Source organism: Notechis scutatus, chromosome Z (genome assembly GCF_049901735.1).
Source record: "Notechis scutatus isolate UNSWTSFEM ecotype Mainland chromosome Z, rNotScu1.2, whole genome shotgun sequence".
In the NCBI taxonomy this organism is placed as follows: domain Eukaryota; kingdom Metazoa; phylum Chordata; class Lepidosauria; order Squamata; family Elapidae; genus Notechis; species Notechis scutatus.
In genome coordinates this window covers 121,790,153-121,860,013 of record NC_142025.1, presented here as the reverse complement: position 1 = coordinate 121,860,013, position 69,861 = coordinate 121,790,153, and the positions used below count along the sequence as shown (strand labels likewise).

General features: G+C 47.8%; 3 protein-coding genes across 6 annotated transcripts in view; 2 read left to right on the top strand and 1 right to left on the bottom strand.

Annotated features, from left to right (window-relative positions):
* Positions 1 to 10,094: 10,094 nt before the first annotated feature.
* Positions 10,095 to 15,837, top strand: TMEM95 (transmembrane protein 95). The gene is given in 7 exon segments (XM_087947231.1): positions 10,095 to 10,428; positions 11,229 to 11,285; positions 11,364 to 11,380; positions 11,382 to 11,445; positions 13,604 to 13,624; positions 15,358 to 15,438; positions 15,746 to 15,837. Coding segments are annotated over 7 exon segments (666 nt in total).
* A 5,093-nt stretch (positions 15,838 to 20,930) lies between these two features.
* Positions 20,931 to 57,120, top strand: TNK1 (tyrosine kinase non receptor 1). Its single transcript, XM_087947607.1, is given in 17 exon segments — positions 20,931 to 21,040; positions 27,497 to 27,686; positions 30,130 to 30,203; positions 34,274 to 34,468; positions 35,716 to 35,764; positions 35,767 to 35,867; positions 36,699 to 36,967; positions 38,274 to 38,400; positions 39,360 to 39,506; positions 40,207 to 40,301; positions 53,349 to 53,555; positions 54,426 to 54,502; positions 54,604 to 54,664; positions 54,666 to 54,907; positions 54,910 to 54,935; positions 56,034 to 56,129; positions 56,677 to 57,120. Coding segments are annotated over 16 exon segments (2,052 nt in total). The 5' UTR covers positions 20,931 to 21,040; positions 27,497 to 27,523; the 3' UTR covers positions 56,800 to 57,120.
* A 1,109-nt stretch (positions 57,121 to 58,229) lies between these two features.
* PLSCR3 (phospholipid scramblase 3) overlaps positions 58,230 to 69,861 on the bottom strand; it is a 26,671-nt gene continuing 15,039 nt past the window's right edge. For 3 of the 4 annotated variants that reach the window (XM_087947614.1, XM_087947615.1, XM_087947616.1), the window contains 6 exons: positions 67,136 to 67,414; positions 66,097 to 66,139; positions 63,705 to 63,925; positions 62,238 to 62,399; positions 61,204 to 61,365; positions 58,668 to 61,066 (listed from right to left, as the gene is read on the bottom strand). In XM_087947614.1, the coding sequence (XP_087803740.1) occupies positions 61,004 to 61,066; positions 61,204 to 61,365; positions 62,238 to 62,399; positions 63,705 to 63,925; positions 66,097 to 66,139; positions 67,136 to 67,408 (924 nt within the window). In that variant the 5' untranslated portion in view covers positions 67,409 to 67,414 and the 3' untranslated portion in view covers positions 58,668 to 61,003. Of the gene's footprint in view, positions 61,067 to 61,203; positions 61,366 to 62,237; positions 62,400 to 63,704; positions 63,926 to 66,096; positions 66,140 to 67,135; positions 67,415 to 69,861 lie in introns of all 4 variants that reach the window. The other variant, XR_015746005.1, reaches the window with a different exon arrangement.

Here is a 69,861-nt window from a genome sequence, read left to right as displayed (position 1 = left end):
GGAGCACAGACCTTATCTAGCCTGGAAAGCTGCCAAGTAATTATTTCCAAACACAGTGCTAACAAGGAAGAACTCAGCACAGGGTCTCTGAGATGCACAGACTGCGGCAACGAACGAATTGTCTCCCGCAAAGCCCCCTCCCTCTTTTGCTCCTCCTCTTTTATTCCCTATGGGAGGGGCCATTCACCATCCACCTGTGGCCTTACTCCCGAGTCGACCCTTGTTCCTCAGCTGTTCCCTTCTTCTGGCAGCTCTGTGCATGCGCACACTGGGAACAGGCTCCAGCTGTTCTTCTTCCCCACTGATCTCCGACTCAAGGCAGATGATAACTGTAGGACGGCCCTGGCCCCATCTCTGCCTCCGACGCAGAGCCCTCGTCTGAGCCTTCCCAGACTCCAGGCTCCTCCCCAACCTCCTCACTATCCGACTCTGTTGCCGGCTCCGCCAGCCGCCGGCAGGCCACAACTACTAATGTGACCCTGGCTTCCTGGTGCTCTCTTCTTATCCCTTTCTCCAACCAGCTGCCCTCCATTTAACTTGACTCCTCATTGAGGTGCAAAAGGGAGGGGACACCTTCCCCCAAATTGATGGGAGGGGGGCATCCAATGCATTGGACTTTCTCTGGGGGGCTTCTCTAGTGTCCGACGTTCAAAGAGGACACATGTGTCTGTTGCCACGTCCACAAAAGAATTAATTTTGGCTGCAGGGAGCTCTGAGTTGGTGGGACAAACCAGAAACCGTTGGAGTTAGGTCCTCGAACTTACGGCCATCACGGAGCCTTGCCCATCATGGTCCTAAGTCACGATGGTTGTAAATCAGGTCACCCACTGATAGGGATAGTCCTCGTCTTACGTCCACAATGGGTAGCAGAATTTCCATGGCTAAGCAAGGCGGTCATTGAGTGAGTCATATGCCCGGTTTAATGGTGTTTTTTTGGCCCAGGTTGTTAAGCCAATTGCTGTTAGGTCATTAAACGAACCATGCTGTCATTAAGAGGATCTGGCTTCCCCCTCCTGGATTTTCCTCATCGGAAGCCAACTGGGAAGGTCTCAAATGGTCATAAGTCAAGGACTAACTGTATGACAACCCTTTTTTTTTAAACAGTGGGTGTTAATGGAATAGGTCCGTCATTAAATGAATCAATGGGACACTGCAAATGTCTGCAAATGGTTGCCAAGTCCCCCAAAACACATTCATGTGACTGGGGGAAAGTCCATCAGAACTTGAGAACTTGACCTCAAGTACCCCCTCCCCGCAAGGAGGTCATAATTTCAAACGGTCTCTAAGCGATGAGTCATAAGTTGAGGATCCCTTGTATTTTTCATACTCAGTCATCTTTGCAGGATGTCATTCTTAGGAGAGGCACCAGAGGGCGCTGTTGAGCTATTCAGGTAGTCCTTGACTTACAACCATTCATTTAGTGACCATTCAAAATTACAACCTCACTGGAGGAAAAAGCGACATGACCATTTTTCACACTTATGACCGTTGCAGGTCACGTGATCAAAATTCAGGTGCTTGGCCTACGGACTCGTATTTACGACGATTGCAGCGTCCCGGGGTGTGTGTCAAATGCTGATCCCCTTTTTGCGACCTTCCGACAAGTCAATAGGGAAGCCAGATTCACTTAACAACCATGCTACTGATTCACTTAATGAAAAGATTCAATTTAAAAAAAATTGAAGGTCTGGCATTTTCCACGTTTGATCCCAAAGGCAGAACATGCTGTTGTGTGCAGCTTTGCACAGCTTTCTTCTTCTTCTTCTTCTTCTTCTTCTTCTTCTTCTTCTTCTTCTTCTTCTTCTTCTTCTTCTTCTTCTTCTTCTTCTTCTTCTTCTTCTTCTTCTTCTCCTTCTTTCTTCTTCTTCTCCTTCTTCTCCTTCTTCTTTTTCTTCTTCTTCTTCTTCTTCTTCTCCTCATTCTTCTTCCTTCTTCTTCCTCCTCCTTCTCCTCCTCCTCCTCCTCCTCCTACTCCTTCTCCTTCTCCTTCTCCTCCTCCTTCTTCTTGTGAGTGTGTGAGTGAATTATTTGGGATGGCCCTTTTCACAGAGCTATTTAAAATCACTCAACCTGTGTATGTGTGTATATATACACATGTTGTGAAATTATCCTTTAGAAAAAAATAAAATATAAGTGTATTTGTGTTCCCTCCACCCCAACCGGAGAAAAAAAAAAGAACGCAACTGCTGAATTTCAAAGCATTTCCTCCCCCTCCAGTTAACCCTGGCAGAGAAAGAAACCAGTTGGCGATTGATTTGCTCCTAAGTCTGTCTACTGCCACAAATTCCAGACTTCAGAGGAATTGAGAGTTTAAAAAAATATCTATGTAAATAAATATCTCGAGGAGCAAAAGACGTCATGAATAGTTACAAATTCCTGGTTTTTCCCCCGCTAACGATTCTTAGCTTGAATAGGAAACCGAGGAATGAAATTCGCAAATTCAAGGAACAGACGTTTCACGACCCAACTAGGGAATATAATCAGTGCTAGAAGGGAAGGAGGAGGGGGAGGGGGAGGACTGTGGGGTCCTTGGTGCTCTCTGAGCTGAGTTTTCTTGCTGACGTTTCATCGGTGCTAGAAGGGAGTGTAGTTTGCGGGTGGGGGAGGAGGAGGAGGAGGAGGAGGAGGAGGAGGAGGAGGAGGAAGAAGAAGAAGAAGAAGAAGAAGAAGAAGAAGAAGAAGAAGAAGAAGAAGAAGAGGAGGAGGAGGAGGAGGAGGAGGAGGAGGAGGAGGAGGAGGAGGAGGAGGAGGAGGAGGAGGAGGAGGAGGAGGGAGGAAGAAGAAGAAGAGGAGGAGGAGGAGGAAGAAGAGGAGGAGGAGGGAGGAGGAGGAGGAGGAGGAGGAGGAAGAAGAAGAAGAAGAGGAGGAGGGAGGAGGAGGAGGAGGAGGAGGAGGAGGAAGAGGAGGAGGAGGAGGAGGAGGAAGAAGGAGAGGAGGAGGAGGAGGGAGGAGGAGGAGGAGGAGGAGGAAGAAGAAGAAGAAGAAGAAGAAGAAGAAGAAGAAGAAGAAGAAGAAGAAGAAGAAGAAGAAGAAGAAGAAGAAGAAGAAGAAGAGAGTAGGAGGAGGGGGAGGAGAGGAGGAAGAAGAAGAAGAAGAAGAAGAAGAAGAAGAAGAAGAAGAAGAAGAAGAAGAAGAAGAAGAAGAAGAAGAAGAAGAAGAAGAAGAAGAGAGTAGGAGGAGGGGGAGGAGGAGGAGGAAGAAGAAGAAGAAGAAGAAGAAGAAGAAGAAGAAGAAGAAGAAGAAGAAGAAGAAGAAGAAGAAGAGGAGGGAGGAGGAGGAGGAGGAGGAGGAGGAGGAGGAGGAGGAGGAGAAGGAAGAGGATGAGGAGGAAGAGGAGAAGAAGAGTAGGAGGAGAAGGAGGAAGAGAAGGAAGAGCAGGAGGGGGTAGGAGGAAGAGGAAGAGGAGAAGAAGAAGAGAGGAGGAGGAGAGAAGAAAAGGAGGAAGAAGAAGAAGAGGAGGAGGAGGAGGAGGAGGAGGACTGTGGGGTCCTTGGTGCTCTCTGAGCTGAGTTGTTTTCCTGCAGACGTTTCATGACCCATCTAGGGAACATCATCAGTGTATATTTTAATTTGCCAACAATCGTGTGCATATGAGGGACAGGTGCTCAATTTTCATTCATCAAAAATATTTCAGGTCATTATACATCATTCCCACTTCCTCACCAGCCTCCTCTAACTTTCCCCCTTCCAAAATCCCGCTCAGCCGTAGAAGGGCTGCTCCACCCCCCAAACCCAGCTTCCTTAAACACCTGTGAGCTCCCCCCCATCCTGAGCCTCCGCCCAACGTACGAACTACAAATCCCAGAATTCTCAGCTCAACATGGCTGCAAAAAAGGGTCAGTCCCTAGATAATAAGGTCCTAAAACAACTTGACAGCTTTAAAGACTGGGGGACTTCAACTCCCAGAATTCCTGAGCTGACATGACTGGAGGAGGAATTCTGGGAGTTGAAGTCCCCCAGTCTTTAAAGCGGTCCAATTGAAGACCCCTGTCCTGAAATCTGCCACTTAATGATCTCACCACTTAGCAATGGGTTTGTGGCCATAAGTCGTGGTCCATCTGGAGCTGCATCCTCATGAGTTGTTCAGAGAGACAAAGGGGCTCCTGTCCCCACCAGAAACGATAAACTCGGTTAGTTTTTATATCTAGGAAAGCTGTGGTCACCCAGGGCTTTGAACCCAACTTGCAATAGCAAACCTGGGCCAGCAGAGGGCAGAGTGGTCCATTATTGTTGTTGAAGGACTCGTTTTCACAGTGAATCTCCAACTGGCGCCCCCAGGACAGGAAGTGTGGAGGGATTCGGGTTATTTGGACGCCCAATGCAGGATGTGGGGTTTGTTTAAGGGGTTAAAGAGGGCTGGAGAGGGAAAAAAATGAGACTTTTCTCTCAGATTCCTTAATTCAATGCTTCTCAATCCCTGCCTCTTTAAGAGGGGTGGGCTTCCACTCCCCGAATTTCTGCCCTTTAACACAAGTGGACTTCAACTCCCAGAATCCAACTCCCATAATTAGAGGGAGCTTTGACTGTGGGGGAATTCTGGGAGTTGAAGTCCACCCACTCTTAAAGTTATCCAGATTTTTAAAAAAAACACTGATTTAAAGATTGTTCATGCTAGTTTTTCCCCCTCCTCTTACGTGTTTCATCGCATTCTACCTTGCTTAGAACGGATTCACCCGCCCTCCTCCCCTCCTCCCTTAATAACCCACCTGGGGCAAAGGACCAGAATTGGTGCCTTCTGGGTTCTGGAATCGCGGTTTTTTTGGCATCTTTAACATCAGCCTGCTCCGGGTTTGGGGAAAGTTCCTGTTTTTGAGATCAAGAAATAACACTGATTATGTTCCCTAGCTGGGTTATGAAACGTCTGCAAGAAAACCACCGAGCACCAAGAACCTCAGAATCATTTTCTTCTTGTTGTTCTTCCTCCTCCTCCTCTTCTCCTTCTCTTCCTCTCCCTCTCCTGCTCCTCTCCTCCTCCTGCTCCTCTCCTCCTCCTCCTCTTCTCCTTCTCTTCCTCTCTTCCTCCTCCTCTTCCTCTCCTTCTCCCTCTCCTCTTCTTCTCCTCTTCCTCCTCCTCCTCCTCCTCCTCCTCCTCCTCCTCCTCCTCCTCCTCTCCTTCTATTCCTCTTTCTTCTTCCTTTCTTCCTCCTCTTCTTCTCCTGCTCCTCCTCCTCTCCTCCTCCTTCTCTTCCTCTTCCTCTCCCTCTCCTCTTCTCTTTCTCTTCCTCTCCCTTTCCTCCTCCTTCTCTTCTTCTCCTCTTCCTCCTCCTCCTCCTCTCCTTCTATTCCTCTCCTTCCTCTCTTCCTCCTCTTCTCCTCCTCCTCTTCTTCCTCCTTTCCTCCTCTTCTCTTCTTTCCTCTTCCTCTCCTCTTCTTCTCCTCTTCTTCCTCCTCCTCCTCTCCTCTTCTTCCTCTTCTTCTCCTCTTCCTCCTCCTCCTCCTCCTCCCCCTCCTCTTCCTCCTCCTCCTCTTCCTCCTCCTTCTTTTCCTCTCCTCCTCCTCTTCCTCCTCCTCCTCCTTCTCTTCCTCTCCTCTTCTTCCTCTCTCTCTCCCTCTCCTCCTCCTCTTCTTCCTCCTCCTCCTCTCCTTCTTCTATTCCTCTTCTTCTTTCTTTCTTCCTCCTCTTCTCCTCCTGCTCCTCCTCCTCTCCTCCTCCTCCTCCTTCTCTTCCTCACCTCCTCCTCTTCTTCCTCTCCCTCTCCTCCTCTCTTCTCCTCTTCCTCCTCCTCTTCCTCTTCCTCTCCTCCTCTTCTTCTCTTCCTCTTCCTCTCTCTTTCCTCCTCCTCTCCTTTCTCCCTCTCCCTCTCCTCCTCTTCTTCTCCTCTTCCTCCTCCTCCTCCTCCTCCTCCTCCTCCTCCTCCTCCTCCTCCTCCTCTCCTTCTCATTCCTCTTCTTCTTCCTTTCTTCCTCCTCTTCTTCTCCTGCTCCTCCTCCTCTCCCTCCTCCTTCTCTTCCTCTTCCTCTCCTCTCTCTCTCTCTTCTCTCTCCTCTCCCTTTCCTCCTCCTTCTCTTCTTCTCCTCTTCCTCCTCCTCCTCCTCTCCTTCTATTCCTCTCCTTCCTCTCTTCCTCCTCTTCTCCTCCTCCTCTTCTTCCTCCTTTCCTCCTCTTCTCTCTTCTTCCTTCCTCTCCTCTTCTTCTCCTCTTCTTCCTCCTCCTCCTCTCCTCCTCTTCCTCTTCTTCTCCTCTTCCTCCTCCTCCTCCTCCTCCCCCTCCTCCTCTTCCTCCTCCTCCTCTTCCTCCTCCTTCTTTTCCTCTCCTCCTCCTCTTCTCCTCCTCCTCCTTCTCTTCCTCTCCTCTTCTTCCTCTCTCTCTCCCTCTCCTCCTCCTCTTCTTCCTCCTCCTCCTCTCCCTTCTATTCCTCTTCTTCTTTCTTTCTTCCTCCTCTTCTCCTCCTGCTCCTCCTCCTCTTCTCCTCTTCCTCCTCCTCTTCCTCTTCCTCCTCCTCTTCTTCTCTTCCTCTTCCTCTCCCTTTCCTCCTCCTCTCCTTTTCTCCCTCTCCCTCTCCTCCTCTTCCTCCTCCTCCCTCCTCTTCTCCTCCTCTCTTCCTCTTCCTCTCCCTTTCCTCCTCCTCCTCTCCTTTTCTCCCTCTCCTCCTCCTCTCCTCCTCCTCCTCCTCTTCTTCTCTTCCTCTCCTTCCCCTCTCCTCCTCCTCTCTCTTCCTCTTCCTCTCCCTTTCCTCCTCCTCTCCTTTCTCCCCTCTCCTCCTCCTCTTCCTCCTCCCCCTCCTCCCCCTCCTCTTCTGCTCCTGCTCCTCCCCCTCCCCCTGATGTTGTTCCTTAGTGGCTCCTAGTTTTGGGAAAGTTTCCTGTTTTTGAGGTCAAGAAATCATTTCTTTCCCACGCCCCCCCATGGTCTTGAGGGAGTTTTCGGAGGGCCCAAAAACTGTGCAGAGCGAACACCGGCCACCCCAATGCGCGGGCCTTACCTGGCAGGTGGGGCAGGGCGTCGTTTCGGGTAGCACTGATGGAGCAAGCGTGTCTTTGGCGCCACTCCCTGGCGGGTGATTCACGGAGCCCTGGGCAGAGGTGGCTGCTGACCTACATTAAGTCTCCGTCGGGTCTGATTAAGCCTCCGTCCCTGACACGCACAGGTGCCTCACGTGGTCCCTGCTCCCACCTCACCTGGGCGCTGGGCAGGGAGGGATTTTGGGCTGCCAGCTTCTCAGCCCTCCCAAGGGGGTTGGAGGGAGGAGGGGGTGGGAAGTGGGAGGGGCTCCAGGGGCCCTGCAGGCAAGCCAAGGGTGCTGCCGCTGCTGTGGAAGCCCCTGGACCAGCCAGAGGCTGCAGGTGCGGAGGGCCAGGTGGGATACCCCTGCCCCCCTCCCAATGGAGCATGGAGAAGGGGGTTTCTTCAGCTTTCAGGTCGCTTTGCTTTGAAGCTGATGAGGTTGCCTAGTTGGGTCATGAAACGTCTGCAAGGAAACCACCCGGGTCAGAGACCACCCAGGACCCCAGAATCATCATCATCATCATCATCATCATCATCCTCTTCTCTTTCTCCTTCTTCTCCTCTTCCTCTCCTCCTCCTTCTCCTCTTCTTCTTCTCCTCCTCCTCTTCCTCCCCTCCTCCTCCTCTTCTTCTTCTTCTCCTCCTCTTCCTCCCCTCCTCCTCTTCCTCCCTTCCTCCTCTTCCTTTCCTCCTCCTCCTCCTCCTCTTCTCCTCCTCCTCCTCCTCCTTCCTGCTCTTCTTTTCTTCTCTTTCTCCCTCCTTCTCTCCTCCTCCTCTTTTCTTCTTCTTCTTCTCCTCCTCTCCTCCCCTCCTCCTCTTCTCTCCCTCCTCCTCTTCCTTTCCTCCTCTTCCTCCTCTTCTCTTCCTCCTCTTCTTCCTCTTCCTTTCCTCCTCCTCCTCTTCTCCTCCTCCTCCTCCTCCGCCACCTTTTCTCCTCCCTCTTCCTCTCCTCCTCCTCCTTCTCCTCCTCCTCCTTCCTCCCTTCCTCCTCCCCCTCCTCTTCTTCTTCTCCTCCATCATGCCAGCTGGGGAATTCTGGGAGTTGAAGTCCTCCATCTTCAGGTTGGCAAAGGCTGAGTAACCTCTCACCACAATCACAACTGTCGAGGCGCCGCAGAGCCGGCAGGCTGGGCAGACTCCTCTGCCAGACAACCAATGGGGAAATCCTCGCATTATGCACTTGGAAAGTACCCTGAAGGGTCATCTAGTCCAACCCTGTGCGGGGAAAACTAGTTCAACCCTTTAGGAAGTGAAGCATTCTGGCTTTCTTCTCAACTCCTGTTGGGGGTCAAAACCTGGTTTGCCGAAAATAACGACATGAAAGATTAAAGGCAGTCCTTGACTTAGAACCACTCGCTTAGGACGGCCTTGGAAACAGTGACTTATGGCCATTTTTCACACTTTACGACCGTGGGCCAAGATCATCTCCCGTGGTCACGTGATCCAAATTGGCAACTGACTCGTATTTACGACGGTCGCAGCGGCCCAGGCTCACCAGCTTTTCACCAGCCAAGCGAGAAGCCAGCTTCATTGAACAAATGCATGCCTTGCTTAACAGTTGCAGTGATTCACTTAGCAACGGTGGAAAGGAAGGTGATTAAAACGGGACAAAAGGGACTTCACCCATGTCTCGCTTAGTGGAGGAAACGTGGGGCTCCATTGTGGTCATTAAACCGAGGACTTCCTGTATGCCAAACTCCCACCAAGCAAAGCTGACCAAAAGCAGACCCAGAATTTATGTTCATATACAGAATAACAAGAGTCGGCAGGGACCATAGAGGTCATCTAGTCCAATCCCCTCCCCGCCCAAGCAGGAGACCCTGCCATATTTCTGAAAGTAAGGAAGAAAGGGGAGAAGGGGGAGGGAGGGAGGAAGGAAGGAAGAAAAGAAAGAGAAAGAAAGGAAGGGAAGGAAGACTCAGAAGGGACCTCAGAGGTCATCTAATCCAACCCTCCACCAAGCAAGAGACCATACACCATTTCTGGAAAGAAAGGAAGAAAGAAAGGGGAGAAAGAGATGGAGAAAGGAAGGAAGAAAAGAAAGGAAGGAAGGAAGGAATAACAGAATTGGAAGGGACCTTGGAGGTCATCCAGTCCAACCCCCACCCAAGCGGGAGACCCTACCCCATTTCTGAAAGAAAGGAGAGAAAGGGAAGGGATGGAGAAAGAAGGAAGGAAGGAAGGAAGGAAGGAAGGAAGGAAAGAAAGAAAGAAAGAAAGAGAAAGAAAGAAGAAAGAAAGAAAGAAAGAAAGAAAGAAAGAAAGAAAGAAAGAAAGAAAGAAAGAAAGAAAGAACGAGAATAACAGAGTTGGAAGGGACCTTGTAGGTCATCTAGTCCACCCCCGCCTAAGCAGGAGACCCTACTCCCATTTCGGAAAGAAAGGAGAGAAAGGGAAGGGATGGAGAAAGAAGGAAGGAAGGAAGGAAGGAAGGAAGGAAGGAAAGAAAGAAAGAAAGAAAGAAAGAAAGAAAGAAAGAAAGAAAGAAAGAAGAAAGAAAGAAAGAGAAAGAAAGAAGAAAGAAAGAAAGAAAGAAAGAAAGAAAGAAAGAAAGAGAAAGAAAGAAGAAAGAAAGAAAGAAAGAAAGAAAGAAAGAAAGAAAGAAAGAAAGAAAGAAAGAGCAGAATAGCAGAATAACAGAGTTGGAAGGGACCTTGTAGGTCATCTAGTCCATCCCCCCGCCCAAGCAGGAGAGACCCTACCCCATTTCGGAAAGAAAGGAGAGAAAGGGGAGAAAGGGATGGAGAAAGGAAGGAAGAAAAGAAAGAGAAAGAGAGAACAGAATAACAAGAATCAGCAGGGACCTTGGAGGTCATCTAGTCCAACTCCTCCCTCGCCCAAGCAGGAGGCCCTACCCCATTTTCTGACCGATGGCGGTCCAGTCTCTTCTTCAAAGCCTCCAGAGATGGATGGAACCTATCATATGGTATATAAATATATCCATATTTAATATATCTTAAATATAGTTATATCTTCATTTCTTAAATTATTTGTCCAGGCTGGTGGAATTGTTGCCTTGGGGGTCAGCTAGAAGACCTCCATGGTCCCTTCCCGCCTGAATGCTTTCTATGATTCTTGGTTTCTAAGATTCTAAGATTCCTGCCACCCGAAGACCCACCAGGCTCTAGAACCCGTGGTCAAACACACCATGGAAACGGGGTTCCGGATAACCTCCCCAGGGCCCCGCCCACCCCGTTCCTGGCTCCTCCCACCAGCTGCTCCCCATGGGCCCTGCAGCAGCTCCCTGCCGGGGTCCCTGACTCCAGGGGGCTCATCGCACAGCCCAGCCGCCCCCTCTTCCTCCTCCTCCTCTTCCTTCCTGCCCGGGGGCCCCACGGAGGGCTGCCTCCACTGTGGGCCCCAGTTCAAGAACCTGAAGATGCGGTTCGCCCACCTCTGCGCTCGCTACCGGGAGCGTTACGCCCGGAGGGGCTGCTCCGTGTACCCCTGGGGGCCAAAGGCCGTCCGGGACTTCGCCTTAGGTAGAGGGAGAGACCCCAGGATCTCAACTGGGGTGGTGGGGTGGGGGCTGATGGAGGAGGGGTCGGACCCCCCACCCAATAACCCTAGGGGGGAATGTCACCCTAGCCCTGGGCAGGTGGGCTTTTAGCTGCGATCCTCAGAACTTCCGCTCCGGGTTGTAAATCACCCTTTTTTTTTCGGATTGGTCCGAAATGGCGGTGGGTTGGACTGGATGACCTCCAGGGTCCCTTCCAGCTCTGCTATTATTCTGTTATTCAGAAATGGTGGGAAGATTCATCCCTGGAGGCTTTTCAAGAAGAGATTGGATGCTGTCTGTCAGAAATGCTGTAGGGCTGGGGGGTTGGACTGGATGACCTCCAAGGTCCCTTCCAACTCTGTTAATCTGGGAGAATCAATCAGAATGGAGCTGGAAAGGATCCTAGAGGTTCTCTAGTCTAACCCCCTCTGCTCCAGCAGGAGATCTCTGAATCCATTTTGGACAGGACGGGGGTTGGACTGGATGACCTCCAAGGTCCCTTCCAACTCTGTTAATCTGGGAGAATCAATCAGAATAGAGGACCGAATCCATTTCGGACAGGTGGCCGTCCAGTCTCTTCTTAGGACAACTTGAAGGACGTCGCCTGGTTTGTCCGCTGGTTCCTCCCTCCGGTCGCTAAGCGATCTGTCGTTAAGGCGAGGACGGGGTTGTCTGATTGCATCACTAACCACAGCCCTGCGAGGTAGGACGAGCCGAAACGGCGCAAAATGGGCGCCCTACGCCGGTTCCAGGCCCCCTTTTTCTCTGTTTTCTCGGCCGCAGACGAGTCGACGTTGGACCTGCTCCTGGAAAAAGCCCACCGGGTGCTCAGAGTGATTGGTAAGGGAGCCCCCGGGAGGATGGGAGTTGTAGTCCACAGCTCCAGAAGAGACACCCCCACCCACTTCTTCTCCTTAGAAATAAAGCAAAGTTTGGACGGATCTCCTGAAGTTTTGGAACTGGCTGCACGAAGTGAAGATCCCAAGCGAGACCCGAGAAGGTGGGAGGATCCGCACTCGGCTCTTCGGGGAGGCGGGGTTTGGCTTGGGGGTGGGTGGGGTCAGTCTGCCCACCCGCTTTCCTTAAGAGAGGCCGGATGGAAGCCTGCCAATCATTTCCCCAAACGGGAAGGTTGAAGGGGACTCTGGGCAGTCCTCAACTTACGACCAAAAGTGAGCCTAGGATTTCTGCCGCTAAGCGAGACAGTTGTTAAGGGGTTGCGCTTCCCTTCGATGACCTTTTTTTCTTATTTTGTGGCTATGGTTGTGAAGATGATCGCCGCAGTCATTCGGTGGGCCACACGGTCCTTAAGTGAATCTGGCTTCCCCGTGGACTTTGCTTGACATGACGGTCGCAAAAGGGGATCACGCGACATCCCCAGGACACTGCAACCATCATAGATATGAGTCAGTTGTCTGAAACAGTTTGGCTGCGACTTTCTTCAGGGAGGAAGCTGAGCTGGCAGGGCGGGTCAGACTGGATAACCTTGTGGGTCCCTTCTGACCTTGACATTTGGAAATCCACTAGTGATGGAAATCGACTAGTGATTTGTGATACGAAACCCAGCATAGTTATCTCGTTTGCTGTGTATACTGTCATTTGTTGTTGTTGTTGTTGTTGTTGTTGTTGTTGTTATTATTATTATTATTATTAATGATAATAATAATAATAATAGTAGTAGTAGATATATTAGGAGGTCAGCTGACATGGATAGTATTGGATAGTGGACAGACATCAAGGTATTTGTAGGGCTGTCATTTTCGTCAAATAAATTTTTTATTTTTACATTTTAAAAACATCCCTTTCAGTGAACAATTTGCTTCCAGGTTTTTACACTTCAGTACAAACATGACCTTAATATATATTTTCCTTTCACATTCAGTTCTATATCATATCATTATTTCCATTTTCCCATAAATTTACCTCAATATTCTTATTTTCTTTATACTTATTTTCAATTTATATCTTAACTGAATTCCTTTTTTCCCCTTTTTCTTTAAATAATCTCCTATCTTATTTTATAGTCTAACATTCTTTTTTTTTATTATTCCAAATCCATTATACCTTTATGCTTATATCGGTCACATTTGCAATTTTATCCCATACTTTTATTTCATTATTCAGTAAGTTTTCATCTTAAATCTAATACTTCTGAAAGTTTCCCCCTTTAATTATCAATTAGAGTGTGCCACCCCTTTGTCTTATACATCCCTCAATATATTCCCCTTTAATCCATACTCAAAATTTATCATAATATAGTCACTTTATAATTATCACATTCTCGTTTAATAACAGTAATTTCCTAATCTCTCTCTCTCTCTCTCTCTCTCTCTCTCACACACACACACACACACACACACACACACACATATTTATATATTGAGCTAGATTCCGCATGGTTTTTTTCCCCCTCAGTTAAGTTCTAAATCATTTATTATTTCAAGTATATTAATCTATTCAGTTAATTATAGTAACTGACATTGGTCTTTCATTAAAATCCTCATAATTCATTTTAACTATTCCTTGTTTTATATCATTTTCTTATCGTAGCTTTCAATTTCCACATTTATTCCAATGATATCCACCTACAAATTAGCAATAATCTTTAAAAAAAAAGAAACCGATTTAAAAAAAGAAATATCAGTTCCATTCGCTTTTAAAAACTACCTTCTTATATATCACAACACCTTGCAGAATCCCTTATCTTTCATCTTTATCTGGGCTGTCATTTTCGACGGTGTGACGGGCCGCGTATGAAATTAATCCATTCATTTTGCAAAATAAATGAGAATAGATGAGAATATATATCTGCTGCACTAAACTCCACATTGGTGACAGGAAGGATATCCGGCCAGTAAACATTCGGCTCTGAATTCAGTTGCCCAGACTCCGCCCACCCCAATGGAAGGGATTACGGTGTCCTTAAAAGAGGAGGAGGATTTTACAAAATAAATGTGTAAGAGCAGCACACCCGGATTTTCCAAAGCCTCCTTTGCCCCAGCAAGTTTTGCAAATCGCACAAGGATCTAGTCCTCAATGATTATCAGACAAAGGTTGCTCTGAGTTTCTCATTATCTGGGGGATACTTTGAGGGTGTGTGTGTTTAACTCTGCTTTTATTTTTATGTGATTTTTGTTCTCTCTCTCTCTCTGCTCTAGCTCTGTGCCCACCTGCCTGCCGTAAGTTTTCTTCCTAAAACCCTTGGATGGATAATTATTTTAATGACCAGCCATTGATCTTAAAAAGTGCAAATTTGATTTTAATTTCATTGGTGTTTCTGATTTGCATTTTTACGTTCCGGTAAGCTGACATGCGAGGACAGAAAAGTATAAAATAAATAGATAAGATAGATAGATAGATAGATAGATAGATAGATAGATAGATAGATAGATAGATAGATAGATAGATAGATAGACAGACAGACAGACAAACAAACTAACTAACAAATATATAAATATAATTAATAAATAAAATAGATTATTATTATTCTTCAATATCGGTGATACATTTTTAAATGTTCAGTTGACTGAGTTTCATGTTTAATGAATAAAAGATATGATCAAGATCATAATCATAATTTAAAACTGGAAGTTTTTAAGAAGATGTTGGACAACCATTTTGTCTGAAGTGGTGTAGGGTTTCCTGCCTAGGCAGGGGTTGGACCAGAAGACCTCCAAGGTCCCATCCAACTCTGTGATTCTATTCTGTTCTATTCTATTCTATTCTATTCTATTCTATTCTATTCTAGTCTAGTCTAGTCTAGTCTAGTCTAGTCTAGTCTATATTCTATTCTATTCTTTTTTCTATTCCAATATTCTATTCTATTCTTCATTCCATTATTCTATTCTATTCTATTCTATTCTATTCTATTCTATTCTATTCTATTCTATATTCTATACTTTTCTATATTCTACATTCTATATTCTATTCTATATTCCAATATTATCCTATCCTATCCTATCCTGATTTCTATCCTAAATTCTAACCTAATTTCTATTCCTATTCTATTATTTTTATTCTATTATTTCTATTCTGTTCTTATTCTATTCTTATTTCTACTCTATTCTCTATTCTATTCTATTCTTATTTCTATTCTATAATAATAATAATAATAATAATAATAATAATAATAATAATAATAATAATAATAATAATAATAATAATAATAATAAATGAAAGATCCCCTCGTAATTAGATAGTCCTCGACTTACAATCACAACTGAGCAAAGCAACGCAGTTGTTAAATGAAATTCTGCCCTCGCTTTAAAATCTTTCTTGCCACCGTTGTTAAACTAATCCCTGAAGTTGTTCACTGAGTAACCCGGTCATTAAGTGAATCCGGGTCCCCCATTGACTTCACCGGTCAGAAGGGGAATCCCTTGACTCGGAGGACACTGACTGCGGCCGTCGTAAACACGGCTCGGTTGCCGAGCGTCTGAATTTTGATCGCATGACCGCGGGGAAGTCTGCGATGGTCGTAAGTGTGAAAAAACCCGGGCATGAGCCACATTTTTTCAGTGCTGTTGTAACGGTCACTAAACGGACCATCGTATGTCGAGGACTGTATGATATAGCTCTGGCGGAAAAGAGGAAAAGAGAAATTTATTTTTATCAAAATAATTTGAATTTGACTTTTTAAAAAGGCATTTCGGACGCCAAGGCGGTCAGAAGAGGGTCAGGATGTGCCAAACCAGGTCTAATTTTTATGCACGGTGGCCATTTTGACTTTTTTGCCCTGCTAGGTTCCAATCGGGGGTGGGTGTGTCTCCAAACATGGCTCCAAATCTTTTCAAGACAGGTGGACTTCAATTCCCAGAATCCCCCCAGCCTGCCACACAATGGAAATGTGGTGTCCCATTGTGGTCGCAAAACCAAGACAATCTTTAATTTGTTTGTGGGTACCTTCCTCCAGATGTGGTGGCCTCAATCTTCAATTGTTCTACCTGTCTCAGGACGGAGATCCCCTGTTGGGACATGAGGACTTGTTATCCAGGTGATTGGCCTCCTTTGTCCCCTGGGGGTGGGTGGGAGGGAGGATCCTCCCTCCCCGGCCGAGCCTCCCCAGTTCTCCCAGTTTCCTCCCATTTCCCCCCACTCTCCTCCTTCAGCCTCCTTCCCTCCCCTCTCTGCTGCTCTAATACATACAACGTTGCATCTTGTGGCGGGGAGTTCCACCAGCTTGGCTTGCACAAATGCTAAGAGGGGGATGGAAAGATCCCCGCTTTCTGGGGACCCCTGCCCTCATTTCCTGCTCCCCTCCCACCCGACCACGCCTGTCTGCTTCTCTTCTGCCCCCACAGAATACCAGGGCTTGCCAAAGATCATCCAGCTGCTCCTGTACATTTCTGGCTCCTGCTTCTTTCTCGGATTGGTCTCCTGTGCCGTGGAGTGAGTGGAGGTCCCCGGGAGGAGGGGCGCATGGCCAGATGGCCAGGGGGGTATCTGGGGGTGGGCTGGATGGAGAAGGCGATTTTTCATGGCACAATGGGATAAACCTCTTGGATAAACCTTAACATTTTGTTAGGGTGGGTCAAAGTTTGTAGAATCCTGGCTTGGCCAAAATAACAGTCAGTCTTTTCCAAACATGGCCACTTAAAGATGGAGGGACTTCAACTCCCAGAATTCCCCAGCCGGCACGCTGGGAGTTGTAGTCCACCCATTTACAAGCAGTCACTCTTTGAAAAAGATTGGCCTAGCTCAAGCAATGTTGGCTAGCTTGCATTTCAGTGGGTTGTGTGAATGTGCACCAAGTCTTTTGTGAATCCAATGATCGCAATCTTAAGATGAGTGGACTTCAACTCCCAGAATTCCCCAGCCAGCACGCTGGGAGTTGTAGTCCACCCATTTACAAGCAGTCACTCTTTGAAAAAGATTGGCCTAGCTCAAGCAATGTTGGCTAGCTTGCATTTCAGTGGGTTGTGTGAATGTGCACCAAGTCTTTGTGAATCCAATGATCGCAATCTTAAGATGAGTGGACTTCAACTCCCAGAATTCCCCAGCCAGCACGCTGGGAGTTGTAGTCCACCCATTTACAAGCAGTCACTCTTTGAAAAAGATTGGCCTAGCTCAAGCAATGTTGGCTAGCTTGCATTTCAGTGGGTTGTGTGAATGTGCACCAAGTCTTTTGTGAATCCAATGATCGCAATCTTAAGATGAGTGGACTTCAACTCCCAGAATTCCCCAGCCAACATGCTGGAAGTTGTACTCCCCCCCATTTTTCAAGCAGTTTGAAAAAGATTGATCTAGCTACCTCAAACAATGTTGGCTAACTTGCACTTCAGTGAGTTGTGTGAATGTGGACCAAGTCTTTTGTGAATCCAATGAATCCAATGATCACAAGTTCTACTCCCAGAATTCTTTGCTGCCTGGGGAATTCTGGGAGTTGAAGTCCACCCATCTTAAACTCCCCTTGCTTGAAAAACCCTGCCTAATTTATCTCTTTAGCCATCATAACTGTGTTTAAGGATCACCCCCGTATCCGAACGCAGCCTAAAGGGTCTATATTGCTTTTAAAGCTAGTCCTTGACTTACAATAGTCTGTTTAGTGACCATCCAAAGCTACAATAGCGCTGAAAAACAAGTCAATTATAATCAATTTTCGCCCCATGAAAATTGGGACGCTTTGCAACTGACTCGTATTTATGACGGTTGGATCGTCACGGGGTGGGTCACGCGATCCCTTCTTCCAAGTGTCTGATGAGCAAAGTTAACGGGGCAAGTGGATTCACTTAAAGATCATGGGACTGACTTATCTACCGCAGTGATTCGTTTAACAACGGTGGCTAGAAAGAGGATAAAAACAGAGCGAGTTTCATTTAACAATTGTGTCGCTTGAGACTTTCAAGAAGAGGCTGGACTGCCATCTGTCAGAAATGGTGCTGGGTCTCCTTGCTTGGGCGGGGGGGTTGGACTGGATGACCTCCAGGATCCCTTCTGACTCTGTTATTATTCTGTTATTCAGAAATTGTGGGGGCTTCATCCCTGGAGGCTTTCAAGAAGAGATTGGCCTGCTGTCTGTCCAAAATGGTGTAGGGTCTCCCGCCTGGGCAGGGGGGGTTGGACTAGATGACCTCCAAGGTCCCTTCCAAGTTCCAACTCTGATTATCTGTTATCTGCTTTGCTCAGTTGGGGTCCTAAGTCGAGGACCTAATAATGTAGTGTCGCTCACTTAAAGCACTGCAGCGGTTCGCTTAACGACGGTGGCGAGAATGGTCATCACGCAGGGCAAAACTGGTTTTTAAAAATGTCTCACTCGGTGTCGTTTGTAGCCATAAGTCGAGGACTACTAATTTCCAAGAATTCTGAGTTAGCACCGAACAGGGGGATTCTGGGAAATGCCCGGGGTGTGTGTGTGTGCAGAGAAGCAACAGGTGGCATATTTGACATGCGTGTAGAATGAATCACTTCCCATAAAAAACAGGTGACTAAACATTGATTAGACAGAAAAATAAATTCCTTTTTTTTTCCTTGTAGGTTTCAGTTCCGTCCTGAGGTTGGAAGAAAATAGGAGAGAGGGAGAAAACCATAGTCTCTTATTATGTGTTGTTGGGCACACCTGCAGCAAGCGTGCAAGAGGCGTAATCTTTTCCTACAGAGACGGCTGTGTTTACACAAACAGGCATGCGTGTATATTAAAATCAAAAGTAGTTTTTTTTTCCTAAAGGGTTTTTTATTATTGAATTAAATTGGGCATTGTTTCATATTTGAAATGATCATTTTAAGCGTCTTTTAATTCTTTTTCCTGGTTTTATAACTTGGTAAGTCACGGACAGCATCAAAATTTAATCTGAAAAAATAATGACATAAAATACAGGTGGTCCTGAACTTACAACAGTTTCTTTAGTGAGCGAAGTTACAAGGGCCATTGGGGTCGCTGGTAAAATAAAATAAAAGATGAAATTAAATTTAAAAAGTAAAATAAAACAATGCAATGCAAAACAATAATTAAAAAATAAAAAATAAAAAACAATAAAATCAAAAGCAATAAAATAAAATGAAGTGATTGGAGTGAAATTAAATGAAATTAAAAAGTAAGATAAGATGAAATGGAATGTAAAAAGTCAAATGAAACAAAACAAAACAACGCAATACAACACGATAATTATAAAAAATGAAAAATGACAATAAAAAGCAATAAAATAAAATAAAGTTATGTTAAATGAAATGAAATTAAAAAGTAAGATAAGATGAAATTAAACTTAAAAGGTAAAACAAAACAAAACAATGCAATACAACACAACACAATAATAATAAAAAAATGAAAAATGAAAATAAAAAGTAATAAAAAGTGATGTTAAGTTAAATTAAGTGAAATTAATAGATAGATAGAATACTTTATTGGCCAAGTGTGATTGGACACACAAGGAATTTGTCTTGGTGTAAATACTCTCAGTATACATAAAAGAAAAGATACATTTGTTAAGAATCAAGAATCGTAACGTACAACACTTAATGATAAGATGAGATGAGATAAAAGGTAAGACAGTACAATTATACTAATAAAATAATAAAATAAAGTAAGTAAAATAAAATATAAAATAAAATCACATCAAATTAAAAATAAAATAAAAAGAACGAGTGCAAATGCTAACACCGAAAGAAGAGATGTGTGTGAATTCTCCAAGCAAACCGCAAACACACCTTTGTTTACACCAGGCGTGCCAGGACGGAGTTGGCACAACAGGGTGCAAACAGCCCCCTCGCCACGGATGGAGGACCTCAGGGGTGGGGGGCCTGCCCTGTCCACAGCTGCGTTTTGGCAATACTTCCCTATTTGTGATGCGCTTGTGATGCAGACGGTTGTGTCAGCACTGCTGTCTGTTCGTGGCTTGGGGCGATCTGCGTGGGTGGCAGCCTGGGCTCCAGCTTGTCAAGGGGTAGATGGGCATATTGCACAACTACGGAGTGTGTCGAAACCGCACGGCTGGGCCTTGTCGGTGTGAGCAGCTGCAACACTCGGAATCTAGGGACCGTTTAGATTGAAGGCTCCCAGGTCTCCCAGTCAAACCGCTGTACAGAATACAACTGAGCCCAGAATAACAGAGCTGGAAGGGACCTTGCAGGGCATCTAGTCCAACCCAAAGGAAGGAAGGAAGGAAGGAAGGAAGGAAGGAAGGAAGGAAGGAAGGAAGGAAGGAAGGAAAAGGAAAAAGAATAGCAGAATAACAGATTAACAGAGTTGGAAGGGACCTTGGAGGTCATCTAGTCCAACCCAAAGGAAGGAAGGAAGGAAGGAAAAAGAATAGCAGAATAACAGATTAACAGAGTTGGAAGGGACCTTGGAGGTCATCTAGTCCAACCCAAAGGAAGGAAGGAAGGAAGGAAGGAAGGAAGGAAGGAAGGAAGGAAGGAAGGAAGAATAGCAGAATAACTTATTATTATTATTATTATTATTATTATTATTATTATTATTATTATTATTATTATTATTGTTGTTGTTGTTGTTGTTATTCTACACAAAAGTGTTGGGATCTGCTCAGCATAATCCGCTAATACATCACACAGTCCAAACACTTGGGAAGTGCTCGACTAGTGATTTGTGATACGAAACCCAGCATGGTTATCTCTGCCTGCTGTGTATACTGTCATTTTTGTGTGTGTGATAATAATAATATTAATATTATTATGAATATTATTACTGTTGTGAATATTATTACTATTATTATTTTTCAAAACTAACTGTACCAGACAACACACTGTTCATACAGATAATTGAGTTTTGATGTTTACTAAAGAAAAATGTATAAATAAAATATATTTTTTTTTAAAAAAAAAGACACAAGGGTGAGCAGGCAGGGCAGGGTTGCTACCAAAGACCCCTCCCAACCCCCCAACCCTTGCCTCCTCCCCTCCCCCCATTGTTACCAGCCCCCTCCCTCCCTGCCCTGCAGCTCCAGCCAAGTTCCATCTGTCTGAATTGGGAGGGGTGGCTGGAGGGGGCATGTGGCTTTTTTGGGAGGGGGAAGGGTATCTTGAGCGCCAGTCTGGGTGGGGAGGGGGCCGCAGAACAAGCCCCACGCCCCTAAACCCAATCGAGGAGCAATTTCCGCCCCCTCATCGTCCACCCAGCCTTCTCATTCCCTACGTTCGCGGTCCTCCGTGTCGTGTCGGTGTGTGTGTGTGGTCTTTCCCTGGCGACCCCGCATCCTCTCCGCCGGGTTTCTGCAACCCCAGACCCTCGCAGCGCCCAGTCCCCCCCCGCGCCCCGGGTCCAAATGGAAAAAACACGCAGGGCGAAAAGACACGCACGGACCCAAAAACAGAGACACCCAAAAAAAGACACGAAACACACGTGCAGAGGCAGGTCCGGGGTCTCGAGACAGAGAGAGAGAGAGAGACCCCCTTGGTAAGCAACCTGCTGGCCAGCGGGATTTTCCCTCCCGCCACATGCGTGGCAACCTTACCTGTCCCACGCAGGTGGGAGAAAAGTCCCGCCTCCGCCTCCGCCTCCTCCCACCTGGCGGCCAGGTGAGGCGCGGGGGAGGCGTTGGGGAAGCCGCCCGCCCTCCTTGGCTGCCCGTCCAGGAAGGAAGGAAAGAAAGAAAGAGAGAAGAGAGCAGAAACAGACGGAGGGAAACTGTCCCCGCGGATCGCAGGTGAGGGCGGGGGAGGAGGCAGAGAATCGGGAGTGTGGGGGGCAGAGAGGGGAGTCCCCCAAAACTTCCGAAGGGGGATCCTTTCCCGCTTTTTCTGGCCAGTTGCGTGTCCTTCTCTCCTTCCTTCCCTCCCTATCTCCCTCCTTCCCTCCCTCTGTCCTTCCTTCCTTCCCTCCTTCCTTCCTTCTCTCCTTCCTTCCTTCCATCCTTCCTTCCTTCCTTCCCACCCTCTTCCTTCCCTCCTCCTTCCTTCCTTCCCCTCATTCCTTCCCCTCCCTATCTCCCTCTTTCTTTCTTTTTCTTTCTTTCTTTCTTTCTTTCTTTCTTTCTTTCTTTCTTTCTTTCTTTCTTTCTTTCTTTCTTTCTTTCTTTCTTTCTTTCTTTCCTTCCTTCCTTCCTTCCCTCCTTCCTTCCCCTCCCTATCTCCCTCCCTCTTTCCTTCCTTCCTTCCTTCCTTCGTTCCTTCCCTCCTTCCTTCCCTCCCTCCCTTCCTTCCCTCCTTCCTTCCTTCCTTCCTTCCTTCCCTCCTTCCTTCCTTCTCCTTTCTTCCTTCCTTCCCACCCTCCTTTCTTCTCCTTTCTTCCTTCCTTCCCACCCTCCTTCCTTCCCTCCTTCCTTCCTTCCTTCCCTCCTTCCTTCTTTCCCTCCCTCCTTCCTTCCTTCCCCCTCCCTATCTCCCTCCCTCCTTCCTTCCTTCCTTCCTTCTTTCCCCCATCTCCCTCCCTCTTTCTTTCCTTCCTTCCTTCCTTCCTTCCTTCCTTCCTTCCTTCCTTCCTTCCTTCCTTCCTTCCTTCCTCCGTTTGATCTCTAAATTTCTTAATTCAGAAATTAAATCTGTCCGCTTGGCTTCTAGTTGTGTGTGGGTTTGAGTTATTTTATTTTATTTTTTTTGGCCAGCAATTCTGCTCCTTCCCCTCTTGTCTCTCCTCCTCGGGACTTTTCCCACTCAGGGACAAAATAAATAAATAATTGTCCTCCCTCCCACTTTGGAGTTTGGCTCACCTGGCCGTGGCAGGTAATCCTTAAGGGCCCAAGAAAAGCCCTGTTTTGCAAGGGGAAGGAATCAGCAGTGTAGACATTTCCACCCCCCACAGCCCCAAATTCCCCCACCCTGCCCCAGAGGGCACTTCCAAGGGTGGCTCCGGCCTTGGCCTCCTGCCATCTGCCTTGGGAGTTTTACGTTAACCATTTTTTTGTGACACACACACACACACACACACACACATAAACACTCACCCTGACAACGCACTCCTTTAATTTCCCTTGTCCTGGGTTTGTAATATTTGTCTTTCTCTGTTTTGGCCTGGGGTAGAAGCCAGATTTCACACCATATAATCAGAGTCGGAAGGGACCTTGTAGGTCATCTAGTCCAACCCCCCGCTGCCCAAGCGGGAGACCCTACACCATTTCTGATAAATGGCAATCCAATCTCTTCTTGAAAGCCTCCAGGGATGAAGTTCCCACAGTTTCTGAAGGCAACTTCTGTTCCATTGAATATAAGAACGCCAGAGTTGGAAGGAACCTTGGAGGTCATCTAGTCCAACCCCACCCACCCACCCACCCACCCAAGCAGGAGACCCTACAGCATTTCTGACAGATGGCAAGTCCTTGCGCCCATTTCACAGATGGGGACAACCGAGGCCGACCCGGTGAAGAGCTAAAAAGAGGTTGTGGTTTGTTATTGTTTTTTGAAACTGCTTCAAAATTGATCCCGGAGATCTGTTTTGATCAGCAGCCGAGGAGGTCAGCGATCCCTTTTCAAGCTCTCCTCCCCAAGATCTTCCCCCGCCTGAAAAAGTTAACAATATTCAGCTTTACAACACCCACCAGAGAGTCCTAACGGCTGGAACGGGCCTGGGAGGTCTTGACATGAGACTTTCAAGAAGAGACTGGACCGCCGTTTGTCAGAAATGGTGTAGGGTCTCCCGCTTGGGCGTGGGGGTTGGGCTAGATGACCCCCAGGGTCCCTTCCCGCTCTCTTAAGATTCTGTTATTCAGAAACTGTGGGAGCTTCATCCCTGGAGGCTTTCAAGAAGAGACTGGATCGCCGTTTGTCAGAAATGGTGTAGGGTCTCCTGCTTGGGCAGGGAGGGGTTGGACTAAATGACCTCCAAGGTCATTTTCTTGAAAACCTCCAAGGATGGAGCCCCTACAACTTCTAGTGGAAAGCAGTTCCACGGTTTAATTCAATTAATCCTTCCATCATTCAAATTAAAAAATGATGCTTATTCAAAAGATTGCCTGGTTTTGGACAAGAGAGAGTTACTTACTCAGTATTGATAGTCCTCGAGTTACGACCACAAGCGAGGCCCACATTTCTTTTGCTAAGTAAGTAGGCTGTTGTTAAGTGAATTTTTTTTAAAGCCTTGTTTTACAACCTTTTTTTGCCACAGTTGTTAAGTGAAACACTGCCGCAGTGAAGCGAGTGACATTAAATGAATCTGTCTTCCCCATTGGCTTTGCTCATCAGAAGGTAACAAAATGGATGCTACAACGGTCGTAAGTGTGAAAAACAGTTCTGGGTCCCTTTTTTTCGGCGGCCATTGTCACTTCGGTCACTAAACAAACCATTATAAGTTGAGGACTCCTTGTATTTTTGCACAGCCAAAAATCAGGAAACTGCAGCCAGCCAAAAATGTGGTCTGACACATAATAGTCCTAGGCAGAAAAGGAGCTGCAGGTAGTCCTCATTGTACGACCAAAATGGAGACCTGATTTTCGTTGTTCACGTGGTTATTAAGTGAATTGCGTCCAATTTTACGACCATTTTTGGGCCAGGCTTCTTAAGCAAATCGCTGCAGTTCAAGTTAGTTACACGGTCTTTAAGTGAATCAGGCAGTTGTTTAGTGAATCCCTGTTTGAGTGAGTCACATGGTCGTTAAGTGAATGTGGCTTGTCACAAAAGTGGATCACGTGACACTCCCCTGGGGATGCGGTGACCCGTCATAAATACGAGTCAGGTTGGGCCCCGCGTCCGAATTTTGATCACGTGACTTTAGGGAAATGGATAAGGACGGTTGTAACTGGAAGTCGCTTTCCCTGGGGCAGTCGCTAAAATGGATGGCCGTAAAGTCGAGGACGGCCTGCCCCAGTTTCTTGTGATTTTTTTTCCGGCCCTTCGTGGCGGCCTAAATTGGCTTTTCGTGTCAAATTTTAATGCTCCCAGCCTCCCGCTTTCTTTTTATGGGTTTTATTGCTTTTTGCGTGTCTGTGTGTGTTTGTGTGTGTGTGTGTGCATGCAGCATTTCTGGGAGGGAGACGCCGGGCGGGCGGGGTCCTTCGTTGCGATAAATAAATGAAATTAAATTAAATGAGTCAAAAGAGAAAGAAGGATTTAGTTGACGAAACCATACTGGGGATGGTTTTTGTAAAAGGGAAAAACGGAAGAGATGTTTGTGGATGGAAGGGAGTCCAGCCATCTTAAAACATGGCTGACTGGGGGATTCTGGGAGTCCAGCCATCTTAAAACATGGCTGACTGGGGGATTCTGGAAATTGGAGTACAGATATCTTAAAACATGGCTGACTGGGGGATTCTGGAAATTGGAGTACAGATATCTTAAAACATGACTGACTGGGGATTCTGGGAGTCCAGCCATCTTAAAACATGACTGACTGGGGGATTCTGGGAGTCCAGCCATCTTAAAACATGGCTGACTGGGAGATTCTGGGAGTCCAGCCATCTTAAAACATGGCTGACTGGGGGATTCTGGAAATTGGAGTCCAACCATCTTAAAACATGGCTGACTGGGGATTCTGGAAATTGGAGTACAGATATCTTAAAACGTGGCTGACTGGGGGATTCTGGGAGTCCAGCCATCTTAAAACATGGCTGACTGGGGGATTCTGGAAATTGGAGTCCAGCCATCTTAAAACATGGCTGACTGGGGGATTCTGGAAATTGGAGTACAGATATTTTAAAACATGGCTGACTGGGAGATTCTGGGAATCCAGTCATCTTAAAACATGACTGACTGGGGGATTCTGGGAATCCAGCCATCTTAAAACATGGCTGACTGGGGATTCTGGGAGTCCAGCCATCTTAAAACATGGCTGACTAGGGATTCTGGAAGTTGGAGTACAGATATCTTAAAACATGGCTGACTGGGGATTCTGGGGAGTCCAGCCATCTTAAAACATGGCTGACTGGGGATTCTGGGAGTCCAGCCATCTTAAAACATGGCTGACTGGGGATTCTGGAAATTGGAGTCCAGCCATCTTAAAACATGGCTGACTGGGGGATTCTGGAAATTGGAGTACAGATATCTTAAAACATGGCTGACTGGGGGAATTCTGGAAATTGGAGTACAGATATCTTAAAGCATGTCTGGCTGGGGGATTCTTGAAGTCGAAGCCCACCCCTCTTAAATCCCACTGGCTGGGAAAGTCTGGGAGGACTGCTGGAAGAGAATATCTGTAGCTCCAATTCTGGGAGTTGAAGTCTCCAATCCTTAGTGGGTCTTGCATGAACTGGCATGGGGGTGGGGTTTGACTAGATGTCCTTGAGTGACCCCAAAGTCTGATTCTATGATGCGAATTACAGGAAATAAATGAAAAAGCATCCAGACGGTTTCTGGGGTGTTTTATGCCTCTTGCAGAGGCATAAATCATCCCCTGGTTTTTTTTGTTTTTTTTTTGGTATTTAGTATTTATTTGATTTGTCAATCGCTTACAAGATACAGGTATAAGAATAAACATAGTTTTGAATACATGAGATAGATAATTATAAGAAAAATAAAAAAGAAACAATAGGACAGAGACGGTAGGCACGATTTAAAAAACGTTAGCAGGGGGATTAAATTCCTTTTCATTTGCAAACCTGCAGGGGGCTTCTGTGGAAAAAGCCCCCTTAACAGTCAGCTAATGCCTCCCTTTCCCTGCCTGGGTGGGTGGGTGGAGTGGGAGGGGGTGCTGAGGAGGGGAAGAGGGGTGATGAGACAGCTGCCAGGGCCATCAGGAGGAAGACATTCCCTTTCGGGTGGGGGGGCTCTGGGGAAGCCCCCTCCTCATTCCTGCTGTATCCAATCTTAATCTTGGAAAGAGAGATGGGTTTGTTTTTTTAAACAGGCACCCAGCCCTATATAAAGAGAGGTGGGACACACACACACACACACACACACACACACACACCCCGTTTCCCTCCACTGCTTTTCACTCAGGAACTCAAGGTGGGGGTGGGTGGGGGTCTCCCTCTGGCAGCCCCTTCCCCTGCCCCTCTTAACAAAGGCAGCTGAGCCCGTGGAGCCCAACCCAAACCCCCCAAGGTATCCGGTGTCAGTGTGCGGTACAACCCTGTCCCGTGTATGTATGCGTTGAGCTGGGAAAACTTTATGGCGGGGGGGGGAGGGCTCCCACGAAGGGAAATTAGGGGTGGGGGTCGGATAGAGTCAGAAGGCCTGGTAAGGCGAGAAGGGAACAGGGTCCAAAAGAGACAAGTTGGCGACCCACACAGTGCCTGTTAAAAAAAAAAAGCCATATTATACCATATAATATAATATAGATATAGAATATAAATATAGAATGGAATGGAATGCTGAATATGGAATACAAAATACAACACAGAAACAAAATACAGTATAGGATATAGAATAGAATGGAATACAGAATATAAAATATAGAGGATAGGATAGGATATACTGTAGAAGAGAAGAGAAGAGAAGAGAAGAGAAGAGAAGAGAAGAGAATAATGGAGTGAAGAAAGAATAGAATAGAATAGAATAGAATAGAATAGAATAGAATAGAATAGAATAGAATAGAATGGAATGGAATGGAATGGAATGGAATGGAATACAATAGAAGAGAAATAGAAAATAGAATAGAATTAACAGAATAGAAAATAGAATAGAACAGAAAAAGGAAAAGGATAGAATATAGAATAGAATAGAAAAGAGAATAGAATAGAAAATGGAATAAAATTAATAAAATAGAATTAATAGAATAGAATACAGAGAATAGAATAGGAAAGAATAAAATCAATAAAATAGAATTAATAGAATAGAATAGAGTACAGAGAACAGAAAATAGAATAAAATTAATAGAATAGAATTAATAGAATAGAATAGAATAGAATAGAGAATAATATTGAAAACAGAACAGAGCAGAACACAATACTTTATTTAGTCAAGTGTGGTTAGCCACACCAGGAATTTGTCTCTGGTGCAGAAACACTCAGCGTATTTGCAAAACAATAGAAAAATCATCACCACCGTTTTCACTTGTGCAATCTCTGGTCAGACCACAGACCTACTAAAAAAAAAAAAAAAGATTCTAGCCAGCGAGCCAAGCTGCATGCCTAAGCAGGAGAAGAATTGTTTAAAAATCTTTCTGTCAACCCATGAAATCTGACCTGGGCAACAAATCCTCGATTGATTTTTGGGCAGTTGCCCCTGTCCCTCCCACAAACGTGGCTTGTGCTTTCACCCCAATCTGAGGTTTGTCTGTTCCTGTATCCCCGTAGCACCCCCTCCCCAGCCCCCATCCCCCGATGGCGCCAGACGACGGGACCGAATGGCTGCTGCAGCTGCTGAGCGAAATCCAACTGGAGCAGTTTTACCTCAGGATCCGAGACGAGCTTCACGTCACCCGCCCGAGCCATTTCGACTACGTCAAGACCCTCGACCTGGACCGCATCGGCCTGGGGCGCCCAGGTGAGTGCAGGGAAGGCGGGATGGGGGGATTGTGCAGGCGCACGTGGCAACTCTGCTCGGCGGGGACGCCTCTCGCGAAGACTTCCCAAGTTTATAGTCCTCATGAGGTGAAGGCGGATGTGGGGGGGTGTCGGGAATCAACCAGGGTAACGATCGGTTCATCAAGCCCGCAATTTGCGCTTCGTTTTTAAAAAACGGCCATTTCAGCTTTGAAATTCACCTTCGACTGCAGCCTCAGCGAGTAAAACAGCAGAGGAGTGGCACAACCATCGTGCCGTGTGAATCAGCTGGGATTCAAAACACGGAAATAGGCCCGTTGGAGGCCATCTTCACCCTCCCGCAACCTCGGGAGGCCGAAAAACAGGCCTTCTGGAAATACCGGAAGTGGCGAAACAGGCCCATTTTTCAGCCTCTCGAGGCTGCAGAGGCTTCCCTCCAGCCTCTGGGAGGACGAAAATGGCCTCCCCCGGGCTCCAGAGGCCCTCCGGAGGCTGAAAACAGGCACTTCTGGTACTTCCGGAATGCCCGTTTTTCGCCTCCCGAGGGTGCAGAGGCTTCTTGAGAGAGCCTCCGGGAGGGCAAAAATGGCCCCCCCTGGTCTCCGGAGGTTGAAAATGGGCACTTCCGGTATTTCCGGAAGGCCCGTTTTTTCGGCCTCCCGAGGTGCGTAGGCTCTCCTTGAGCCTCAAATGGGCTGAGAATCAATGCAAAGCAGTGCAAATAAAAGGGAGGGGTGGTGGTGTTGTGCGCGCATGCGCAGGGGGGTGCAGGCCGCATTGCATGGGGGCTGCCAGCACGCACGCGCTTTCGGCACACCACAACACAAAGGTTCGCCATCACTGGACTAGGGAAGCGGCGGGTGGACGGGGCCAACGGATTGCTAGAACAACCGGTTCATGCGAACCGATCCAAACCGGCTGAATCCCCACCCTTGACCTGAAGGGAGAAAAGAGAGGGAGAGCGCGCGGTGCAAAAGGAGGATGAAACCGGACCTCAAAATCCTGTTGAAAATAAATAAATATATTGGGAGTCCTCGTCTGATGAGTCCTATTTCTGTTGCTAAGCGAGGCAGCGATTAAGGGAAACTTTTGGGCCCATTTTACAACCTTTCTGGCCGCTGTTGTTAAGCGAGTCACCGCCGCGGTTCAGTCCATCGCCCAGTGGTGAAGCGAATCCGGCGTTCCCCCTGGGTTGGTCAGACAGTCGCAAAAGGGGAATCGTATGACTACCCGGAATCGTCGTAAGTATGAGTCAGTTGTCCGAATTTTTCAAGTGTGGAAAAGAGGTCCAGGAGGTCACCTTTTTTCAGGGCCATTGTTAACTCTGAGCAGTCGCTCAAGCCAAGGATCCCTGCAACGGAAGAGTCTGCTCCTAGACGCCATCTCTCACAAGACTTCCAAAGTTTCTAGTCCTCATGAGCACCCGAGAGAAAAAGCTGGCAGCGTATAATACAGGAATGCTACAGGAGGTTCAAAATGGATGTGTGTCTATTTAAATTGAATATGGAGGCCTTCCCTTTTGCAAGAACTGTTATCAAGGGGATAAAAAAAGGGGTTCCCCCCCCTTTCATTTGCCAACTTTTAAGACATCACTTGAGACTTTCAAGAAGAGATTGGACTGCCATTTGTCAGAAATGGAGTCGGGTCTCCTGCTTGGGCAGGGGATGGACTGGATGACCTCCAAGGTCCCTTCCGAATCTGTTATTCTGTTCTTTCTTCTTTCCTTCCTTTCCCTATCAGGCACTTTCTCTCCTTTCTTTCAGAAATAGTGTAGGGGCTCCTGATTGGGCGGCGGGGGCGGGTTGGACTAGATGACCTCCAAGGTCCCTTCCGACTCTGGTATTCTATATTCAATGAAATAGAAGTGGCCTTTGGAAACTGTGGGAGCTTCATCCCTGGAGACTTGCAAGAAGAAACTGGACTGCCATTTGTCAGAAATGGTATAGGGTTGGGCGGGGGGGGGGGTTGGACTAGATGACCTACAGGATCCCTTCCAACTCTGATTATCTGTTATCTATGGGCTTTCGACTCCCAGAGTTCCTCAGCCCGCCAAGATTTACCCAGAATTCAGCACGGATAGGAGGACAAGAAGCCATGTCGATATAGACAACTTTAGCACATTTTTTTATTCCATAGAGTAATTTTCTTAATAATAGATGGTGGGAATGCGGTAAATGTAATTTATATCTTGACTTCAGCCAAGTTGGGGGCGGGGAAAATGACCGGCTGAGGAATTCTGGGAGTTGTAGTCCACAAGTTTTAAAGGGGCCAAGCTTAGAGACCACCCTGGACCTATAGAAAGGAATATTACATGGGAATCATTTCCAAGGGATCGCGAAGCCCCTCCCCTTAAGTCGCCCTTGGGAAGCAAAGGGGTCTTGCCGGCAACCATGGTTTGGGTTCGAATTTGATTTTCCCAGACTGAGGTAGCTTTTATCTTACAGGTCAGCGGCGGCTCGAAGATGCCTTGAAACGCCGGAAGGGTCAAAGTCAGCGTCCCAAGTCCTGGGTTTATAAGGTGAGTGCGGGGACCCTCCCCTCAAAGGGACACGCCTGGGGGGCAGGTTTGGGGGTGGGCGGGCATGTTACGCGAGTGGGATTTCCTGCAGCCGTGGGGATCTGGCTGTTCCCTGGGGCAGGTTTGGAGAAGCGAAAAGAGGGGTGGATTTATTTGGGGAGTGGGCCATTGGGGGAGGGGGTAGAAGTGATACCACAACTTGCCAAATAGAGGAGAACCTTTGTAGCTTTGAACTGCGGGGACCTGGGGTGGTGTGTCTGAGCCAGGTGGTTTCCTTGCAGGCGTTTCGTGACCCAGCTAGGGAACGTCATCAGTGCTAGAAGGAAGAGGGGGTTGTGGGGAAGAGGAGGAGGAAGAGGAGGCAGAGGAGGAGGAAGAGGGAGGAGGAGGAAGAAGAGGAGGAGGAGGAGGAAGAAGAGGAGGAGGAGGAAGAGGAGGAGGAGGAGGAGGAGGTGAGGAAGAAGAGGAGGAGGAAGAGGAGGGGAAGGAGGAGGAGGAAGAGGAGGAGGAAGAAGAGGAGAAGGAGGAGGAAGAAGAGGAGGAGGAGGAGGAAGAGGAGGAGGAGGAGGAGGAAGAGGAGGAGGAGGGAGGAGGAAGAGGAGGAGGAAGAAGAGGAGGAGGAAGAGGAGGGGAAGGAGGAGGAGGAAGAGGAGGAGGAAGAAGAGGGAGAAGGAGGAGGAAGAAGAGGAGGAGGAGGAGGAAGAGGAGGAGGAGGAGGAAGAGGAGGAGGAAGAAGAGGAGAAGGAGGAGGAAGAAGAGGAGGAGGGAGGAGGAGGAAGAGGAGGAGGAGGAGGAGGAAGAGGAGGAGGAGGAAGAGGAAGAGGAGGAGGAAGAAGAGGAAGAAGAAGAGGAGGAGGAAGATGAGGAGGAGGAGGAAAACTGTGGGGTCCTTGGTGCTTTCTGACCTTGGCTATTTTCTGGCCGACATTTCATGACCCAACTGAGGAACATCATCGGTGGTAGAAATGCAAAACAACAACAACACCCCTTCCTTTCTAGCAATGATGCTGTTCCCTACTTGGGTCATGAGATGTCGCAAGAAAAGAGCCAATCTCAGCCAGCCCCCCCCCCATACCCATGTTGTGCCAGTGATGCACATCATGGCATCAATTTGCCACGGCGAATGAGCCAAAGCCCCACTCCACCCCGGTCCCCTGTCATTTGGCGCTGTGACCTCACGACTGTGTCACATCCACCACGCATGCTGGCGGCCACCCACGACCGCGGTGTGGCCTTCCTTGCCTTTTAAGATCTTCCGCCCACCGTCTTTTTTGGCTGCACCTGCGGGGCACTAAAACACGCCTAGCTGGCTGGCTGGGCTCCCTTGCCAGCGATAACATGCCTTTCCTGCCTGCATTTGGGGAAGGAAGTGTAGAATGTGCTTATTACGTTTTGTGCATGATTATAGTGGTTGTTGTTGTTGTTTTGGTTGCTGGGTTGTTTTTAATAGCCAGCCAGATGTTCAGACTGGCCCTTTCATAAACCTCTCCACTCCTTCCCAAACCCCCTAAGTCAGGCAGATGTGGCTCTTTGATGTGTTAAATAAAAGGTATCATCGTTGCAGAAATGGAAGGTGTGTTTTTATTTATTATAAGTTGCTTTCCAAGCCAGCCAGATGTTCAGACTAGGGTTTTTATTATAATTTTGGTTCCCCTTCTCTGGCCCTTCCCAAACCCCCCTAAGATAGGCAGATGTGGCTGTTTTGGTGGTGTTAAACAGGGAAACTCTGTTATTGCAATGGGTTGCAAAGTCAGCCAGATGTTCCACCTGGAGTTGGTTTGTTTACCCACCTTCCCAAACTCCTAAGCTAGGCAGATGTGGCTAACAGATAACAGGTCATCAGAGTTGGGAAGGTACATTGTAAGGTCATCTAGTCCAACCCCCTGCCCAAGCAGGAGACCCTACGCCATTTCTGACAGAGGGCAGTCCAGTCTCTTCTTGAAAGCCTCCAGGGATGAAGCTGCCACAACTTCTGAAGGCAACTTCTGTTCCATGGGTTGGTTGTTCTCACTGTCAGAAAGTTTCTTATTTCCAGGTTAAATCTCTTCTTTTTCAGTTTCCATCCATGATTCCTTGTCTGGCCTTCAGGTGCCTTGGAAAATAGCTTGACCCCTCCTCCTCTCTGTGGCAGCCCTCAAATATTGGAAGATGGCTCTCCTGCCTCACCTGGTCCTTTTGTTCATTAAAATCAGATTAAAGTCAGATTAATAGTGTTGGAAGGGACCTTGTAGGTCATCTAGTCCAACCCCCATGCCCTCAAATATTGGAAGATGGTTCTCCTGTCTCCCCTGGTCCTTCTCTTCCCTAGACTAGCCAGGCCCAGTTCCTGCAACCGTTCATCGTATATTTTAGTCAACTCATCCTCCTGGTTGCTCTTCTCTGTACTCTTTCCAGAGTCTCAACATCCTTTTTTATAGTGTGATGACTAAACCTGGATGCAGTACTCCAGGTGTGGCCTTACTAAGGCTTTACAGAGTGGTATTAGTACCTCACTTGATCTGGATTGCATCCCTCTGTTAATGCAACTTAGGATTGCATTGGCTTTTTTGGCTGCCACTGTACACAGCTGGCTCCTCTTTAGCTGGTTGTCCACTAAGACTCCAAGATCCCTCTCACAGCTACTGCTATTGAGCCTGGTTTCTCCTATATGTCTATATGTGTCCTTTGGGTTTTTCTTGCCTAAGTGTAGGACTTCCCTTTACATTGAATTTCATTTTGTTAGATACGGCCCAGTGTTCTAGTCTGTCAAGATCCCTCTGGATCTTGAGCTCATCTTCTTGGGTGTTGGCTATTCCTGCCAGCTTAGTATCACCTGCAAATTTGGTAAGTTCCCCTTCTATTCCCTCATCTAAGTCATTAAGGAAGATCTGGAAGAGTCCTGGGCCTGAGAGGGAACCTTGTGGCAACCCCACTGCTTCCTTCCCTCCATGCAGACTTAAGACCCATTGAGTACGGTTTGCCAGCCGGCTGCGAGTCCGTCAAGTGGTGGTGGACTGCTTGATGATGTTGAGGGAGGGAAGCTCTGTTATTATGGTCACTTGCAAAACCAGCCAGATGTTGAGACTGGGTTTGGCCTGTTTACCCACCCCTGGAGTCCTTCCCAAACATCTGGGAGAGACAGATGTGTGGCGGTGTGGTTGAAGGACTCCCTGGAAGGACAGGCCAGCTCTTCCAACCCAAGCTGCCTTTTTGCAATGGACCGATGCTGAATTTGGTCAGTGCCCAAGGCGTTTCAAGGGATGTTCCCAGATGTTTGGGGCTTGCACCCAAGGGGGCCTCTCACTATTATGGTTCGTTGCACACTGAGCCAGGTGGTCAGGCTGGATGTGGCGTTTTTGGACTACCTATGGAGTCCCTTCCCAAACACCCAAGATAGGCCGGTGCGGCTCAAAGCTGCATTATTATTTTTATAGAAGGTTTCCAAGTCATCCAGATGTTGAGACTGGATTTGGCTTTTTTAATCCACCTCTCCAGTCCTTCCCAAGGACCCAGGAGAGACAAATGTGGATGTTTGATGGGGTTAAAGGTCTCCTGGTGAGATGTCAGCGGTTCCAAATCAAGTGCCTTCTCTTTCTTTCTTTCTTTCTTTCTTTCTTTCTTTCTTTCTTTCTTTCTTTCTTTCTTTCTTTCTTTCTTTCTTTCTTTCTTTCTTTCTTTCTTTCTTTCTTTCTCTTTCTCTTTCTCTTTCTCTTTCCTTCCTCCCTCTTTGCTTCTTTCCTTCCTTCCTTTTCTCCATCCCTTCCCTTTCTCTCCTTCCTTCTTTCCTTTAAACACACTTGGCCAATAAACAATTCATTCATTCATTCACAACCGTCCCTGTCCTATTGTTTCTTTTATTTATTTTTCTTAGATGTATCCATGTATTCATAACCATGTTTATACTTATACCTGTTATCTAATAATCGCTTGACAAAATAAAATAAATAAAAATAAAATAAATATGCTTGGGGTTTCTTTGATTTGAACGAGGCTTCGGTCAGAACAAGCACTATCTGACAATGACGGGCACCGATGCCCTTTCTCTCTCTCTCTCTCTCTCTCTCTCTTTTTTTTTTCCCCATCCTTGCCAGATGTTCACAGGGGTGCGAAGCCCCGAAAATGAGGAGACCCCCAACGCCCAGCCTCCGGTCCCTCCCCGGCTGGAGACGGACGCCTCCCTCAAATGCTTGATCAGCGAGTGGGATCTTCGCGTCAGCGAGCGCCTGGGCGACGGATGCTTCGGGGTGGTGCACCGGGCTGAGTGGCATGCGCCCGGCGGCACCTTGGTAAGCGCCGTCACCGGCAGTCCTCGACTTGCCGCAGTTCCCAGCCAAACCCCCCCAGGAGAAAGGCCTTCCTGCAGATCAGAATAGCCAGGAATATTGGGAAAGGGCACCAGCAGGTGATCCAGCGCTGAACTATGGATGGTTTTGAAAGTTGAAGGAAAAGGTGGTTTTTCCACACTTAACGACCATCGTAGCAACCCCCGCTGTCAAAATTCGGACGCGTGGCCGCGAGCTCCTCCTTAGGACCGCTGCAACGTCCCAGAGTTACGTGATCCTCCTTTTTACGACCTTCGGACGAGCGAAGTCCACGGGAGAAGCCGCCGGATTCGCCGAACGAACGGCCGTCGCAGCAATTCACTTAAACGCCGAAGACAGGTCGTAACAGAGGGGCGAAATGCCTCTTTGCAAAATGTCTCTCGTAGCGACAGAAATGCGGGGCTCCATGGCGGTCGTTAAGTGGAGGACCAATGGAGAACTCACCGAAGAGACGGTCTCTGGCCGTCTGCCTTTTTCCTGGGGCGGTCCTCAAACTTACGACCTCGTTGCATCCCACCACGGTTAGGTTAGGGGTCGTGTGACGGCCATTTGTGCGACCTTCCCAGCTGACAAGCAAAGTCAATTGGGGTGGGGTGGGGGGAGAGAGAGCTGTGTTCACTTAACGACCGCATGGCTCACTTAACGACCGCAGTGATTCGCTGAACCGCGGTAGGGGAAAAAGTTGTCAAACTTGAGTGAATCTCTCTTAAGAACCGCCTGGCTTGGTGATGGATATTCTCGTTCCGACTGCGGTCGTAAGTCGAGATTGTCTGTCCTGGGGTGGCCTGGGGAGGGGGGATGCTGCGGTTTGTCATGGAGCATATTCTGCATCCCAGCCCCCCCAGGAAAAAAGGTCCTTCCCTGTATTTTCCAAAAGACTTCTGCAGATCAGAATAGCCAGGAATATTGGGGAGAAGGAAAGGGCACCACCAGGTGACCCAGCACTGAGCCATGGATGGCTTTGAAAGAAAAGCAAGGCCCGATCAGCCCTTGGCGACCAACGGAGATCTTTCAGCCCGCCAGAATCACCTGATTCCAGGTTCTCGTATCGTATTTCGCACCCGTTGCTCTTTCCAGAACTTTCCCCCTATATAAAGCCAGTATCCACTATTCGAAGGAGACCAAGAGGTGATCCATTTGTCTAACTGTAGCATCCCAGAGTGTTATGTCTCATCTGGCCGGGTAGCCAACCTCCCTTTGCCTCCTCCTAGATCCCGGTGGCCGTGAAGACGTTGCGTTCAGATGTCTCCTCCGACCCGGGGCCCTGATTGACTTCCTCAATGAGGTCAACGCCATGTGCTACCTGGATCACCCCCATCTCCTCCGCCTCCATGGCGTGGTGCTCACCCAGCCCCTCAAGATGGTAAGGGGTGGGGTAAGGGGCTCCAACTCTGGAGGATGGAATGGCGGTAGGGTCTCCGGCTTGAGCAAGCGGGTTGGGCTAGATGACCTGCAGGGTCCCTTCCGATTTGGTTATTCTGTAAGGGTCTTTTCCCAGAGCAGCGGGTTGAACTAGATGACCTCCAAGGTCCCTTCCAATTCCTGTTATTCTGTTATTCTGTTATTCTGAGCAGGGGGTTGGACTAGAATGACCTCCAAGGTCCCTTCCAATTCCTGTTATTCTGTTATTCTGAGCAGGGGGTTGGACTAGATGACCTCCAAGGTCCCTTCCAATTCCTGTTATTCTGTTATTCTGAGCAGGGGGTTGGACTAGATGACCACCAAGGTCCCTTCCGACTCTGTTATTCTGTTATTCTCAGCAGGGGGTTGGACTAGATGACATCGAAGGTCCCTTACAACACCTGTTATTCTGAGCAGGGGGTTGGACTGGATGTCCATCAAGGCCCCTTCCAACTCTTGTTATTCTGAGCAGGAGGTGTGACTAGATGACCTCCGAGGGCCCCTTCCAACTCCTGTTATTCTGTTATTCTCAGCAGGGGACTGGACTAGATGACCTCGAAGACCCCCTCCCAACTCTGTTCTTCCCCTGTTTGAGCAGGGGGTTGGGCTAGATGACCTCTGAGGTCCCTTCCAATTGATATTCTGTTAAATTTTCCAGTTTCCTTCCCAACTTTTCCTGGGGGTGGGGGTGGGGTTTGAAGACCAGGAAACTCCAAGCCTCCCCTGAGCTATTTGGGGGTTCAGAAGATCCGGGGCGACAGATCCGTGAGATCTACCTTCTTCCTCTCGGCAGGTGACGGAGTTGGCCGCGCTGGGCTCGCTCTACGACCGTCTCCAGCAGCCCTTCCCTCTGCACCAGCTCTGGAGCTATGCCACGCAAGTGGCGGGGGCCATGGCTTACCTGGAGTCCAAGCTCTTCGTCCACCGGGATCTGGCCACCCGCAACATCCTGCTGGTGTCCGAGGACCACGCCAAGATCGGCGATTTCGGCCTGATGCGCCCGCTGTCCAGCAGGAGCGACCGCTACGTCATGTCCGCCCACCGGCGCATCCCCTTTGCCTGGTAAGGCTCCCCAAAGCGGGGTGGAGGGAGGATTTAACTGCCTCTTTCCCCCCCACCCGTCTCCTTGGGCAGCTGCTAAACCCTCATGAGGACTAGCGCCTTGCCATGAGCTGTCGAGACCTGAATGACAGAACGTACCACACCAGGATTTAAGGGGGAGATCTGAGCTGGGAAGGGGTGAAAAATTTGGGGTGTCTCCTGAGCAGAGAAACGCCCCGAATGTCCTCTTGACTGGCCCGCTTTGCAAATCATGGTCTGTTTGTGCTTAAGAGCGAATCTCGACTTGCCAATTTGCCTTCCGCTTTCTATTTATCCGGATTTATAATGTCATGCTGTGCTAAGGATGGCTTCCCCTAAGCAACTTTTCAGGCTTGTGGACTTCAACTCCCAGAATTTGTCAGAAATGGTTGTAGGATCTCCCGTTTGGGCGGAGGGGGGTGGGGTTGGACTAGATGACCTCCAAGGTCCCTTCCAACTCTGGCATTCTAGATTCAATGAAAACAGAAGTGGCCTTCAGAAGTTGTGGGAGTTTCATACTTGGAAGCTTTTCAAGAAAAGACTGAGACTGCCATCTGTCAGAAAAATGTCCAGTGTCTCCTGCTTGGGAAGGGGGGGGTTGGACTAGATGACCTCCAGGGTCCCTTCCAACTCTGTTATTATTCTGTTATTCAGAAGTTGTGGGAGCTTCATCCCTGGAAGCTTTTCAAGAAGAGACTTGGACTGCCATTTGTCAGAAATGGTGTAGGGCCTCCTGCTTGGGAAGAGGGGGGGGGTTGGACTAGATGACCTCCAAGGTCCCTTCCGACTCTGGTATTCAGTGGAACAGAAGTTGCCTTCGGAAGTTGTAGGACTTCATCCCTGGAGGCTTGCAAGAAGAAACTGGACTGCCATTGGTCAAAAATGGTGGAGGGTTGGGTGGGGGGGGGGTTGGGCTAGATGACCTCCAGTATCCCTTCCAACTCTGATTATCTGTTATCTATGGGCTTTCGACTCCCAGAGTTCCTCAGCCCGCAAAGATTTACCCAGAATTCAGCACGGATAGGAGGACAAGAAGCCATGTCAATATAGACAACTTTAGCACATTTTTTTTTCCCATAGAGTAATTTTCTTAATAATAGATGGTGGGAATGCGGTAAATGTAATTTATATCTTGACTTCAGCCAAGTTGGGAGCGGGGAAAATGGCCGGCTGAGGAATTCTGGGAGTTGTAGTCCACAATTTTTAAAGGGGCCAAGCTTGGAGAGGCCCTGCCCTAAGCCCCTCCAGGTTGACTGACCCTCCCCCCTTTTTTTCCCCGTCCTTCCAGGTGCGCCCCCGAGAGTCTGCGCCAGGGCATCTTCACCAGCGCCTCGGACGTCTGGATGTTTGGGGTGACCCTCTGGGAGATGTTTTCCTACTGTGAGGAGCCCTGGGTGGGCTTGACGGGCAGGCAGGTGAGAACCGAGAGGGGGGTGGGCGGTCTAGTGGTTAGAGCCCAAAACCTGTCTGGGGGATGATGGGAACTGTAGTCTAAATCGATCCATGGAGCAGAAGTTGCTTGAACGTGGGGGAGGTGGGGGTTGGGCTAGATGACCTACAAGGTCCCTTCCGACTCTGGCATTCTATATTCAATGGAACAGAAGTCGCCTTCGGAAGTTGTGGGAGCTTCATTCCTGGAGGCTTTCAAGAAGCGACTGGACTGCCATCTTGTCAGAAATGGTGTAGGGTCTCCCGCTTGGGCAGAAGGGGGTTGGACTAGATGATCTCCAAGGTCCCTTCCGACTCTGTGAATCTGTCATTTGTAAAAACCTCAGGAGGTGGTAACGGGTTGGGCAGCTTTGGACCAGTCCGAGAGCGGTTCAGAAGCTGCGTGCTTTCCGATATGGCACTGGGAGTGGAGATGCATTGTCAGGGGAGGGCAAAAAAGTCAAGATGGCTGCCAGGCAACAGGGCATTTTAATCAACCTCCACTTTGTTTATTTTTTTCATGCATAAAACAGACATAAAAATGGGCAAAGGTTTGATGACGGCTGCCATCTAGAAGCCGTTTGGTCCAGTGATTGAAGCATCAGGCTAGAAACCAGGAGATTGGGAGTTCTAGTCCCGTTTTTGGCATGAAAGCAACTGGGTGGGGATTCTAGACCCCCCTTAGGCATGAAAAGGGCTGGGTGACTGTGGGCTAGTCCCTTTCTCAGCCCAAACCCACCTCGCAGGGTTGTCGTGGTGGGGAAAACAGGAAAAGGAAGAAATATCGGGCTTATTTATTTATCAAAATAAGAAAGACAGCAAAAATCTTTTTTAAAGAAATTAAAATTTGACTTTTTGAGCTTGTAGGCAGATTTTGTGTGCTCCTAACCTTGAATTGGATGTTTTATTTTTATTTTTCCCGACATCTCTCCCCCCCAAAAAACAGATCATGATCAAAATTGACCGAGAAGGAGGACGTTTAGAACGAACGGAGGACTGTCCCAGGAGCATCTACGCCCTGGCACTGAAATGCTGGGCTCACAACCCGGAAGAGAGGCCCAAATTCCGGGAAATCATCCACTTGTTGTCGGAGGTGAGAGGAGAGGCTGGGTTCAGATGACACTTGGGATGGGGGGGTCCTGGTGCCCGAAATCTTTAGATTCCTGTCCGGCCAGCAATTGGCCAGGTTGGGACTGCTGGGTGGCTGGCATCAGGCCAGTTTAGGGCAGGGGCCTCCAGACAGGGCCCCTTTAAGACTTGTGGACTTCAACTCCCAGCATTCCCCAGCTGACTGTGGAATTCTGGGAATTGAAGCCCATGAATCTTAAAATGGCCAGGTTTGGAGGCCTTTGGTTTAAGAGATGAAGATATGTGGACTTCAACTCCCAGAATTCCATAGCAAGCTTGGGAATGCTGGGTGTTGAAGTCCATAAGTCTTAAAGCGGCCACGTTTGAAGGTCTTTGGTTTAGGGTAGTGAAGCTATGTGGACTTCAACTCCCAGAATTCCACAGTGAGCTGGGGGAATGCTGGGTGTTGAAGTCCACAAGTCTTAAAAGGAGCCACGTTTGGAGGCCTTTTGTTTAAGTTATGAAGATACATGGACTTCAACTCCCAGAATTCTTAGCAGTGCCCATGTGTTACCACTGCCTGGGGATTCTGGGAACTGAAGTCCACACATCCGGAAGGAAGAGAGTTTGCCAGGCCCAGAGTCCCCTTAACGACTGTTTCGCTTAGCAACGGGAATGTTGCCCTCCTGCCTTTTCTGACCACGCCGTGTCTCTTTTGAACGCAGCTCCGTCCCAAAGAGACGACGGCCAGTCGTGCGTTTGGGGAGCCCGGCTGGCTCAGGCTGGAAGCCAACGACCCGATCACTATTATCGAAGGCAGGTGAGTGAGGGGTAGGGGAAAGGGGTCTGCTCTCCTCTCCTTCAGCCCCCCCCTCTCCAATTGCACTTCCTGTCCCTTCATTAATCGCCATCCTGCTTTTCAAGTTTCTAATTCCAATCCACCACCACCCCGTTCTTTGATTTTGATCTCTTCTCGCCTCTGTTCCTGGTCGTTTTGGAGGGCAGGGATCAGCGAGGTCATCTAAGCCAGGGGTCGCCAACCTTTTGGACCGCAGGGACCACCAAACTCATAATTTTAAATCCCAGGGACCACTAACCGGTTCTGTGGGCGTGGGGCCTAATTTGTGGGTGTGGCTTGGTGGGCATGTAACTGGCTGGGCATGGCTTGTATGTAAATATTATAAACATTTATATAAATATTGAATTTTTTTTATTAAAAAAGAGCAATTTTTACCCAAAATCAGGCAAAGCAGGCAGGCAGATTGAGTTGCTCACAGAATCACAGATTCATTCAGAAATCTATCTATCTGCCATCGGCTAGGTCAGTCTGTCATATAAAATTTGCTTGCAAGCAAACTGATAAAATTTGCTAGCACAAAATTAACTCACAACACACCATGTATGTAAATATTGATTTTTTTTTAATAAAAAAAAAGGAGCAACTTTTACCCAAAATCAGGCAAAGCAGGCAGGCAGATTGAGTTGCTCACAGAATCATTCAGTGACCTATCTATCTGCCATCGGCTAGCTCAGTCTGTCAAATTTGCTTGCTGTGAGTCTGCACGGAATAATAGAACCTTCAGTCCTAAGGGAGGTTCGGCTGTGCTTAAAAGCAGAGCTGAAGATCTAAAGACTAGCTAGAAAGCAAGAAATCCAACCGTTTCCTGCTTCCTAGCTAATCTAAATCTCCCTGCACAGAAGAACAGCTGAGGGTCGGAAAAAGGAAAAATAGCAATTTAGCAGGCAAGTTTGCCGGGTAAGGAGTGAGTGGGCGGGGAGGGTTCCCTCAGGCCATGTGGGCTGCACAGCCTGGGTTAATTGGCTTGGGGGGGTGAGATTTCTCTGCGGCCCACCAAAATTTTCTCACAGCCCACCAGTGGGCCGTGGGCCACCAGTTGGCGACCACTGATCTAAGCCAACCATCTTCCTGCTAATTGCTGTTTAGCATCATTGTAGTAGCTTATGCACCAAACACGAATTCCTTGTGTGTCCAATCACACTTGGCCAATAAAGAATTCTATTCTATTCTATTCTCTTCTCTTCTCTTCTATTCTATTCTATTCTATTCTATTCTATTCTAATTCTATTCTTATTCTATTCTTATTCTATTCTATTCTTATTCTATTCTATACTATTCTTATTCTATTCTATTCTTATTCTATTCTTATTCTATTCTTATTCTATTCTATTCTATTCTATTATTCTATTCTATTCTATTCTATTCTATTCTTATTCTATTCTATTCTATTCTATTCTTATTCTATTCTTATTCTATTCTATTCTATTCCATTCCATTCCATTTCTATTGTTATTCTATTCCTATTTCTATTTATTTATTTATTTGGTTTGTCAATTGCTTACAAGATAATACGTATAAGTATATACATAGTTATGAATACATGAAATGGGTACATATAAGAAAAATAAAAGAAACAATAGGACAGGGATGGGAGGCACGTTGGTGCACTTATGCACGCCCCCTACAGACCTCTTAGGAAAGGGGTGAGGTCAATAGTAGACAGTCTAAGGTTAAAGTTTTGGGGGTTTGGGGTTCCAGACTGATGAGCTGTATTCGAGTATTGGTCTAGCAAATGTTTTGTATGCTCTAGTTAGTAGTGTGATATTACCAGAGAGAAAGCTATGTAGGATTAGGATAACAACTCTTAATGCCTTTTTGGCTATGTAGTTACAGTGGGCTCTAGCACTTAGATCATTAGAGATGAGTTACTCCAAGGTCCTTTACAGAGCTTGGATCATCAACAAGGTCTTGACTATTCAGCCTGTATTTTATTTTCTGATTTTTTTTTGCCAATATGTAAGACAGAACATTTATTTGTTGAGATTTGAAGTTGCCATTTGTTTGACCATTCTGATACATAGTCGAAGTCTTTTTGAAGGGTAGCAGTATTGTCTGTGGTATTGAACAGCTTTACATCATCAGCAAAGAGAACACAGTTGCTCTTAATATTAATCTTAATATTTCTATTCCTATTTCTATTCTTATTCTATTCCTATTCTATTCCTATTTCTATTCTATTCTTATTCTATTCCAATTCTATTCCTATTTCTATTCTATTCCTATTCTATTCTTATTCTATTCCTATTTCTATTCTATTCTTATTCTGTTCCTATGCTATTCCTATTCTTATTCTATTCCTATTTCTATTCTATTCCTATACTTTTCCTATTTCTATTCTTATTCTATTCCTATTTCTATTCTATTCCTATTTCATTCCATTCCTATTCTATTCTATTTCTAATTCTACTATTGTTTTTCTATTTTTAATTCTATTCCTTATTCTATTTTTCTTTTCTATATACTATTTATTCTATTCTATTTCTATTCTTTCTATTCTATTTCTAATCCAATTCTATTATTTTTCTATTTTCTATTCTATTCTATTCTATTCTATTCTATTCTATTCTATTCTATTCTATTCTATTCTATTCTAATTCCACTCCATTCTTCCACTCTGCTCTATCCCATCTCGCAAAGTTTTCTGGGAAAAGTGGGCTGAGCAGAGACTCCAAGGAAAGGAAGGGGTTAACTCTGCTTCTTCTGAGGGGGAGTCAATCAACCTTTAGGCCACGCCTCCCTGGCCTGCGCATGCCCAGTTTCGGACTCGGCCTTTTCCCTCAGCCGAGAGACCCGTGGAAGACGGAGCTCTTCGAGGAGAGGACGCACTTATTGTTCCCCGGGTTCTGACGGCCCCGCGTAACAAGGCTCCGAAGCCTTCTCAAGACGGCTAAAGGGCGAGGCTGGCTCCCCCGGCCCGCTTGGCGTAGCCCGCCTTTTGTCCCGATCCCGTCAAGGTCACTCACCGAGCCCCGCAGGCAACGAACGAGTGCCCGGGGGAAGCCTAGAGCGGCTGAGAGAGAAATAAAGCCGCGGCGGCAGCAAAAGGTTCCTCACAGGAACGAGCCTGCCTGGTCCGGAGGCCCCGGATACTAAAATGGCGGAGCCGGGAACGGCAGGGCCGAGCGGGGAGGAGGACCAGAGTCCCCGAAAGGCTCCGCGGGGCCCAAGTCGGCCGCCAGAAGAGCCGCCGCCAGGCTGAAGGCGAGAGCCCTCTCCTCCCAGAGAGCCCCGAAGGCCGAGGAGAAGGATGCCCTGAGGGGCCGCCTGGAGGCCGCTGACAAAAGGGCCGCTGAGGCGGAAACAGCGCTAAAGGGAGGGGCGGAGACCCCCGCGGAGGAAACCGTTGGGGTTTCCCGCGCTTTTTCCAGCCCAGCAACTCAGCCAGCCAATCGGCGCGAAGCACCAGAGCCCGCTGGGCTCTCAGGCCGGGTCGCCAGGTGGCGCCAGAGAGCAGCTGTCTCTGCCCTCCGACGAGGCTTTTATGGCTCCTGATTCGAAGCCGCCGCCAGGAGAAGGGCAGCCACCGCCTAAGCGGAGGAAGGGGCGCCAGAGGCCAGCTTTACTCCCACGGCGGTGGCGGGACTTGGCCCACAGGAGAGTCAGGGCCCTGAAATCTCTGACCAGATGAAAATCCTGATATCGGAGGCCATAGCGCAGGGCATTGCGGCAGGCCTGCAACAAAGACCTAAGGCTGCTCCGAAGCCCCTGGAAAATCCCAAACATGAAGAGCAACACAAGGGATCCCCCACAGGGCTCTTTTCCCCATCCCTCTTTAAATCCTTGTTGTTCAAGGCCAAAGCCACAACAGGTATGGGAGCGGAGCCAGCGTTGGACCCGAATGAGTTGCTCTTTTCACAGCCAACCATAGAGAGCGAGGAAATCCCCTCCCCTGACCTATTCCGGGACCTGGTCCAACAGCAATGGGCCCAACCAGCAGTGTCCACTTCCCTAAATGACAGTGAAAGAAGATTTTATAATGTGGCCCCGGATTTCTCCAAGGCACTGGAAACACCAACTGTAGATGGCCCGGTGGCGGCCTTAGTAACCTCCCCCATCCTGCCTACCCATGTAGAGCAGGGTCTGAACCCAGGGGATAAATTGGAGGAGCAGACCCTCCGCAAGGTGCACAAGAACGCTGCCATGGCAATCAAAACATCGACAACCGCCTCATTCTTCAACAGGGCCACGTTGATGTGGCTCCGCCAGATACAAGCGAGAGTTCCCCCTGGTGACCTCCGCTTCCACCAAGATATGAACAAAGTGATAGCAGCTACGGAATTCTCGGCAGATGCCACCTTAACTGCCGCCAAGTTTGCTTCCAGGGCCCTTTCCTCTTCGGTGGTGGCCCGCCGACTACTGTGGCTTCGCTATTGGAAGGCAGACACGAAAAATATGTGGAACCTAGCCTCTGCTCCCTACAAGGGGGGCAATCTGTTTGGAGAGGCCCTAGAGTGCCTTCTGGTGGAGACTAAGGATGGGAGAAAGATCCTGCCTTCTCTTCATAGACCAGCTGATCGCCGTGGAAAAAATTTCCGTGGGGCTTCCTTTCGGCCCACCGGCACGGGGTTTGATGCCCCTCAAGCCCAGAGGGCATATACCCACAGACCAGGTTGGGAGCCGGACGGATCAGAGTTCAAGTACAGAAACAGAGGACACTTCCAAGGCAAGCGGCCATTTCAAGGCAGAGGCCGTCGCCCCTTTCACCGCTCCAAGTGATGACAGATCCAGCCCCCCCATTGGCGGGTGCTTAAGCCTATTCACCAATCAATAGGAAGCAACCCCAGAGGGCATGACCTGAGACTAGGTCTCCCTTGGATTCCTCTCCCCCACCCCCAAGTTTCTTCATACGTTGCCCCATCTCTTTTTTAAAAAGTTTTTTTATATTTACAATAATTCCAAAGTAAAACAAATTAAAATGGAGTAGGTGAAAATATAGAGAAATTTTAAGTTTGTTAAAAATGATAAGACATATGCAATAGTAGCTAAAAGAAAATGGGATTATTGTTATATTGGTTGAAAAAATATTAATTGTAATTTCTTTTACTTTCCAACCATTGATCAAATAAACCCCATACCATATAATATACCATTTCTTCTTTTTCTTTAGTTACCAATGTTAACCTATTCATCTCTGCACGTTCAAATATTTTCTCGATTACTTTTCCCTCTGCCGGTATCTTACCACTTTTCCAATTCTGAGCAGATACAATTTTAGTGTCTGTTAATACGTGTATGATTAAATATGCTTTTTTTTTTTTTACTGTAGCCTTCAGGTACAATCCCTAATAAAAATATTTCAGGTTTCAAATCTATATGTTGTTCTATCATTTTTTCCAACCATGTGTGTATTTTTATCCAATATTTTTTAGCTTCTTTGCAAGGCCATCATATATAGTATTATGTTCCAGGTGTCTGGTGGCCCTTCCAGCATTTGGCTGATTTATCTTTGAATATCTTAGCAAAGTGCCATCTATAAAACATTCTTGAACAAGTTTTTTTTTTTTTAAACAAGTTTTATTAATTTTCAAAACACACAAGTCATCATTATCCATTACATGTTTAACCTTTTTCCATTATAAATTTAACAAGTCAGATAAACTATAATTCTGTTTTAAACCATTTCCATATAAACATACAAAAACCTCTTATCCAATTTCCCTTTATTTCTCTTTACTCTTATTCAATTTTATTATTATTATTTCATCTATTTTTTTCTGACTTAGTTACCATTATTCTCATTCTATATTTCTACAAGGTTTTATTAATTCTCCCCCAAAAAAACAACATATACACACAACACACAAAACATAAAAAGGATCTTTTGGAAAGTAACTTGGACCCAGGTATCTCTCTTTTCATGGACTTCAATTATATTCATGCTCATCTTACATATCATTACTTATTTTATTTACCATTCTAAGTCTTCTATATTAACTTCTCCACATATCTCACTCTTCTTAATTCTATCTTAATTAATCATCTTAATTTGAGTCATTATATTTATATCTTTTGTCCATTCTCTATTGTACCTTTGTCTCAATCCTTTTAAAAAAAAGAAATTTCTCCTGAAATCACTAATCAGAGTATGATGCCTTTCTATCTCCCCACTAAATTAATCAAATTAATCTTTAAAATATCCAATCCGATTTTGCTTGGTACATTCTAACTGAATAATACATCCAAAACAATTAAATACATAGTTAAACAATAGATCTAAATATTAAAAACAAAATACTATAATGAAAGTTTTATAATAACATCAATACCATAATCTTATTAAACTCTTTAATTAAAGTTTAATATTCTAAATCTCCCCTCATATTATATTTTCAAACCAATCATTATTAACATTTCAACATTTTAATCTCTTATCAACTCTCAAGCCATTTAAATTTTCTATTTCTGATACAATACTACAATATCATCTTATGTACCTTGCAAAATCTCTTTGAAAAAATTATACTTATCCTTTATCCCTAAAAAAAATTTCTTTTTTTCCATTTAATTTCAAAACTTTGTAACTTTTCTCCACCTTTTCCCTTTCTTTCTTCTCCCAACAAACCTTTCTACCCCCCCTTCTTCTAGCCTCTGCCTTACTGGCTTCCCTTCTCTGTCGTATTCCTCTTCCCTTTTGTTTACCATCCTTATATTGATTTTGCACCTTATTTTTCCCTTTCTTAAATGTTTTTTTAAATCTTAAGTCCTTTATTTCTCTTCTTTTCCCTCTTCCTTCCCTCTTGGTCGAGTTCTGAGATTTATTAAAGATGGCTTCCTCTCTTTGTTCTTCTGCTGTCTTCATCTGTTGCAATGTTTGTTGATAGTTAATAAACGCCATTTCCAAAAAAAGGCAGGCTTCTTTCAAACCAGCTTTACCATTTTGTTTTGCTTGCTCATAATCTTTTCTCAGTTCCTCGATAGAAGAAGCCATTATAAATCTTTTCTTTTCTTTTCTCTTACAACAGTCAGAATATTCCAAAGGAAAAATAAGGCAATCCCAAAGTTATCAGTCAGTCCAAACCAAGACAGAGTTCCCACTCTCTCCTCCTAAGGTAGTATCAATCAGAGAAAAGAAAGTCCAAATCTGTTTCTTAAAATCTTATTGCAATATATTTTAGTCTTTCAATCCTTAAGGCATCTCCTCCAACAAAGTCTTAGCATACAAATATTTTTTTTTTAGTCCTCTCTTTTCCCACTCATCGCTTAAAGCCAGTTTTCACCTAAAAAAAATAGGTTTCTTAATATTCACTTTTTATTCTGTAAAAAGAGGGTAAGCTATCCTTTCAGCACCATTAAACTGCCGCTTTTTTCCTCTTCTCGAAGGTATCATTCAGAAAGTCATACTTTTCAGGAATTTTGTCAAATATATCTTAGAGTCCTAGGAACCAAGAAAAACTCTCCTCTCAAGCACTTTCTCCACTTCCTCCTGCGCATTCTTACCCGGCTGCCAGCTTCTTTGTGGCGGCCATTACGGATCGCCGCTGCACTGTCGTGGGAAAAGGGGGTTCTGCCGGGCCGGGAGGGGGTCTGCAACACCCCCAAACCCTTCTCCGATCCCCTACCTTCAGCTGCCCCTGCAGGGCAGCCTAGCTCCGCACCCGTCTGGGTCGGAGCCCCAAAACGGCTAGCGCGGCAGGGATCGCGCAGCTCGCAAATCCCTGCCACTCGCGAAGCCGACAAACCGGAAACTCCTAAACAATTTATTTAGCGACCGTTCCAAGTTACAACCGGAAAAATGAGATCGAGGACCAAGTTTTTTTAATATGCTGTCGATATTGTTAATTTATAATTCCTGTCCCATAGCTTCTGCCATTTTCTGTCCAATTTTTTTTGCCTATGCTATCGTTTCCTTAACTTGCTCTTCTAATTTAACACCTAGTAAATAGCAATACAGTTTTTGATTGGCTTATCTTCCATTCCTGCTAATATTTTATCCAATTCTGTCAACACCTTACGAATCTCTTCAGCTTTAATATCTTTTTCATATCTTGATTGTATTTGCGTATATGAGTACCAATGCATTTCCAACCCTTGTTCATTCAGTTGTTTTTGAGCTCCCCCTTTTCATTTAAGATATCTTTATATCTAGCAATAGTTCCCATTTTACAAACATTTGGGTGTATAAGTGCTTCCATCTTTGATAGCCAGACTGGAATCTTCATGTAATGTCCTCTGGTTTTTCCTCTGGAATGCATTGTTTTTCCCCACGCTAATAACAATGCATTCCTAACCATATGCCTTTGAAAATACCCATGTATTTTACTTCTCCCATACCATAAAAATGCATGCCAGCCCAATTGCAAATCATGTCCCTCTAACATCAACAACCTTCTATTTCTCAGTGTAACCCATTCTTTCATCCAGGTTAATACCGTGGCCTGATAATATACACTGCTCAAAAAAAATAAAGGGAACACAAAAATAAGACATCCTACATCTGAATGAATGAAATATTCTCATTAAATACTTTGTTCATTACATAGTTGAATGTGCTGACAACAAAATCACACAAAAATTATCAATGGAAATCAAATTTAGCAACCCATGGAGGTCTGGATATGGAGGTACACTCAAAATTAAAGTGGAAAAAAACCCTACAGGCTGATCCAACTTTGATGTAATGTCCTTAAAACAAGTCAAAATGAGGCTCAGTAGTGTGTGTGGCCTCCACGTGCCTATATGACCTCCCTACAACGCCTGGGCATGCTCCTGATGAGTGGCGGATGGTCTCCTGAGGGATCTCCTCCCACACCTGGACTAAAGCATCCCCCAACTCCTGGACAGTCTGGTGCAACGTGGCGTTGTTGGATGGAGTGAGACATGATGTCCCAGATGGGCTCAATTGGACTCAGGTCTGGGGAACGGGCGGGCCAGTCCATAGCATCAATGCCTTCGTTTTGCAGGAGCTGCTGACATACTCCAGCCACATGAGGTCTAGCATTGTCTTGCATTAGGAAGAACCCAGGGCCAAGCGCACCAGCATATGGTCTCTCAAGGGGTCTGGATCTCATTTCGGTACCTAATGGCAGTCAGGCTACCTCTGGCGAGCACATGGAGGGCTGTGTGGCCCCCTAAAGAAATGCCACCCCACACCATTACTGACCCACTCGGTCATGCTGGAGGATGTTGCAGGCAGCAGAACGTTCTCCACGGCGTCTCCAGACCCTGTCATGTCTGTCACGTGCTCAGTGTGAACCTGCTTTCATCTGTGAAGAGCACAGGGCGCCAGTGGCGAAGTTGCCAATCTTGCTGTTCTCTGGCAAATGCCAAACGTCCTGCATGGTGTTGGGCTGTAAGCACAACCCCCACCTGTGGACGTCGGGCCCTCATACCATCCTCATGGAGTCTGTTTCTGACTGTTTGAGCAGCTACATGCATATTTGTGGCCCGTTGGAGGTCATTTTGCAGGGCTCTGGCAGTGCTCCTCCTGTCCCTCCTTGCACAAAGGCGGAGGTAGCGGTCCTGATGCTGGGTTGTTGCCCTCCTACGGCCTCCTCCACGTCTCCTGATGTACTGGCCTGTCTCCTGGTAGCGCCTCCATGCTCTGGACACTACGCTGACAGACACAGCAAACCTTCTTGCCACAGCTCGCATTGATGTGCCATCCTGGATGAGCTGCACTACTTGAGCCACTTGTGTGGGTTGTAGACTCCGTCTCATGCTACCACTAGAGTGAAAGCACCGCCAGCATTCAAAAGTGACCAAACCATCAGCCAGAAAGCATAGGAACTGAGAAGTGGTCTGTGGTCACCACCTGCAGAACCACTCCTTTATTGGGGATGTCTTGCTAACTGCCTCTGCTTTCCACCTGTTGTCTATTCCATTTGCACAATAGCATGTGAAATTGATTGTCAATCAGTGTTGCTACCTAAGTGGACAGTTTGATTTCACAGAAGTGTGATTGACTTGGAGTTACATTGTGTTGTTTAAGTGTTCCCTTTATGTTTTTGAGCAGCGTATTTCCCAATTAGGTAACCCAAACCCTCCTCTGGTTCTTGCATCCTGCAACGTCTTTAAATTAACTCTTGGTTTCTTTCCTTGCCGTATGTATTTCAGTACTATTTTATTCTTCAAAAAAAAATCCCCCAATTTTATCAGAATTGTTTGAAACAAATACAATACTTTTGGTAATATGTTCATCTTAATCGCTGCAATTCTTCCTCTTAGCGATAACTACATCTTACCCCATTTTTCCAGATCTATCTTGATTTGTTGTTTGAGTTTGTAATAATTGTCATCTTTTATTGTTATGTCTGCTCTCTTCTATTTTTCCTATCAGTTCTAATTTTTTATCATCAGCTGTTGAATGTACTCTACCTTTTCTTCTACATTCCCTATTTTTTCATCCACTCTCCCTTTTGGCTTTTGTAATGTTTGAAGGATCATTTTAATTTCCACCTACATTGTAACCCTCTTTTCTTGCTGTAACACAACTCAATGGATCTCTGTCCTCCGGAGCTGGAAGCCGCCAAGGCTGAAGATGGAGCGGATGTTTGTTGCTTTTTTCATTTTTTGATATTGTATTTGTTGTCTCTTAATAATCACTTTATATTCCATTTTGTATTCAAAATCAATTTATATTCCACAACGGGGTCTTTCTCCAAATTTCTTTCTTCAACCCCTCTATGCCCTAATCCAAAATATTCCACCGGGGATGGGGCACTGCACAAATCCAGAGAGATCACCAAAATCCAAAAGGAAAAAAGAAATTCAGGAAAGAAAGTGATAAAAATAAAAATGAATCAAAAGGGGAAAAAATCCTTGTTATGTTAAATGTAAAAAGGTAAAGGAGATAGGAAAAAGAAAACAAAAATAGAAAAAAAGGTACCAATCTCAGTAAAAGATTGAAAGAAAAAAAATTAAAAATTGAGAAAGAGAAAAAGAAAAGAAAAAATGTATAGTAATATCCACTAGGTTATTCTAGTAGTCCAGTATGTCCCAAAATATAAAGCGGGAAGGATACGATTTAATTATCCAGTTGTAATCCACCTTATCTCAAGGAACAAGGCAAAAAGAGGCCACATGAAGACAGCAGTCCAACACGTGTTGGACATCCAAGCCATTCAACAGGTCCCAAAGGACCAACGGGCAGGGGTTCTACTGCATCCTGTTTGTAGTCCCAAAGACCTGGGGGGTGGAGAGCAATTCTGGACCTGAAAAGATTGAACAAATGTCTAATTTACAGAAAATTCCAGATTTGCAGTCCCCGCAGTCAATACTGGAGAGCATCCAAGAAGGCGACTTCCTAACATCTACAGACCTGACGGAGGCGTACCTCCACGTACCCATCTGGCTGTCCCACCGGCAGTTCCACTACATGGGCCGACATTATCGGCACAAGGCCCTTTCGCCTATCCCTAGCGCCCAGGACTTCCAGCAAATTGCTGGCGGCACATCTCTGGGTGATCCCAGTGCCCATCCAATGTTACCTGGACGATACCTTGATACAGTCTTCCTCTCCCCTCTGGGCGACAGGATCTGCAGATCACAATCCGGGCCCTACAAAATCATGGATTTTCCATCAAATTTTGACGAGCCATCTAGCTCCTTCCAACCGACTGCTTACACCTGGATCGCCTATAGTACTACAAGCTCTGATAAGTGCCGTTTGCACCATTACGCTCAGCCAGCCTGCGCTTCCTCACTTTCAAGGTGGCCTGCCTTGTGGCCATCACTTCGGCCAGACGGATATCTGAGCTGGTGGCTCTCTCCATAAGAGAGGATCTTTGCATATTCCACCCAAACAGGGTGGTCCTGCGGTTGGATCCCTCCTTCCTCCCCAAGGTGAACTCATTCCACAGGGTACAGGTCGTAACCTTGCCAGACTTCTCTCCGAGCCCAACCCACGCCCTGGAGAAGAAATCGCACACCTTGGACATCAGGATGGCCCTCCGCGCCTTACTTAAAACGGACAGCCTCCTTTAGAAGGTCAGAATCCGTGTTTATATCCTTCCAGCCCTCCACGCTGGGCAACAAGGTGACACCATCGACCATTGGCCGGTGGATACAGGCATGCATCGCCAAAGCTTACGAGCTCCAAGCTCTCCCATCGCCCAGGCGAGTGACAGCCCATTTGACCAGAAGCGCAGCCACGACGGTGGCATGGGTGACACGGCCTCCATCGAGGAGACCTGTAGGGCAGTAACGTGGTCTTCTGGATCCCCGTTCACAAGGCACTACAAGCTGGACGCCTTTGCTTCGGCTGAAGCGGCCTTTGGCAGGCGGGCGCTACAGAAGGTGCATATAGACTCGGACGCGGGACCAGACTGCTGCCCACCCTTAGGACAGCCGGCTTTGGGATGCCCCATTCCTTGGATTCTCTGCTCGGCACACCGAGAAGCAGCATATCAGGTAAGACCAATGCCCCTTTTACAACCTTTCTTGACGCCGTCGTTAAGTGAACCATCGCAGGGGGGTTAAAGTTAGTCGTACGGGTGGATAAGTGGATCCAGCTTTCCCCCTTGACTCTGCTTGTCAGAAGGATGATCATTGTGTGACTCTGGGAGGATGCCACTGCCGTAAATTTGAGTCTGTTGCCCGGCCCCCTGAAAATTTTTGATCGCGAGGATGCGGCAATGTCATTAAGGGTGAAAAACGGCCCTCCATCTCATTTCTCTGGTTGTAACTTGGAACGGTTGCTAAAGAAATTGTTTTTAGTCGATGATGTCCTGTAGCTGGTTTGTGAGGAGGGAGTTAGAATCGTGTGCATTAGTGTGTGTTTGTGTGTACGCACGCGTGCAAGTTTGGCCGTTTTAAGACTAGTGGACTTCTAACTCCCAGAGTTCCCCAGCCAACTAAGGAATTCTGGGAGTTGAAGTCCACAAGTCTTAAAAGTGGCCCAGCTTGTATACCCTTATGCTAGTTGACGGCAATGAATAAGCTGCCCGTTTAGCGATCGTTCCAAGTTTTAACGGCACTGGAGTTGTAGTCCCATCAACTCAGAAAAATCCCAATGGAGAATGCTGTGGGGCGTATTCCTCTCATCCCTCCTCCCCTTTCTCCCCCCTCCAGCCCCGAATCCTCCACCTGGCGGGGGCAAAACAAGCGGACTCTCAAAGTCGGCATCTTCCCGTCTTCCATCGCGACAGCAGCCGAGGAAGGAGCGCCCCCTGTTGGAAGTCCGCGGATCAGCCACCCCATCCGAAGCTCCTTCCTCCACCTGAGTCACGGGGATATCGAACCTGAGCGAGGATGGGGGTCTCCGGACCAGAAGGAGGAGTACGTAAGGGGGCAACGCATACCTACACACAGAGATAGACTTAACATGAAGAAAAGTGTGTCTTAGGATCCGTGCAGAACAAATCTCCAGTGTTTGAGTGCATACTGTCCACCAGTGGCCATCAGTGGTACTGCATTTTCTATCCAGGCTGCAGAAAACAGGGCTAAGGCCGTCATCCCAAGCAAGGGGGAGGGGGTGGCTGGACGCCCAACCCCAACTCTCTCACTGACCCCAGGGGAGCCATGTGCGTGGGATCGGGGAACAACTTGGGCCCGGGTTGAATTTCCACACTTTGAAGGGAATTCTTGGTAGTCCTCGGTTTATCATCAAGATGGGAAGCACAATTTCTGTGGCCAAATGAGACCGTTTAGGGGAGTTTCGCCCCCTTTTACAACCTGCCTTGCCGCAGGTGTGAAGAAAGCCACTGGCGTTAAGTGAGTCATGTGGTCATTCAGTGAACCCAGCTTCCTCCTGCTTGGGGGAAGCCATCCAAGAAGGTCACAAAAAGGGGATTAAGTGATCCCGGGACGATGCAACAGTTGTAAATATATGCCGGTTGCCAGGCGTCCGTATTTGGATCCTGTGAACGCAGGGATGCTGCAGCGGTCATAAGTGCGAGGACCAGTTGTAAGTCACTTTCTCCATGCCGCTCTAACTTCAAACGGTCATAAGTGCGAGGATCAGCTTGTAAGTGACATTCCCCCTGCTCTTCTACCTTCAAACGGTCATAAGTCCGAGAACTGGTTATACGTCCCTTTTTCCATGCCGTTGTTAACTTCCGTGGGTAAACGAATTGGTTGTAAAGAGAGAACTGCCTGCAATCGGCCGTCACTAACCGGAACATTGATGGTTTTTCTCCTTTATCCTAGGAAAAAACCGAAGCCGCTCGGGGGGCACCTCAGCCCCCCGACTCCCAGCAAGAGCAAGCAGCTGCTGCAACTGGCCCGTGAGTCTCCCCCCTCCCCTTAATGGAGAGCCTTAATTGGGCTGGTCTTCTACCCCCCACCCCGTTTTATTAACTCCTCCCCCCACTGCTGCCCCCTACAGGCCTCTCCAAAAGCTTGGAGTCTATTTCCGAGTGGTCCATCCTGCGTCCCAAGGCCAAGTTCCCCCCTTCCGGGGGACGGACCCAGCCGGGCTCCCCAGCGGCGTTTCAGCGACCTCCCGGCCCCCATCCCTTCACCCACCAAGCCCGCCACCGCCGCCGCCCGCATCCCCAACCCGGCCCTGCCGTCCTGGGCGCTGCCCAAGGCAGAGCCCGCGGGCCCCAAGGAGAAGGAGCAGCGGATGGGCCGGCCGGGTCCCAAAGGCGCCGGGGGGCCAAACCCTCCCGGCGGGCAGCGGCTGACCATGGGGAGATCGAGAAGAAGATCAAAGAGGTAAGGTTCCCACCTGGTCTTGCTCGGCACGTCTGTGTGGCTTCCCACAGGGGTGCTGTGAGGGCATCCATCTGGGCCTTGATCTCCCCGTCTGGATGTGGGCTGCTGCGGGGGGGGGGTCAGTTTCCCCTGGGGGCGGAAGAGGGATCGGCGGTGGACTGGGCAGCTTGAAAGGATGGGAAAGGAGACCACCCAGAGATGTTTGGCAGAGATGATCTCTAGAACAGGGGGTCCCCAACCATGGCACCTTTAAGACTTGGTGGACTCCAACTCCCAGAATCCTCCATTCAACCATAGCGCATTTTTTCCCTACTTCCTAGAGCGGAGAGATTGCAGAGGAAGGGATGACAAAGAGAGGAAGCAGGCAGAGAGAGTTGAAATCTTAGCGAAGATGGCTGGGGGAATTCTGGGAGTCAAAGTCCGCCAGTCTTAAAAGTTGCCAAGGTTGGGGGACCCTGGCTCTAGAAAGACAATGGGGAAACCCCTTGGACCAATTCTTTAAAGGCTGTCCTTGACTTACAACGCTTTGTTTAGTGACCGAAGTTACAACGGCACTGATTTTTTTTTTTTTAAGAGACTTGGGATTGTTTTCCCACACTTGCGACCATCGCAGCACTCCCGTGGTTGGGGGGGAGGATCAAAATTCAAACGCTCGGCAGCTGGTTTGCATTTATGACGGTGGCAGCATCCCGGGCGATCCCCCTTGGGGAGGGCAGGGAAGCCTGATTCACTTAACAGCCGTCTTACTGCAGTTCCCTTAACAACCGGCGGCCCCCCAAAGGTGGCAAAAACGGGGCAGTAACTCGGCTTTAGCGGCGGGAGTGTTTGGGAGGGGAGCTCGATAATGCCGGTCATTAAGTTGAGGACCGCCCGTATCCAGTGGGTGTTTTGATTGAACGGGTTGGCTCTTCAATTTGCCCTCCCCCCCCCCCAAATCGTCCTCCTAGGTTCTGTTTTGTAGTAGGAAGATGGGTTTTGTAGTCCCAAGGAAGTGGGACTACCTTGAAGGTTGGGGGGCGGTGAGGAAAGAGGGGGTTTTTTGGGGGGGGGAGAGGGCCTCGGGTGACGCTGCCCCCTCCCTCCCTCCCCTCGGCGCAGGTGGAAGACCGGGTGCACGGAGTAACCACTGAGGAGTGCCTGGAGGCCCTGCGGATGAACGGCTGGGAGGTCCCCAAAACCGTCCAGCTGCTGAAGGTGGGTAGCCAGCGTGCCCCCCTCAACGACCCCCCGCAGGGTCCGCCAGCGGGAAGGGAGGGGAAGGGGAGAGCGGGAGGGGAGGGAGGGGCTTCTCTGCCCAGCGGTGGCTTCTGGGAGTCATGAAGGGGAGGATCGACACCCCTGTCTTGGGCCAGAGGGGATTCTGCGACCCACTTCCTCCTCCCTCTCCCTTTTCCCAACTACTTTCCTTCCTTTTTCCTCCCTCCCTCCCTCTTCCTTCCCACTTTCCCTCCCCTTCCCTTTTGTTCCCTTCCTTCCTTCCTTCCCTTATTTATTTCCTTTCCTTCCTTCCCTCCCTCCCCCTTCTTTTCTCCCACCACCCTCCCCTCTTCTCCCTTCCTTCCCACTCCCATGTCCTCCCTCCTTCCCCTTCCTTCCTTCCCTTCCTTCCTCTTTCCTTTCCTTTCCTTTCCTTTCCTTTCCTTTCCTTTCCTCCCTTCTCACTCCCATGTCCTTCCTTTCCCTTTTGTTCCCTTCCTTCCTTCCTTTCCTTCCTTCCTCCCTCCCTCCCTCCCTCCCACAGGTCCACCAGCTCTTCAACCTCAGCTCCCTCTCGTGGGACGAATGCCGTCGCATCCTGGAGAAGCACCGCTGGAACCTGGCCATGGCCTCCCGCTACGTCCTCAGCCGGGGGCTCCGCACCTGAGCAGGGCCAGGGGGGCAGAGGGCAGAGGGGGGAGGCAGGGCCCAGGTAGCCCAGGATCCCGGCTCACCTGTGCTGCTGCCGGTGGGGCAGGAAAGCATCCCTGGCCTGGCCCTCCCCCAGCCAGCCCCTTCCCCCCTTCGGCCCAAGAGACAGTGCTCCGGTTGGGCAGCCTGGGGGTGAAGCCCTCCTCTGGAAGCTCGGGGCACCAAGGGTTGCTAGTCCTCTTGGAGGAGGGACGCCGTTGTTTCTAGAACTCGGCTTCTTCCCAGGAGCTGCAGGTTTCCCTCATTTACGAGCACGGCTAGCTTGGAACTATTTAGGGTCCCTTCCCCCCCTCCCCCCCCAATGGAGACGCTTGCTGTATTTGGGGGGGGGGATGTTCAGAAGGGGGGGAAGGATTGCCCCCCTCACCAAATGCCCATGCGCCTTGGGTGGGGGCAGCGGGCCAAAGCGGGGGGGCTGTTGGAGGGAAGGGCTTCCTGGCTTTCTCTGGTGTAAATATGGATCAGCACATAATAAAAAGGAACCAGCATCTGTTAAGGCATCTCCTGGGGCGTCTTTGGAAGGAGGAAGAGGAAGGAAGGGAGGAAGAGTGGAAAGAGATTGGGTTGGACTAGATGACCTCCAGGGTCCCTTCCAACTCTGTTATTCTATATTCAATGGGATAGCTTGCCTTCAGAAGTTGTGGGAGCTTCATCCCTGGAGGCTTTCAAGGAGAGATTGGACTCCCATCTGTCAAAAATGGTGTAGGGTCTTCTGCTTGGACTAGATGACCTCCAGGGTCCCTTCTGACCCATGTTAATCTGTTCTATATAATGTAGTCACTCTTGTCCAACAGTTCTGGCTGCCTCAACCCCCTCCCATCACTTGTTTTGCCTTGGTAAGAATTTGGTCCAGCCCATCTTTAAGGGATGACCACAATCAACCACCCCCCCAATTTCTTGTCGCTAAGCGAAACATGTTTCTGCCCCATTTTACAGCCTTCCTTTCCACCATCATTAAGTGAACCACTTGCAGACGTTCAAATTGGGACACAGCTGTTCAGTGAATCTGGCTTGGCCTGCCTGACTGTCGCAAGAGGATCACATGAACACCCCCTCCCCATGCTGCAACTGTCATAAATACAAGTCAGTTCCCAAGCATTTGAATTTTCATGACTTGACCGTGGGGGTGCAGCCAGTCGTTAAGTGTGAAAAACGTTGACCTCTGAATTTTGATGATGTAGCAATGGTCATAAGTGTGAAACGTGATCTTAAAAGTTGTTTTTTTTTCAATGCCCTAAGTTTGGTCGTTAAGCGAACTCTTGCAAGTTGAGGGATTCTTTTTGTGTTTCACGGCTGCTTTTTAAGGTTTGGTGCCCAAACTCTCACCTCTCTCCGCTGTGACAAAGGCAATAAAATAAATTAATCCATCAAAGAGGACGACCAAAAATAGCAAATGTTACATATTTATTTGGTTCAGCTTGGAAACGCAGAAGCTCCGTCGTCCACAAGACCCAAAATTGGGGTGGTTTTTTTTTTTTTGGCAGTCTGCTTCACCTCCCAAACTTTAGATCCAAGCTTTCCTCCCACACGAGGGGCGGGAACTACAAATCCCATCACCCGTGCCACAGATCGGAGAAGACCGGCCCAAATTGGAGGAACCCCAAACTCTGCAATTGTCCCAAACCAGCATCAACTTCCACAGTCCATCTCGGCTTTCTTTGCACCCCAGTTATGGATCCTTCCCCCCCCTCCATGAGTTGTGGGGTACAAAGTCACCCCAAAACATTTGGTATTTAAATACAGGACAGAAAAACAGTATTAATATTATGCAAGACACTGAAATTCAGAGGGGGGGGGAGAAGGAAGAGCAGGAAAGGAGGGGGGTTTGCCCGTCGTGACCCCCCCGTAACCCTGAGCTGATGTCGGGGAGACCCTAACAGCCCTCAAAAGGAGATGGGGGGGGTGTCTTGTTAAGTTTAGTGGTTTAGGCAACGTGGCACCGGCAAACATCCCCCGCCTGGCCAAGATGGGAATTAAAATCCCCCGTTCTGAGCCTCAAAGAAGCCACAAAATTTGCTGCCGGAAAGTGAGGGGGGGAAAAAGGCAAACATTTGGTTCAACGCATCCACTGTGTTACGTCCTCCGTGCCACGCCGACACCCACAAACGCCCACCATACACAGCCCCAGACAGACAAAACACTTCGCACCACCAGTCCAAGTCGCTCCCTTGCTTGCGCGGCTTAAGACGGGTCGGCAACATGCGGCTCCGTTGGCCAACCCCACCCCTGGCTGTCCCCTCCCCTCCCGGCCTCAGAAGGTAAGGGGGAGGGTGATCCCAGAGCAGGTGGTGACTGGGCGGCAGTGAGTAGTTGTCCAGTTGGCGACGCGCCCACCCAGTCACACCGGTCGTTAAAATTATTGGTTTTTTTTTCCCTTCTGTGGGAAACGTGGGTCCAAATGGCTCTTGGGAGTATTTTAAGGTTGCAGAGCCTTAAGACTACAAGGCCCATCCCTCCCAGGGCAGCCCAACCTATCGCCGGAGGGCGCCGTGTCCCATGCCAGCAAAATAAAATGATGAATCAGCCATTGAGACAAGTGCCTCCACATGTGCCAGTTTCCAAGCTGAAAGAGGCGCCCACGCGCTCCGGCTGGTCGTCTCGAGGTCCTCCGGTTTCTGGGGACCCACAATGGGGCCTTTGTTAAACCAAAGATGGCTTGTTTTGTTTTCTTCTTTTAACAAGCAAAGATTCTTCTTTTCTCCTGTCCTAATTTTTCAGGGAATGTGTTTTGTTTTTTTTTGGGTGGGAAGGGCATTGGCCCAGTGGCCAATATAGAACTATATTTATGAGACTTTCAAGGATATTGGACCGCCGTTTGTCAGAAATGGTGGGTCTCCTGCTTGGGTTGGACTGGATGACCTCTAAGGTCCCCCCCCAACACTTGATTATCTGTTTCTATTCCACCAAGTATCCTTTAATGAATTATCCACCTGGCACACAGCTCTCCACTGGGGGTGGGGAGGGTTTCTTCCCAGTTCCCTCCCCACCTCTCGGTGGTCTCTGGAGAATCTGAGGGGTTCAGCCCACCCCACCCCCCACCCCACCCCTGGGAACGACTAAATCCACGTCGAAGGAAGAAAGCAATTTGATTTTCCAAACATGGCACCTTTAAGAAGTTGGGGACTTTGATTCCCAGAATCCCCCAGCCAGCTACGTCCTCATTTCTTAAAGGGGGACAAGCGCCAGAAAACCCAGATTCTGGGGGTTTTAAGGCCACAAAGCCCCCAGAATGGCCACTTTCCCCAACGCTGGCTGAGGAAGGCTGGGAATTGGAGTCCGTACGCCTTAAAAACTCGCTGAAATTGAGAAACAGAAATCTTCAGGATGAGGAGGTTAAAAACTGTCTTGTCGTGCGTGCAGAGCTTTGGTTACAACAATAAGCCACCGATCTTTTTTGGACCAGACCTTGGTCCCAGCACCCCAAAAACCCGAGCAGGCACCCCCCAAATCAAGCTGAGCACCCACCCCACCTTCTATGCCAAAAGCTTCCCTGAAAACCACAACTTTAAACTCTTTTTAACAGCAGACCATCTAAAAACCCAACGCCTTCCCCAAACCTCTTCGCTCCTTTCGAGAGCTGGACTTCAAGTCCCATCATCCCCCAGCCCGGAGACGGCAGACAAAGGGGCAGGACAGAGTCGAACGAAGCTTTGCGCCAGAAGTGCCAAAAGCCCACAACGGCTTTTTGGGAGCTGAAGGAACTAGGATAAGAGACCCAGGTTTTGGGATACTTGGAAACACTTCCCAGCTGGGCATCCTGTCAAAAAAGGGTATGGGGTTGGACTAGATGACCTCCAGGGTGCCTTCCAGCTCTGGGTTGTCATTCTGTTATTAGAAATTGTGGGAGCTTCATCCGTGGAGGCTTTTCAAGAAGAGACCGGACTGCCCTGTCAGAAATGGTGTAGGGTCTCCTGCTTGGGAAGAGGGGGGGTTGGACTAGATGACCTCAGAGGTACCTTCCGGCTCTGTTATTTTGTTGAAGCACATCTGCACAACCAAGGGAGAAAAGACCAGGAAGAGACCATTTCTGAGAAACCCATTGCTGTCAAGACCCAAACGTACCCAAACACACATACCCCTCTACACAACAACACACAACCACACACTTTCTCTCTCTCTCCTTCTCAGACCAGGAAAACTGTCCCCAGTTTGAGACGGTTTCAGCTGGACATCACCGAGGTCCTCTGTCCAACTTCTCCGGTCTTCTCGAAAAACATAAAATCCTGCAAAAGATTAATAATAGTTTTAAGAAAGGCAGAAGAGAAGTTGCCAGAGTGTGAAGTGCCAGGCGGTCTCGTTTTTTGGGGGGGATCCCCACCACCCCCAGATCTCGTCCCCCTTTCCTCAACTCCGGACTCACAATGAGGAAGCAGGCACCCAGCAGGACGGCTTTCACCTTCACGTCCAGATCGATGGGGAACTGGATCCCAAAGTTGTCCGTGTCCGTGAAGACTTCCTTGAGGAGGCCGCTCCACTGCTTACTGATCCGGCCCACCCCGCGGGATTCGTCCCAGGTCTTCACCTGGTGGGAAGTCCACGTATGAAACTCAAGGAAGAGACAAGGAAAGCCCTACACTTAGGCAAGGAAAACCCAAAGGACCCATATAGACTGGGTGAAACCAGGCTCAATAGCAGGAACTGGGAGAGGGATCTTGGAGTCTTAGTGGACAACCAGCTAAATAGGAGCCAGCCGTGTACAGCAGCAGCCGCCAAAAAAGCCAATGCAATCCTAAGTTGCATTAACAGAGGGATACAGTCAAGATCAAGTACTAATACCATTCTGTAAAGCCTTAGTAAGGCCACCCCTGGAGTCCTGCATCCAGTTTTGATCACCACGCTATAAAAAAGATTGTTGACGCTCTAGAAAAAAGTGCAGAGAAGAGCAACCCGGATGATTAGGGGACTGGAGGCTAAAAGATATGAAGAATGGTTACAGGAACTGGGCATGGCTAGTCTAGGGAAGAGAAGGACCAGGGGAGGCAGGAGAGCAGCCTTCCAATAGTTGAGGGTGGGGGGTTGGACTAGATGACCTCCATGGTCCCTTCCAACTCTGCTAATTTGACTTTCATCTGATTCTAATGAACAAAAGGACCAGGGGAGGCAGGAGAGCAGCCTTCCAATAGTTGAGGGTGGGGGGTTGGACTAGATGACCTACAAGGTCCCTTCCAACTCTTTTGATTATCTGTTCAATTGATTGACCCAGCTCGACACAATGTCGCAAAAGGGGATAACTGTCGTAACTGAGCCGGTTGCCAAAGCATCTCAATTTGGATCACGTCACCCTGGGGGGTGCCCGTCGTTAAGCGTGAAAAATGGTCCTAAGTCAACTTTTTTTTCCTCCCCCCCCCCAGGGTTTGTTGTCACTCCGAAAACAGTCACTAAACGAGCGCGCACCTCAAAGCTGACGTCCCCACCACAGCTGCAGGCAAAGCAGGGCCCCAACACCCTCAGCACCGTCTCCTTCTCCACGTTCTGGATGGAGAACCTGGGCATGAAGGGATGCCAGGTCTGCACCACATAGCCGATGGTGGCTCCCGGCGGGCTCTGGACCTCCATCTGGGGAGGTGGGGTGTAGAGAAGGGGGAAGGGACAAAGAAAAAGCTGGCGTCAGAATAAATGAGATGGGGCAGCTGCCCAAGTTAGTGTGATGCCCCAAATGGGCGTGGCACAAAGGCAACACAAGTCACATAAGTAAGAAAAGTCCCTTTAGTAGCTCCAACTTTGCCCCTGCAGCTAATAGACGGGGAATCAGGGCCCTTTCCTCCCCCGTAAGCCAGCTAACCCACAATGCTCCCTTCTCTGTTCCTCCTTGCGTGCCCTAGGAGGAAGAGGGGGGGTAGGCCTGGGTCTTCCTCTGAACCCCCTCTTCCTTGTTCTACCTCTCCCCTCTGCTCTGCCCGGCCGGACTTTGCCCTTCCCCAGTTTCCTCCACGGCCAATGGAGCCACACTCCCACTCCCTGTCAGCTGCTCGGCCTCCTCCTCTGAGTCCGATTCCGACAGGGGCATGACAGTTAGCCACCAATGCTTGGAAAATAAGTTCTCTTGCAACCCAAACTGGGGGAGGGGGAGGAGAGAGAGGAGGGACTCACACAACAACAGCCGCAGTGTTGAACAGTCGCATACACAATGGTTAAATCAAGAGTTTCGCTTAGTCCAACGGGTGAGAGATAAATTGGGGTCCAGCTTAAAAAAACCATCAAGTTGCTGAGATTTTCTATAACTCTTTTTCATAAACCTTGTTAAAGAAAATTTGGGGGAATATTTTCCCTATTGGTTAAAGTTGGCTGTCAAAGAGATTGACAGGACATCAATCCATCAGGAAGGCCAGTACAACTCTAAAAGGCAAAAGGGGTTCTGTCCCATTCAACCACAGGGCGAATTCACCAGGACACTGGGAGTTCTAGTCCTGTCTTAGGGGCACGAAACCTTAGATTGGATGATTTGAGGCTTTTAAGGTGGGACTAGAACTCCCATTCTCCTGGTGATTGGACCAAAGTCACCCAGCTAGCTTTCATGGCTAAGGCAGGACTAGAACTCCCATTCTCCTGGTGATAGGCCCAAAGTCACCCACTGGCCTTTGTGCCTAAGGCGGGACTAGAACTCCTATTCTCCTGGTGATTGGCCCAAAGTCACCCACTGGATTTCGTGCATAAAGCAGAACTAGAACTCCCATTCTCCTGGTGATTGGCCCAAAGTCACCCACTGGATTTCGTGCCTAAGGTGGGACTAGAACTCCCATTCTCCTGGTCATTGGCCCAAAGTCATCCAGCTGGCTTTCCTGCCTAAGGCGGGACTAGAACTCCCCATCTCCTGGTTGAGCCTGGGTGCAACTGCCCACCCAACCACACTCGCCGTGTTACCTCCTGAAGGCAGCAGGGGAAAAAGCAGCTGACACATTTCAGGGGACGGACCAGTCGGATGACTTCGCGCCCGCTGGGGTCGTCCAGCCTCATGGAGAAGCGGCGTAGCGAGCCGCAGCAGTTCCGGGTGCAACAGTCGTTCTGCTCCTCGGCGTGGAAGATGTGCTGCCCGAGGCTGTTTCGCACCTCGTACTTGTTGTTGCCTTCGAAGCCAATGAAAGCTACGGCGAGAAAGGGATAAAGGAGAGAAAGGGATAAAGGAGAGAAAGGGATAAAGGAGAGAAAGGGATAAAGGAGAGAAAGGGGTAAAGGAGAGAAAGGGTAAAGGAGAGAAAGGGATAAAGGAGAGAAAGGGATAAAGGAGAAAGGGTAAAGGAGAGAAAGGGATAAAGGAGAGAAAGGGATAGAGAAAGGGATAAAGGAGAGAAAGGGATAAAGGAGAGAAAGGGGTAAAGGAGAGAAAGGGATAAAGGAGAGAAAGGGGTAAAGGAGAGAAAGGGATAAAGGAGAGAAAGGGATAAAGGAGAGAAAGGGATAAAGGAGAGAAAGGGATAAAGGAGAGAAAGGGATAAAGGAGAGAAAGGGGTAAAGGAGAGAAAGGGATAAAGGAGAGAAAGGGATAAAGGAGAGAAAGGGGTAAAGGAGAGAAAGGGGTAAAGGAGAGAAAGGGATAAAGGAGAGAAAGGAGAGAAAGGGATAAAGGAGAGAAAGGGATAAAGGAGAGAAAGGGATAAAGGAGAGAAAGGGATAAAGGAGAGAAAGGGATAAAGGAGAGAAAGGGTAAAGGAGAGAAAGGGGTAAAGGAGAGAAAGGGATAAAGGAGAGAAAGGAGAGAAAGGGATAAAGGAGAGAAAGGGATAAAGGAGAGAAAGGAGAGAAAGGGATAAAGGAGAGAAAGGGATAAAGGAGAGAAAGGGGTAAAGGAGAGAAAGGGATAAAGGAGAGAAAGGGATAAAGGAGAGAAAGGAGAGAAAGGGATAAAGGAGAGAAAGGGATAAAGGAGAGAAAGGAGAGAAAGGGGTAAAGGAGAGAAAGGGATAAAGGAGAGAAAGGGGTAAAGGAGAGAAAGGGATAAAGGAGAGAAAGGGATAAAGGAGAGAAAGGGATAAAGGAGAGAAAGGGATAAAGGAGAGAAAGGGATAAAGGAGAGAAAGGAGAGAAAGGGGTAAAGGAGAGAAAGGGATAAAGGAGAGAAAGGGATAAAGGAGAGAAAGGGATAAAGGAGAGAAAGGGATAAAGGAGAGCGCGAAGTGTTCGGTGCAATGTGTGTGATGGGCTCTGCAACAGACAGCTGAAGGGATGATCAACCAGCCTGAAAGGGGATTTCACATGTACTGCCGCCTATCCGCCATGGCGAAGGTTTACCAGATTTGAGCAGGGGCAGAACAAGAAATCAATGTGGCTAGAGTACTTCAGCACATTTTTTTGATTGAGTAACTTTCTTTTTTAAAAAAAAAAAAATCAAAGTTTCGAAGATTTAAAAAAAGAGAAACAAGTTCTCACATTTTACAGCGCTATCATAGTAGCGAAGATGTCCTTTAGTAACAATTAGATTCATTTACCATAGGTATATCTGTAACTAATTTACTAGTTCCTTACTTACTATACTACTGTTAAAGTAGTACAATACTTATTTATCTACATGACTTTACATATACACGCATAAGTCATATATCGTATTCTTCTTTGAGATTTTTTAAAAAGCTTTTAATTTTTTTAAAAGTACAAAAACACAAAACAAAAAATATAAAACCATCTTCAATTACATACAGTGTGTTGGTTGGTACTAGTCTCTTGTGCATAATCTCTACAGTCATTCCCTTCTAATTACTTTTTAATCCTCATATCATGCATAAGTTATATGTATTTCTGATACAATCATTCTTAATTAATAGGCTGTTACTTGCATTTCATCATTTTATGTGAGCAAATCCCCATTTTAACTTAGCCTACTTGATAACATTCATTTCATCATCATCACCATTTATTCAATCATATTTTATCCCTACAATAGTTTATTCTTCTTTGAGATTTCTTTGGTCATTTTGACAAACATCTTTACCTTATTGATTACTGCTAGATCTGTGGGGGTTGTGGTATTGTGATTATCATTCAGTAACTTCCTTAATTAGAAGGTGGGAATGAAGTATATATATATTTCGATTTCAGCCAAGCGAGTTGGCCAGGGAATTCTGGGAGTTGAAGTCTACAAGGCTTAAAGTAGCCAAGCCCCCCCCCCCAAGATATAGGGACCCACTTTCTGACTTTACAACTGCCCCTCCTCCCCCTGCAGTTCAATGGCTCAGGGAAGCTGAGTCCCAGGCGGGCCCTGAACTCTGTCCATGCACAAGGTCTCCAAAATAAAAAAAATAGGGCTTTGACCCCCTCGTACCTTCAACCAGTTCCACCTTCTGATGGATCAAAATTTGGTCCACCTGAAAAGGAGACAAAAACAGAACAGAAGAGGAGAAGGTGACAACAGAGAACAGCAATATGCGAAATACAAGGGGGGGGGGGAGAGAAAAAGAAAGAAAAGTGGGACTCAAAATAATTTAACAATGGTTTTCTGCCCTAAGGACTGGCTAGGTAGGCATGGCCAACTTGTCACACCCAACCCTTTCCCCAGGCCTTGGGTCTATACACAACAGCTCCAGCAATGAAAGGGTTAACCAATCTTCAGTTTCCTGGTGGGAAATGTCCCTCCACCCCCTTTCCTTCCTTCTCCTCATTCCCATCTTTCCTTCCTTCCTTCTCTCCCTCCTTCTCATTCCCATCTATTTCCTTCCTTCTTTCTCCTCATTCCCATCTCCTTCCTTCCTTTCCTCCCTCCTTCCTTCTCATTCCCATCTTTCTTTCCTTCTCATTCCCATCTCCTTTCCTTCCTCTCTACCTTCTCCTCATTCCTATCTTTCCTTCCTTCCTCTCTCCTTCCTTCCTTCTCATTCCCATCTCTTTCCCTCCTTCTCTCCTTCCTTCCTTCTCATTCCCATCTCTTTCCCTCCTTCTCTCCTTCCTTCCTTCTCATTCCCATCTCTTTCCTTCCTTTTCTCCTTCCTTCCTTTCCTCTCCTTCCTTCTTTCGCATTCCCATCTCCTTCTTTCCTTCTCCTCCATGGTTGACAACCAACGTGGTATTTTCATATAAATCCCTTATTATTATTTTTTTTAAAAAAAGGCCCTAAAGCAGAGGTCTCCAATCTTGGCAACTTTTAAGACTTGTTGGACTTCAACTCCCAGAGTTCCTCAGCCAGCCGTGTCTGTTTATTTTTTTCCCCCGTCTCCCGAAAAGGAAGAGATTTCAGAGGAAGGGATTGCAAGAGTAAGTAAGCTATGCCGGTTGAGGAACTCTGGTGGGAGTCGGAGTCCAGACGCCTGAAAGTTGCTAAGGTTGGGGACCCCCGCCCTAAAGCACCCACCCTTCCTTGTGCTTACCTGAGCCAGGTACTCCAAGCCAGGTGGGATACTAGCCGACACAGGCAGGTAAGGGGTAATGGCCGCGTGGGGATCGCTGGGCTGCGGGTGTTGTGGGGAAGCGGAGTGGTCGTGGTATCCTCGGGGGGGGCGGTTGGGGGGCAGCCACGTAGCCGGGTCCGGGACTGGCGGCGGGGTAGACGTTGAATCCAGCGCTGGGTGCAGAGGGCCCGGCGTGTGGCGGCACGACGGGGTAAGGCTGAGGAGCCACTGGGTATCCTGGCTGTGGAACATGGTACCCTGGGGAAGAGGACAAAGGGAAATAAAAAAACTCGATCCCGGAAAAACTTGGCCACTTTTTTTTAGCTGCCAACAGTGGCAAGTTAACAGAATAATATGAAGAGCCCAAAAGGACCTCGGAGGTCATCCAGTCCAACCCCCTGCTCAAGCAGGTGACGCTTACAGAATCACAGGAGTTGGAAGGGACCTTGGAGGTCATCCAGTCCAACCCCCTGTTCAAGTAGGAGACCGTGTTCCATTCCAGACAAACGGCTCTCCAATTCCTTTTTAAAAAACCTCTAGGGATGGGAGCCCCCCACAACTTCTTGGAGGCAGTTTCCAAACGGCATGGATGGAGCATGGGCAACGTAGTCCTGGAAAAGGGCGGCTTGCTTTGCTCGTCGAAAAGGTCGCCAAAGGGGTATCACAGGACACCGTAACTGTCATACCTATGAGGCAGTTGCCGAGCCTTTTGTTATTGTGACCGTATGGATGCTGCCAGCGGTCATTAAGACTGAAAAACGGTCGTAAGTCACTTTTTCCGTGCCGTTGTACCTTCCGGCCACGGAACGAACCTGTCGCGAAAGAAATGACGAGCGGCATTATCACACGTTCGGGACTCCCAAGAGACCCATTCAAAGCTCATTTCCTTTTTATTCGTTCAGCAAGTTTCTTGATTTATTCGGCAAGGCCCCAGGGCAGCTTGCCAACTTTAAAAATAAAAAAAAATCCATCATGTCATAAAACTCATTGCAAAAATAAATAAATAAATAAAGGCTAAGATCTCGTCACCTGGGGGGGTTGTTGGGAATGATGTTCCACAGGGGTGACAGCCGCCAAGTTGCATCAGAGAAAGGGGAGGGGTTCACTCTGCCCCCCCCGTCCCCAACCTAACCTGCCCAGGTGCATTCCAGCCACGCCTCCATCTGCCCCCTCCAGGCTTTGCCCCGCCGGCTTCTTCGCCTGGTGGAGACAGGAACACAGGAGCGCCTGCATCATCGTCACGGCCACCTCCAGTTTCTGGGACTCGCCTGTTCCTGCAGGCATACGGGTTTAATCAGATTAGAGTGGGAAGGGACCTTGGAGGTCTTCTAGTCCAGCCCCTATGTTCAATGCCCCTATGCCATTTCAGACAAGTGGCTGTCATAATCTCTTCAGTGATGGAGCACCCACAAATTCCTCCTTAGTTGCAGGTTGCTTCTCTCCTTGGTTCGTTTCCATCCGTTATTTCTTTTCCTGCCTTCTTTGGTGCCTTGGAAAAATAAGTGCCCCCGCCACCTCTTCCTTGGGGCAGCCCCTCAAATACTGGAGGACTGCTATCCTGTCCACCCTCGTCTTTCTTTTCTCCAGACAAGCCAAAACCCAGTTCCTACAACCCCTTGTGTGTCTTGCACCCCAGGCCTTTAATCCCCTTCGTTGCTCTTCTCTGCGCTTTTTCCGAAAGTCCCAACCTCTTGTTTGTCGTTGGTGGTGACCAAAACGGGTCGCAGGGTTCCAAGTGTGGCCTTACTAGGGCTTTACAAAGCGGTGCTAAATCCTTCACCTGGTTTTAATTCTGTGTTTCTCCCCTATGCAACCCAGGAGTTGTACTGGCTTTTTGGGCTGCGGCCGCACCCAGCTGACTCACGGTTCAAGGGATCATCCGACTAGGACTCCCAAGGTCCATCTCACCGCACCTGTTTGGAAGCCAAGTTTCGCTCAATGCTTGCACGAAAAGGCAGCCGGATGGGCAGAAGGGCAACCATTTCTGGGAAGCAGGCATCAAAGGGATATTTTTTTTATTTTTATTATTATTATTATTGGTAAATCTTTAGTGAGATTCACAGCTTTGGGGGCTGGTTGGTAGCTCAACAGCTCGAGTCCTAACCAAGGACCTAGGAACTGTTTTTATTTTTATTTTTCTTCTCCTCATTATTACTATTCTTTTCCTCCTCCTGATTCCCCTTCTTCTCATTATTCCTATTACTATTCTTCTACTCGTTATTATTCCTCTTCTTCTTCCCGTTATTACTATTACTATTATTCCTCTTCTTCTTCTCCTTATTCCTCTTATTATTCTTATTCTTTATTATTACTATTCTTCTCCTCTTCATTATTCCTCTTATTATTAATTATTATTATTATTATTATTATTATTAATTATTATTATTATTATTATTATTATTATTATTATTCTCCTCCTCCTTCTTCCTCCTCCTCCTCTCCTTCCTCCTCCTCCTCCTCCTCCTCCTCCTCCTCCTCCTCCTCCTCCTCCTCCTCCTCCTCCTCCTCTTCTTCTTCTTCTTCTTCTTCTTCTTCTTCTTCTTCTTCTTCTTCTTCTTCTTCTTCTTCTTCTTCTTCTTCTTCTTCTTCTTCTTCTTCTTCTTTTCTTCTTTCTCCTCCTCCTCCTCCTCCTCCTCCTCCTCCTCATTCTTCTCCTTCTCCTCCCTAGTCTTCTTTGTCTGTCTTTCTCGCCTTTCCATTGCTGG